This window comes from Microtus pennsylvanicus, chromosome 13, assembly GCF_037038515.1.
Source record: "Microtus pennsylvanicus isolate mMicPen1 chromosome 13, mMicPen1.hap1, whole genome shotgun sequence".
NCBI classification, from domain to species: Eukaryota; Metazoa; Chordata; class Mammalia; order Rodentia; family Cricetidae; genus Microtus; species Microtus pennsylvanicus.
Window position 1 is genome coordinate 54,934,064 of NC_134591.1, and position 70,898 is coordinate 55,004,961.

At 46.0% G+C, this 70,898-nt stretch overlaps 1 protein-coding gene across 3 annotated transcripts; it reads left to right on the top strand.

Moving 5' to 3' along the window:
- Nucleotides 1-10,579: 10,579 nt before the first annotated feature.
- Nucleotides 10,580-56,622, top strand: Trit1 (tRNA isopentenyltransferase 1). 3 transcript variants are annotated; one of them, XM_075945437.1, is made up of 11 exons: nucleotides 10,580-10,794; nucleotides 39,340-39,480; nucleotides 44,774-44,872; nucleotides 45,570-45,715; nucleotides 48,117-48,259; nucleotides 50,319-50,430; nucleotides 50,761-50,873; nucleotides 51,080-51,157; nucleotides 53,634-53,743; nucleotides 54,046-54,163; nucleotides 55,532-56,622. In XM_075945437.1, the coding sequence occupies exons 1-11, from the start codon at nucleotides 10,621-10,623 to the stop codon at nucleotides 55,699-55,701; spliced, it is 1,404 nt and encodes a 467-aa protein (XP_075801552.1). In that variant the 5' UTR covers nucleotides 10,580-10,620; the 3' UTR covers nucleotides 55,702-56,622. The 3 variants fall into 3 exon arrangements, 2 of the variants coding, with proteins under 2 accessions (XP_075801552.1, XP_075801553.1); XR_012907441.1 differs by lacking the exon at nucleotides 53,634-53,743 and having other exon boundaries at nucleotides 10,593-10,794; nucleotides 55,532-55,669; XM_075945438.1 differs by lacking the exons at nucleotides 50,319-50,430; nucleotides 50,761-50,873 and having other exon boundaries at nucleotides 10,593-10,794; nucleotides 55,532-55,837.
- Nucleotides 56,623-70,898: the final 14,276 nt, after the last annotated feature.

A 70,898-nucleotide genomic window follows, 5' to 3' on the forward strand; every position in this document is an offset into this window, starting at 1 on the left:
GAGGCAGTAAAGCTGCTCTCTGAACTCACACACTGAACCGTCTGGAGCTACCCAAGTTTCAGCTCCTCTAAGTCAGTCTGAGAAAGGAAAGGGGGAATAAAGCCATCTCCTGGGGGGGGGGGGGGAAGGGAGGGAGTTTCTGGAATGTGAAGTATTTTAAGCTCTTTCCTAGCTCATTTCTGCAAACTCCTACCTCTGTCTTTGTCTGTGAATAACTCAGAGTTTATTCCTGGATTTCAGAGAGCGGTTCCTACAAATTAGGTTTGCCTCTGAAAGGTATACCTGCAGGACTGCACACCCACCTTGGCAGGAACATATTAAGGGGCCATGGAAAAGCTACATTCAGCGTAGAAAACAGGTCATCCTTTTTGGACAATAATATGAGCGAGGCTAAGGTGCATGCCATACATGCGTAACTCCTGCTCCAGTTGGCTGTTACAGGGGAACTGAGACGCCTTAGACTCTCCTATTTGATCTGAAGTCGTCATAGGTGCACCTGAGATCCAGGTGTTCCAGAATGTTCGCTTTAAAAGAGGAAAGGGATCCTGATTGCGCAGAGGGCTGTTGTCTGGGACGGATCTGAAAGGTGACAGGCTTGCTGGAGGTGTTTTTTTTTTCTAAGGAGAAGATAGCCACAGATCGTGGATGTTTGAGTGGCTAGCACGGGGAAAGTATCTAAATGTGTCAGTTTAAAGTTCCCTTACCCGTGGACATAGCTACTGCAAACTCGGTGGGCGGCCTTTCCTTAATGTCTGTTTATTTAGAATGACGCTGCCAAAGGGATCCGACCATATTAATGTTACCATTCTCTTGGCAAGGAAATGTAAGTATGTTCTTAAAGACTCTAATCAGGTGTGCTATTAAACGATTAGGCTCAGGGCCAGGGGTCTACTAGGAGCCTGGCAAATACTGGGTTGTCTCTAAACTTGACAACAGTAAGCTAAGGGGCCACTCAGACCCAACAGACTTCAATTCCAAACATTGGCTCTGCATTTTTCTAGCTGTATGATTGTTGGCAAGTTACTAACCTCGCCTGGCTCCAATTTCCCCAACTATTAAAAATTTTAAAAAGATACAAAGAATAACACCTTCCTAATTGGGTTGTTGTGAACAACGGTAGCTGTTCAGTAAATGATTGGTATTATCGAAACAATATTAGTGAGCCAATTTAGTGAACTAGAGATGACTCAAGAGGTTAAGAGCACTGGCTGCTTTTCCAGAGGACCTGGGTTGCATTCCCAGCACCCACTTGGCAGCTCACAGCTGTCTGTAGCTCCAGTTCCAGACTTCCTGGCCTGTACAGGCATCAGACATGCATACCCATGGTACACAGACTACATGCAAACAAAACGCCCAGATACATAATTTTTTTTAAAAACAAGCCACATTTAGGCAACAGATTAGTCATATTTGAAAAGGTGATGGACAGAAGGAATTTTAAAATGAGAAATGTTTCCAGCAGGCGCTGGGGAGATGGCTCAGCTGGTAGAGCATATACCCCACAAATGTGGGGCTCTGCGTTCAGTCTTTAGAACCCATTTAAAAGCAAAAGCCGTGTATGGTGGAGTCGGTTTGCAATCCCGGTGCTGGGGAGGTAGAGACAGGTAGATAGCCAGGAAGCCTAGCCTATCATCAAGTCCCCAGTCCCAGTGAGAGACTCCATCTCAAAACAAAAGGGTGGATGAGCGGTGGCACACACCTTTAAACCCAGCACTCGGGAGGAGGCAGAGGCAGATGAATCTCTGAGTTTGAGGGCAGAGCTCAAACTACAAGAGCTAGTTCCAGGACAGGCTCCAAAGGTATGGAGAAACCCTGTCTCAAACAAACAAAAAAAGAAAAAAGAAAAAGAAAAGAAAAAGAAAAAGGTAGATGGTGTCTGAGGGGAACTGACCGTTGGCTGGGAAAAGTATCTATCTGTCCCCCTTCCCCCCACCAACATGCACCCCCTCGACACATGAAATTTTCATGAATGATTTCTTAAACTGTAATACCCACACTGGTGTGCTCATGTGATGCTGAATCATCATGGAAGGAGCACTGAGGGTTTGGTAGCCTGAGATAGGCAGACGAGGAAGGTGAGAGCAAGTCTGGAGACTCTGACTGGCCCCAGCATCCAGGGTTCATGGTAGGCAGAAGCTGTATCTCTATAAACCTGTTTTAAACGCTCCATTGTAAGACACAGGGCATTGTGGTGCCTTTGGACAGACATAGCAGACTGGTTAGACTCTTAATTGGTTCGAGACAAGATCTCCCTCGGTAACCTGGACTAGCCTGGAGCTTACTATTAGACCAAATTGGCCTGGAATTTGTAGTAATCCTCCTGAATCAGTCACCCAGTATGCTAGGATTACAGGTGGGTGTTTAATCATGCCTGGTGCTCTTTAAAACTTTTATTTTGAGATAGGTCCACCCAAATTGCCCAGGCAGGTAGGTCCCTTGCCATTCTCCTGCTATAGCCTTCTGAGAAGCTGGAATTGCAGGCCTTACCTTTTCAGGCCTGGCAGAGGCAACTGGTTCTCAAACTTCTGTGCGTCTCCCCATCCCTAAGACTGTCACAGAAGTTCAGGGTCTGGAATTTGTCCTGTGTCTTAGCGTTACTATTGCTACAACAAAACACCATGACCAAAAAGCAAGTTGGGGAGGGAAGAGTTTATTTGACTTAACACTTCCTATTGCTGGTCATCATTGAAGGAACACAGGACAGGGATTCAAACGGGGCAGGAGCCTAGAGACAGGAGCTGATCCAGAGGCCATGAAGGGGTGCTGCTTACTAGCTTGCTCCCCATGGGCCTGCTTTCTTATAGAACCCAGGACCACCAGTCCAGGGATTGACCCTTCCCCTTCAATCACTCACTAATTAAGAAAATGCCTTACAGCTGGATTTTATGGAGTTATTTTCTCAATTAAGTTTCCCTCCTTTCAGATACTTCTAGTTTGTGTGTCAAGTTGACCTAAGACCAGCCAACACCATACTGCTAAACAGGCAAGCAAGCTGGTGGACTTGAGATAATACTTAGAAGAACATTGGTACAGGTACCCAGAGACTCATCCGCCATGCAGCGTGCAGTAACATATGCTGCAGTATATGCAGCCCTGGTTCCTGCTTTCTGGCTGGCTGCCTCAGTTAGGGTGGCCATTGCTGTGGTGAAACACCATAACCAAAAGCAACTTGGGGAGGAGAGGGTTTATTTGGATCACATATCATGAGTCACAGACCACTGAGGGAAGCCAAGGGAGGAACTCAAACCAGTCAGGAACCTGGAGGCAGAAGCTGATGCAGAGGCCATGGAGGATATTGCTTACTGGCTTGCTCAGCTTGCTTTCTTATAGAACCCAGGACCACCAGCTCACAGTAATACTAGCCACAGAGGCCTGGCTGCCCCCCCTCAATCACTAACTAAAAAAAAAAAATGTTCTCTAGGCTTGACTACAGCTCAATCTTATGGCAGTATTTTTTTCAATTGAGGTTCATTCCTCTGAGATGTCAAGTTGACATGAAACTAGCCAGTCACACTGTTCAGGAGCCTGGGTCACAGGGTCACAGATGAGGGTTGCAGACTCTGAGAGAAGAGAATGTCAGTGGTAATCGCATCAGTAAAGTCCTTGCACAGGTGGTGTGTTTAAGTATACTCGGAGGAGAAAATGCTCTGGGATCAGGGAATAACTTCAAGAGAACAAATTGGGAAGTCCGTGTCAGATCTAGGCAGAGGGGAGCAATCTGGTCTCGTTTACCAGCCAAGCGCTCTCATTTTGACAAATTAGAGTCAAGGAGATCTCTGATGGGGTCCTGTCAGAAGCAAACATCTTCTTGAAATTCTTTGAAAGGGAAGTCAGAGCTAGGAATGCTCAGTAGGAGCATTTGCCTAGCACACACAACAAAGTCCTCAGCTTTGTCCTAAGCAATGGACACACACATTCACACACACACATCTCTGTCTTAAGCATTGGATATATGTATATATATATATGTATACACACACACACAGACCTCTATCCTAAGCAATACACACACATTCAACATAGACCTTTGTCATAAGCAATGAACACACACACACACACACACACACACACACACACACACACAAATCTCTGTCCTAAGCAATGGGCACACACACATACACAGACCTCTGTCCTAAGCAATGTATATACACACACATACACACATAGTTTTCTGTCCTGAGCAATGGACACGCACACTCACAGAATCCTCTGTCCTAAGCAATGAACACGCACACTCACAGAGATAGGAAAGTCAAAGAAAGAAACTGAAAATTGATTGTGGTTTGGAGCACAATAAGACTGACATGATGGGGTCATCCAAAGTGAAGCTCCCAACAGAAAGCTGGAAATAGCCTTAGAAAGGGCTTGAGGCTGAGGCAGTTGGGTTACCGTGAGTGTGAGTACATGAGTCAGAGCTACATAGTAAGACCAAGTCTCAAAAGACAAACCAAAATCCAAAAATGATCTCAATGGTGATGTGGCTCAGCCGGTAAAGATGCTTACTACCAGACTTGATGACTTGAGTTTTATCCCTTGGACCCACAACATGGATGGAGAGAACCAACTCTTCCTGCAAGCAAGCTGTCCTCTGCCTTACACAGACACACACACACACACACACACACAGCACCCACGTGCATACATATGCAATGAAAAAAATAAAACATACTACAAAATTTAAAAGGATTTCAACAGAAGACACAAGCTTGAAACTCACAAAGATATAAAGACGTGTAAGACCCAGAATGTCATCCAAGAGAGAGAGAAGGTTGTCAAGTAGAGAGAGAGTTTGAAACACCCACGAGATGAGGATGGGCGAGCTCCTCTGACGGGTCCTTTTGACTCTCCACCATCCTAACTGTACAGATTTCCTACAAAGCTGAACAGGTTGTCTCTGAGAATATTCTGGTGTGCTCTGGAGTAAATACTACGACACAGCTTTTAGTACAACACAAACTCAAGAACAAAGGGAGTATTCCTTTCTTCTTCCCTCACTCATATTGAGCAATTATGATGTTCCAAATCTCAGCTGGCCAATCACCAGTGCCAACAGCGACTCAGAACACAATATAACACACTGTGATTACTTAATCCATATGGACCAAACAGAACCTGTGAGTGTCACCTCGTTTAGCAATAGGATAGTTGCAGGTGTTATCAAGTTAAGAGTCAGACATACTGGATTGGAGTGGTCCTCACTTCAGTAACTGTTATCTCAAGGAGAAGGCACTTCAGACAGATAGAAAGAGGTGAGCCAGGTCGTGGTGGTGGTGGTGCACACCTTTAATTCCAGCACTGGGGAGGCAGAGGCAGACAGATCTCTGTGAGTTCGAGGTCAGCCTGGTCTACAGAGCAAGTTCCAGGACAGTCAGGGTTACACACACACACACACACACACACCCGTCTTGAAAAACAAAAACAGAACAAAAAAGAAAAAGAAAAGAAAAGAATGGAAGAAAAAAGAAAGAGGAGAAATAGCCCAAGTAAAAAGAGACAGAGATCGGGGTTATATGGCCATAAACCAAGGAACATGAATGAGGTGCTGCTGGCAACTACCCAAAGCAAAGAGAGAGAATCCAGGGGCACGACTTTCAGACAACTTGATATCCGATATTTGGCCTCTAGAACTGTAAGAAAATTAATTTCTCTCGTTTTAAGCTACCCGGTTTGTGGTAATCTCTTACGGAAGCTCTAGGAATTAATTAAATGTGAATTTATTATGAAATACTTCCCAGAAGAAGTTCTTTTCTTTGGTATATATAAGACTGAGTTTTTAGATGATTGAGTCATGATAAAGTAAAAAAACAAAACAAAAACAAACAAAAAAATAAGACTGAGTTTTCCTGCAAGGGTATCTTGGGTTGTACCCAAAAAAGTTAATACGTTTCCCTTTTTTTTTATGCCATCCTGGCTGGCCTGAACTCAGAGAGTTGCCTGTTTCTACCTCCCAAGAGCTGGGATTACAGGTGTGTGTCATCTGTGCCCAGTGAGTTTGGTTTTTTTTTGGTTTTTCGAGACAGGGTTTCTCTGTGGTTTTGGAGCCTGTCCTGGAACTAGCTCTTGTAGACCAGGCTGGTCTCGAACTCACAGAGATCCACCTGCCTCTGCCTCCCGAGTGCTGGGATTAAAGGCGTGCGCCACCACCACCCGGCTAGTGAGTTTGTTTTTGACCCAGCTTTCTTACCTTGAGGACCAACAATTCAGGCTTCCCATAGCCTGTTCATCTTTCTGCTCTGCACGCCACAGTACCCTCCAGAATCCCACCTTAAATGTTCATATCTTCTACACAATCTGCTTTAGATTGACCCCTCTACTCTACTGGCTTTATTGCTCGCCTTCTTTATACCTTTCCCCCCTAAAAATGAAAAACCAATAGGTTATCTAGGGGCTGGGAGATGGCTCAGTCAGGAAGGTGTTTACTGCTCAAGCGTGAGGACCTGAGTTCAGATTCTCAGCACCCACATAAAAAGCTGAGCATAGTGGTATGTGCCTGCAATCCCAACGGCGACAGGAGGATTCCCGGGACTTACTGGCCAGCCAGTCTAGCCAAACTGGTGAGCCTTGGGTTCAATGAGAGACTGTCTCAAAAAACAAGTTGGAGCATAACTAAGGAAGACACTTGATGTCAACCTTTGACCTCTGCAGACATTCTTGTGCACTGCACACACGAGTATGTACATGCACCCCCCACCCCCCCACGCACATCCAAACTCTAACAGAATTGGAGACAATGCAAGAACACTCATGACATCATCTCTGAGCATGTTTCATCCTGGTGTCTGTCTCTGGTGGGGGCTATGCCCTCTCGCCTACATTTGTTTTTCTTTTTGCTTTTTTTTTTTAAAGAAGGTGAGAACGGTACAGAGAGATCCAACCTAATAATATACTTCCCCCTAGGGAAACACACACACGCTGTGAAAATTAGGTGCCTGTCCTTGGTATTTGAGAAGGATAGGAAGGAATCACTACTCTCCAAGTAGCCTGGATGTTCCTAGAACCGAATTCTTTTTTAAAAATTCTTTTCATTATTTATTTATTTTTATGGGTATTGGTGTTTTGCCTGACTGTGTATGTCTGTTGGATCCCCTGGAACTGGAGTTACAGACAGTTGTGAGCTGCTATGTGGGTGCTGGAAATTGAACCAGGGCCCTCTGGAAGAGCAGCCAGTGCTCCTAACCGCTGAGCCACCTCTCCAATCCCTAGAACCTAATTCTTATGTTTCTAACATACTTTTCCTAACTCAACCTATTTTGGCATTTTTGCCTTTAAAACTAAGATTTCTTTTTTGGGGGGGGAAGGATAGAGATGAGTACCCAGACCATGTACTTGCTATGAGTCCAGGCTGACCTCAAACTGGTGACAATTCTTTGGTTTCAGACTTCCAAGCACTGGGATTATAGGCATATGCCACCACCGGCGATTTAAAACTAAGATTTCTGAGAGCCTGCCATGGTGCTCATATTTCTAATGCCAGTGCTCGGGGGGCAGAGGTAGGAGGATGGTGGAGGGTCATCCTGGGCTAGGTAAGGAGAATCTGCTTCAGAAATAAGCAAACAGAAATAAGATTTTTTTAGCTAAGGGTTTAGGCTGGTGGTAGAGTGCCTTCCTAGAAAACATGAACCCACTGGGTTTGTTCTCCAGCACCCACGCAAGCAAGCAAGCAAGCAAACAAAACCCCTCTAGGATTCCTTTGTTTGCAGTAGTCTGACATGAAACATGAAGTATGTTAGAGGTGGGTTTCTGCAGCGTCCTTTCAGCCCGGGCTATGAACATACACGTTAAGTGACATACATATTCTTTTCTCTTGAACTTCCTTTCAGAACAGAGTGAGTTTCTTCTCCTCTGGTCCCATGGAAGAGAGGGTCAAGCTCTGTACCTGGGAATGAGTACAAATAGCTCTTCCAACTCCCCGTGTGCCTTCTTTTATTTCCTCATTACCCTGGCAGTGCTTCCTGTTCAAAGGCTTTATGCTGTTGCTGTCTCAGAAGCACTTATCAACTCCTGGTTATAGACTTCCATTTCCTATTTTCCCTTGAATTCAATGCCTGTGATTAGAATTTCGAATTACAGGATATCTTTCAGGAACTGTTTTTAGTATAATTCAGAGTTCAGAAGATCACTACAGTAGAACCACAAATAAAAGAAGCGTGTGTGAGTGTGTGTGTGTGTGTGTGTGTGAGGAGGGGGGTGGCTAATGCCCTTGTTTTCTTTCAGTAGGACCAGTGGAAATGCAATGAATGGAGACGGCGCTGTGCCTTTTCTCGCTTCTCCTCATTTGTTTTGGACCACAGGCTCCATTCTGATTTAGGAGTCTCTGCTGCTCAGCATTTCAGTGATAATTCTCCCCATGGTCTACAGGATCCCTGTTCTCCTTGTTTCCATAGCAACAGCCCTGTGTTGCTTGGCTAGAAGCAATTTTCTGCTGCTGTGGTGAAGCCCTATTTTTTTTTTTCATTCCTTTCTCTCCAGTTGCCTTGGTAACCAGCCTCTTCCTCTTCTGGTCTCTTGGTGGTAAATTCCACCCTCCTGTTTATCTCTTTCTCTAGTAACAGTCACCTGGTCGTGACTTGGACAGCGCGAGCCAGTCTGTGAGTGAACGTAGCCTGTCGTCATCTGGCTGTCATCGTGAAACCAGCCTCCCCTTTCTCTTTATGTGCATCATCCCTCTGCCCTGCCATCTTTCTGGTGGTTGTCATGGTAACCATACCCTCTGAAAGTCTCCAGGCAAAGGCTCTACAGTTAACAACCGTCATGTGAGAGTGTCTGCCAATATGTGGCCACACATCTCCATTTTAAACTCAGCCCCAGGCGGGTACCACAAATTAGAGAGAACAAGGCTTTTCATCAAAATAGCCTGGATTGAGTAAAGGAGGTACTAGGGACCCAGAGCTAGTAATAGGAGTTCTCTAAAACAATATATGTCGCTACACGGTTTAGCTTAGGTTTGTAAGAGTGGTCATTTTGCCTGAAGAAATTCAAGTGACTGGAAAATATAATGGCAGTCACTCTAGACAGGCCAGTCACATGCTGTGGATCGGGGGGGAGGGGCAGGAACACTATTTTGACACAATGAATTCTGGCTTTACCTGGGAGCTAGACAGAGGCAGCCTCAGAGAAAAAGTGTTCATGTCTCCCTTCCCATCCCAAGTGCTGACTGAACCCAGAGCCTCATGCTTACTAGGCAGATGCTCTACCATTAACCTGCATCCTCAGACCCCCTAAACTGCCTGACTAGATAGAGGTTGGCAGAAGGGGTCCTTAAGGGTCTTCACACATTACTGGAACATTCTCTGCCCTCAGGCTTTTGCTCTTACTTATGTAGGGAGGCAGATGGGGTTGTACAATGATATATAATACAAACTGTTCAACAAATGGTGGCCGTGCTGTGCGGGGCATTTGCAGCAGGCACTTTCCAGACATTATCTCACTTTTCCCTTATGGCAATCCTCAGAGGAACTGAAAGAGAAATCGTTGAGGTTAGGAGGTGAAGTAAGGGACTGGGGGTACATGCCGTGCTAGAGTGCATGGTGAGCATCCAGGGGGCCTGGGTTCAAGTTCCAGACCAAGAGGGAAAAGAGTGATGTTAGCGGAAGGTCGCACAGCGGATGAGTCTGAGAGCTGAGATTTGCATCCAGGTTCATCTGGTTCCACAGGCGTTCTTTGTTCATTTTAAACTTCATTTTGTCTGTCTGTCTGTCTGTCTGTCTGTCTGTCTGTCTGTCTGTGTATGTACACAGAGGTCAGCATCAGTTCTCTCCTTCCACCATGTGGATCCTGGGAATCGAACTCAGGTCATCAGAGTTAGCAGCCGGCACCTTTACCTGCTGTGCCATTCCTCTGGACTCCCCTGAGGCTGTTTCTTAAAGGGGTGTGTGAAATCTTTTGAATTTTGTTCATTTTTGGCTGTAATTTTTCTTTCCCTCACTTAAATCTGCTTTATCCTGCCCCCCTCCCCCCACCCGACTTCTTCTATTTTGTGGGTTGTTCGCTTGCTTGTTCCTTTGTTCTCAGCCTATCTCTTGCCGGCGCTGGCTACGCCGAGGGAAAGTTGTGTCCTGCTTTCTGATTGTGTCTCAATGACTGTGGAATGACAATATTAGAGCCAAGCCCTTGCCTGACAACTGGACAGATCTGACTTTGAAGAATGCCAGTCTCTGAGCTTAATAGCTCCAACAGAAGTAGGCAAGCTGTTTTTCTCTGTCCATTTAGTCGTTATTGGTGTCTGTGCTAGGCTCGGAAGATACGGCAATGACCTAGTCAGAATTTGCCCCTTGTTTTTGTGAAACTAACAGCCTACAGTAGAACTGAGACAATAAACCCGAGGCCAGTTCTGCAGTTTTATACTGGAATTAATGCTATTAAGAAAGTGAATTGGGTGTCTGGACGCAGTATAGACAGAAATATTTTAGCTGGGTTACCATCTCTTTTTTGAGAAAGCAAGTCTTTGGGCTGATCCCAGCTAGTCGAAGGCAGTTACGTCATAAGCCTTCCAAGCTTGGTACCTTTGTCCGGCAGTTTCCTCCTCCTTTGCACCCTCCCTTCAGAGCCGGAGATCCGCGCCGGCGCACTGACTGTTGCCATGGGGACAGCTGCTTCGGAGCACGCGCAGTTCTCTTCAAGATGGCGGCGGCTGCGGCTGCACGAGCAGTTCCTGTGAGCTCAGGATTCCGGGGCCTGCAGCGAACGTTGCCACTTGTAGTGATTCTCGGGGCCACTGGCACTGGCAAGTCCACCCTGGCTGTGCAGCTAGGCCAGAGGCTCGGCGGCGAGATCGTCAGCGCAGACTCCATGCAGGTATGGCAGCGTGCTTGGCCCAGGGCCTGGGAACCCTGGAGGTCGCGTGCGGGCCTCTGGACTCATCGACACCCTGTCGCGTGGCTGCAGTGGGTGAACCCCGGGGCTTGTGGGGATGCGGATGAAAAGAACCCACACCTGCTAGAAACCCATCCAATGGCAGACAGTGCCGACTGTATCTTGTGATCACTTTTCAGGCCATTACTGTTTCATAGATATTACCAATAGTTTTGTTTATGGATAAAAATGTTGGGGCTTGGGAAAGTGAAGTGGCTTTGTGCGTAGCACATTGCAAATAAGCGGAGGAGAGGTATTTGCACGTGTAAGGTTGACATGTACCTGACGAATTTCAAGAAATGAAAATTATTCCGGAACTTTTGCCATAATCTTAATTCTAGCCCGGTGAGACCAAGATAAATCAGATGCCACCTGTGAGTGGGCAGCAGCCTAGGCAGGCGACCCGGATCGCAGTCAGAGGCAGCCATTGGGGCCGCGCCACTTCAGATTAGCAGTGCCCTTTATTTGAACATTACTTTCTTGGTAAAGTGGAGGAAATGCCATTTCCCCCAGTCACAAGGCTGCAGTGATTGAGACGTTTGAGTGTGACACTGGCGAGCCAGGGTGGCCAGCTCTGAAAAAGGTCAACAATTGTGGTAAATGTCGCCTGGAGCTGAGGATTTTTTTCTTGACCCTTTTGTCCTCTTTGAGATAGGACATGCAGAAGGGATGTCGTACTCATCTCTCGTGGAAGCGTTCGTGCTGGAGAGTAGATGACATCTTGGGGGAAGGAAGGATTACAAAAGCCATTAGGTGTGTTTAAAGGTTCAGCAACTTACACAGTCAGTCACCGAACCTAAACCGGTGGGCACTAATCAAAAAGGGTGGTTCTTTACCCCAGTCCACCTCCTAAGGCTCCTGGTGTGCTTCTGCCCTCATTGTTTCGCTTGTCGATGCTAAGACTAGCATATGCTAAAGTGGTAGGTAACGCAGCAACTCGTGTCGTTTGCAGCCCGTTTTGTGCCGGCTTTGGGCGGGGGACAGAATTTAGTTTGAATCTCAGCCTGAGTTTCCCCAACTTTGGGTTGACTTGAATAAAGATGCATTTTCTTCTTCTGTAAAATAGGAAGAATAGCAATAACAGCATTGGGATGAATATGAAGTAGAATATATGAAGCATTTGATACAACTTAGTGTTAAAAAAATATGGTAATAGTGAAAAAATATGGCCGCCATTATTTTTTGTGTGTGCCGATAAGGCCATACTCCTTATATTGGAGAATGATAGTCTGGGTAGACATGACCTAAGGCAGAGCTAATAAGTGGACAGGGCAATTTCCAGAGCGTTTGTAAGTGGGCGGGTTCAGGAGAATAGACTACAAGTGCTGGATCTCATGGTAAACTATTACATGTTATAGAATTCTTGGGAAATCACTGAAGGTCAGGGAGAGTCTCTAAAGAAGGGCCGAGGCTGGGGAGGCGGCTCAGTCAGCGAAGTGTCTGCTACTCACGGACCCGAGTTCAGATCCCCAGGACTCCTGTGAAGACGCCAACCCTAGCATGGGGGGCTGTAAGACTGGAGGATCCCCAGAGCTCACTGGCAAGCTAGTTCAGTCTACTGGTGAGTGCTGGATTCAGTGAGAAACCCCGTCTCAAAACATAAGGTGGAGAGCAGTTGAGGAGGACGCCTGACGTTGACCTCTCTGGCCTCTGCGTGCATTTCTGTACTTACACATACACACATGCACACACAAATTCAAAAAATAAAAATGCGTAAGAAAATATGAATTTTAAAGAAGAGCCTGAAGTTGGGCAAGGTGGCATACATTGTAATCTTTGATCTTGGCAAATCGAGGCATGAGAAATCGAGGCCTGAGAACTGCTGTAAGTTGGAGGTCAACCTGATATACATAGGAAGTTCCAGCCCAGCCAGGGCTACATAGTGAGACCTTGTCGGTCTATAAGAGCTAGTTCCAGGACAGGCTCCAAAGCTACAGAGAAACCCTGTCTCGAAAAAAAAATTAAAAAGAAGATTAAGGTTTGAAAAATAGGAAAATGTTACAGAGAAACCTTCTTTCAAAAAAAGAAGAAAAGAAAAATGGAAAGGTATATAACAGGAAGTAACCCAAAAGAAGGCTAAGACTGGCGGAAGAGTGTCAGTGGGGTAGTGAAGAGACTTCAGTAGGGCTGGATCATAGTCTTCTGCTCTGGGAGATGAGGACAGGGTCAGAGCAGTCTGTTAGGAACACTGATCTGTGAGCAGTGTGCATAGTGATTGGGAAGAGCCTCTGAAGGAATTCAAGTGGTCTGAATTCTAGTCCTGAGCCCTGCACCTCGGAGACTTGATTGCCTAGGGCTTCAGTGAGATGGAGCCACACTATGCTAAGAACCATTCCAGACCTTGTGTTTTGCAGTTCTGGGTTGGTGAAGCCTGAGTGGAGATGTTCCAGTTGAGGCAGAAAGAATGAGCCTCGTGTGGTGCAGGATTCAGGAGTTGGGGGCCTGGGAGTGTGATCAAGCCCCAAGTCAGGAAGAGTTTGCAGGGTATCCAAGGTCAAGTCTGTTCGTGGCTATTTGGGAAGCATTGTAGACAGGAGTGTATTCCAGGACTCTTGGGTTTGAGCCTCCCGTGATTTTGTATGCATCCAGCGTGTTGCGTTTCTTTGTTCAGACCTTTTCAGAATCATCCCTCATCTATCAGACCTAGTCCCTGTCAAACACCCTTTACGTAATTTTTCTTAGTAGTTTGTTTGGTTGTTTTCTTGAGATGGGAGCTTCCTCTGTAGCCCAGTCAGGCTTCACACTGGTAGCAGTCAGCTCCAGCCTCTGGAGCACTGGCGTTAGAGGCACGAGCCTCCACACCTGGCTAATCATTTTAACTTCTGTTAAGTTTTGAGTAATTGAGGGGTTGTGGGGTTGGAGACGGGATGCTCTCTGTAGTGGCTGTATCTCAGCAATGGTTATTTATGCGTAGCTGTGTTATCTAAGGGCCGCTCAGAGTTCTTTGTTTTACACTGCCCTGTAAATCGCTCACAATGTGGTAGACCTTTTGTTTATTACAAAATAGTTCATTAAAATGGTACTTTTTTTTTCTTGTGGTGTTAAGAATTAAACCTAGGGCATGCTAGGACAGTTTTTAACCATTTAGCTACACTCCTAGCTCCAAATAGCACATCTTTTGTGTGTGTGCTTGTGTATGTGTGGGCGCCTGTGCACATGTGCACATGCATGTGGCGACAGAGGGCAACCTTTGTGTCGTCGCCAGGTGCTCTTCACCGTTTTGTTTGTTTCTGAGCTAGTCTGTCTCAGAACTCTACCACATTCTCATCTCCCGCTCCCCTGGGTCCTTCCAGCGCTGACCTTCCACATTCACGCCCCCCCCCCCTTTTTTAAATAGCTTGCTGTGTCCATTTAGTGCTGCCCGCAAGGGCATCCTTCCAGTGGCCACAACCCCAAATTACTTCCCTCCCTCAGCCGCCATCACTTGCAAATATCACCTCAGCTAGGGTCGGAACTTCATGAGTTTCTCCTCCATCCACACTGGAATTTTGACTGCATGTGTAGGTGACCACAGGTTCTGTGAGGCCGTGAGCGCAGCAGCCATGTCGTCATGCTCAGAAGACAGCATTGCAGCCTTCTGCGCCATCCGGTTCTTCCTTCTCTCTCTGTTTCTCGTTTTCCTTTTATGTGAGTGTATGTCTGCACACCACATGCATGCAGTGTCTGTGGAGGCCAGAAGGAATTAGATCTCTTGGAACTGGAGTTACAGATAGTTGTGAGCCACCTACCACATGGGTGCTGGAAATCGAACCTGGGTCCTCTGAAAGAGCAGCAATGTTCTTAACCTGAACCATGCCTATCAGCCCTGTCCTTCAGCCCTGCTCCGTCAGTGTCCCCTGAGCTTTGTGGGGTTTGATACAGATGGCTTGTTTAGAGCTGAATAGTTGACAGTTATTTTGAACCCATCGACCAGTTAGTTACTCATGAGTCCGTGCCCTGACTCCTGCCCGCTGCGAAGAGGGACCCTGACCAAGCTCGAGAAAGCACTAGCTGTGGAGTGACTTGGCTGGCGCACAGTGCTGGGCTGAAAGGTGAATTTCTTAGACCCTCTGATTCTAGCAGGCTCCATTCGGTGCTGTGTAGGAGGCACAAGTGGGTTCTGTGTATAGGGAAGGGGAGGCTGTAGGTCCTTTGCTGGTGGTTCTCTGAGACCCGTGTATTCCTCCCACTGTGGCCTCTTCTGGTTCTTGGGTGCATACAGGCACATTCAGAATTGTATGTTTGTGATTAGAACATGAGGATTAAATTTCCTTTATCCTTGAGGATTATTAATATATGAAAAACATAGAATATTTTTGATCTTTTTGAGCTGTGTTTAATTTTAGACTGTTTAATTTTGGATGTTCATAACATTTCCTCTTGGTCCCAATTGAAGAAGACTGATCTTTGATTTTTTTACTTTTAAGTGCAAATATGCGATAAAATATTCATGTTCTGTTGACTGTGCAGAGTTCCACCCAGTTCTGCTTTCTGCCTTTGCTCACTGTTGTGCTCTGCTACAACTAGAGCGCATTTTCTAGCCAGTGAAAGGAGGGGATGCTTCTTGTTGCTGTTGTTTTGTTTTTTTGAAATAGGGTTTCCTCCCAGTGTAGCCCAGGTTGGCCCCGAACTCACAGTCCTTTTGTACAGCTTCTCAAATAGAAATACTATTTTAAAAAGGATTTATTTTATGTATGTAATTTTTCTTTTATGTAATGCATAAATGTGTGTTTATTTTATGTATGTTTGTTTACATATATGTATTGTAGAGGCCAGGGGAGGGCATAGGATCCCCTGGAACTGGAATAATAGATGACTGTGAGCCACCATTTGGGTGCTGGGAACTGAACTTGGGTCCTCTGCTAGAGCAAGAGCGCTTAACCTTTCAGCCAGCTCTCCAACCCCTAGAGATACTTTTCAGTGCTTTCACAGAATATAATTTATAAATATGTAAACAAAATGTCTTTTTGAAGAGAAGGTCTCAAGGAGCACTTCAAACTGAGTGTGTAACTGGAGAGCCAAGAGAATGATACTGAATTCCTATTCCTCATCTTCCTCCTGCTCCTCAATGTTGGGGTTGTGGGTATGTGCTACTACATTCTCTCTCTCTCTCTCTCTCTCTCTCTCTCTCTCTCTCTCTCTCCCTCCCTCCCTTTCTCCCTCCCTCCCTCCCTCTCCCTCCCTTTATGATTTTTCAAGAGAGGGTTTCTCTGTGTAGATCTGGCTGTCCTGGAGTTCCCTTTGTAGACCAGCCTGGCCTCAAACTCAGAGATCCGATGCCTCTGCCTCCTGAATGCTGGGATTACAGGCATGCGCTACCATTGCTGTGGCTTTATACTCTCTAAAAAAATTAAAATTATTCTTATGATTTTATATGTATGGGTGTTTTATCTGCATGCATCTTTGTCTATCACTTGCTTGTCTGGTAACCTTTGGAGAGCAGAAGAGGGCATTGGATACCCTAGGACTGGAGTAACAGGTGGCTCTGAGCCACCATGTGGGTACTGAGAATCAAGGCTAGGTCCTCTGGAAGACCAGCCAGAGCTCCATCTCTCCAACTCCTAGATTTTATACTCTGGAAATTAAAAAAATTATTTTCAATTTATGTGTAATAATTGTTTGTGTGAATGCTTCCTATATGGGATACCCGTGGGAGCAAGAAGGCATCAGATTGCCCAGAGCTGGAGTTCTAGGTGGTTGTGAGCTGCCATGTGGTGCTGAGACCAGAACTCATCTTCTCTAGAGCAGTACATCTTAACTGTGTGCCATCTCTCGAGTCCCTTGATCCTCTTGTTATATCTTCCCTGTAAGTAATATAAAGTAGATATATTTAACAGTTCAGGAACTGTGCCCAAGACCTGTAGATCTGTTACTGAGCATAGTTCTCTGCTTTACATGTTGGATTTTCCTCTTTAGATGAGGCAAGGGCTGTAGGATTCAGTCACAGGGAATGAATGCTCTCAGTCATCCCTTACGGGAGTATGCTAAATTTTAATCAGGATCTAAAGTGCACCTCAAGATTCATAATGTGAAGCCTGACTAGGCAGTATACAAACTGTAACAGCACTTGGGAAGCAGAAGCAGAAAGACCAGAAATTCAAGTCATTCCCAGCAATATAGTGAGTTTGAGGCCAGGACTACATGAGATCCTGTCTCAGAGAACAAACGACAGGGCCATTGAGATGGTTCAGCAATGGTGCTTGTTGCTAAGTTTGAGGACCTGAGTTTGATCCCTGGCCCCAGCATGTGGTAGGAGAGAGCTGACTTCTAAAAGTTGTCATCTGGCTCCATACAGATTTTGTGGCACAGTGCACTCTCCTTCCCCATGAGTAGAGGTTTGGGTTGTTTTTTTTTCAAGACCTGGCTGTCTTGTTACTCACTCTGTACACCAGGCTGACCTTGAACTCAGAGTACACCTGTCTCTGCCTCCTAAGAGCTGGAATTAAATGTGTGTGCCACCACCACCTGGTTAGTAGAGTTTTTTTTTTTTAAAAAGAGATTCATAATGTAGATAGATCGTGGTGATGTACATCAGATGGAATATTGAGTGGACTAGTGGTCACTGGATGTGTTCTTAGGGACTTAAGCTTGGTACAGCCAAAAAACTAGAATTTAGCATCAAGTTGGTACCCAAGATGGATGTTTATTGAGACAGAGGAGAAACTCAGTCTGTGGGGAGCCCAGACAGTGCTGGAAACCTCATTAACAGCCTTAGATGAAAGCGAGGTGAGTGGAGAGTGATAATTAGAAAGGCTTTTCAAGTTTCCAAGTAGAGTTTTAATTTATTTTTATTTGTTTATGTTTTCAGATAGGGTCTGTTGTATTGTCCAGGCTGGTATTAAATTCATGGACTCAAGTGATGTTTCCCCTCAGCCTCCCAAGTAGCTGGACTATAGTCCCTGTGACTGTTATTTTTGCATTTTCGTATTCCATCTAGATGTGCTCCTTGGGTGTTTATGTCCAGAAATGTGCCAGTAACTAAATGAAATTTAAATAGTGTCTCGTGTGAGTCCAGATGGGCATGCATACGTGCCCACACACACACAGACTGATGCCAGGTATCTTTCTTTGTGACTTTCCAGATTTTTGTTTTGTTTTGTTTCGAGACAGGGTTTCTCTGTGTAGCCCAGGCTGTCTTGGAACTCACTCTGTGGACCAGGTTGGCCTTGAACTTAGAGATCTTCCAAGTGCTGGGATTAAAGGTGTGTGCCACCACCGCCTGACCCACGGAGACCTTTTACAAGCAACTTTTCTAGGGAAGACTTTGTTTTGATTCGCATTGAATAAATATTTTAATAGCACAGCTTATGCCATTAAATACTTGTACTTGAGCTGAGGCAGGAGGATTCCCATGAGTATGAAGCCAGCCTGGGGAGAAAGAAGGGAGTGCTGAAGTTCAGCCCTGAGGTAATAGCAGCATACTGCTAAGGGTTACAGGTCTGAAGTGGGGTGTTTGTCCTGAGAGCCTGATGAGCAATGACTTGAGCATCTGCAGGGCCTGCCTCGCTCTGCTTTAGGCCTGAGGTTTGTGGACTGGGGTGTCAGAGTGATTCTTTGAGGGTCCCTCCTGTGCTTTTCTGTGTGGCTCTTTCAGAAATGACCCTTTGTACTGATAGTAGTGTGATTTTTCCAAACCTCAATTAATTCTCAGAGTATAGAAACATAAATATTCTCACTCAGCAATGAGGGTCAGAATTCAAGGGGAGGCCAGTAACACAATCCTTGCTTTCCAGCATGGAAATACTGAAGTGCAGGAAGATTAAAGAGCCGCCCAGAGCTCATACCGCAAAACATCTGCGCACCTGGGAACTGGATCTGGTAGAGTCTGCCGCAGTGCGGGAAGATGATCCTGAAGGGCTTCCTTTCAGTCTGGGTTGTCATCTTGGCGTGCAAATCCAAGGCAGAGTGCATTGCCTTCAGTGACTGCGAGACCTGAAGGCGGTCGCCGAGCGTGTACACTGCCTTTTTGAAAACGGAGACCGCCAGGTGTATGCTCAGAGGAGATAAAGCATTCTGTTTGGGTTTGTAGAGAGGAAATGTCTCTAATGCTTCAGTTCTTCGGGTCCTGGGGAGAAGCGCTGTCAGACATAGGCGCCCAGTTCCCTTTGTGTTTTCCCAGAGCTACAGGAGAGAGGCAGAGCGGCTAGTCAGCAGGCTGTGTGTCAGCTAAAAGACTGGAACTCTGTGTTCTGTTCGTCTGCTTTGGGACATAATTTAGGAAGTGTTCTGTACTAAAGGACCGTCTGTCTGATAGTGCTCTAGGGAGATCTGGGAGGCACGGGGAAGGATAGGAAAGGCTTCTTAGGACTCAGATCAAAGACACAAAGACCTGTTAACCAAGAGACAATTCCTGTCCAGAGGATTCCTATCACTGCCGGCGGCTGCAACCTTTAAAATGACGAAATGCGACTAGAGGCCAGAAAGGAAATTTAAAATGTTTTTGACTCATGGAGAGAGACAGAGAGAAATGGGTTTCTAGGTCATTTGGTTTACTTCCATATTAAATAAAGTTTTATTTTGTGTAGGTTCTGCATATGTGGTCACTTTTTGCTACTACAGGGAGACCCTCCATGTTAGAAAGGAGAAGTGACTGCTGGCTGATAGAAACCACAGGGGAAAGAGCACACATGAGGCTTGAGACTGAGGTTTGTGAGCTGCCCTACAGCTTCAGTGACAGTTAAGTGTCAGAGATGGTTCGCCACCATCTAATTCCCCTGCAGAGGATCCCATGCCCTCTTCTGATCTCCTCCTGCACCAGCATACATGTGCATGCAAAACACTCATAACCTAGAATAAATAAACCAAAAATTATTTTTTTTAAGAAGGAAACAGCATAACGAAGACATTGCATTGTCTCCCATCTCCTTAGAAGCACATGTCCTTCTTCAGTTCAGGAATGGCCGGCAGCCCTCTGGCACACAGGATTCTTTTTTTTTTTTTTTTTTTTAATATTTTATGGTTTATTTAACTTTATTTTTTATGTGCATTGGTACAAAGGTGTTAGATCTTCAGACAGTTGCAACTGGATCTTCAGACAGTTGTGAGCTGCCATGTGGGTGCTGGGAATTGAACCCGAGTCCTCTGGAAGAGCAGTCAGTACTCTTAACCACTGAGCCATCTCTCCAGCCCCCGGCACACAGGATTCTTGAGGGACTGTCGTAGGAGGTGAAACTGAAAACACAGATCCATGAGGTTTGGGGTATAAACAGGGAAGTGAGAGTGACCCTGGCTGAGTGGAGAGTGGGTCAGAGAGGGAGCCTGGGTTCTGAGCATTCGCCTGCATGGCTGAATGAATTAGACATTTTCTTCCCTAGAATTTTTTTTAGAGAACAATGATTTTGATTCATTGATAATTGAAGTCTGTTTTTAGGTTTCTTTCTCTGGCATACTTGCATTTTATTAAAGAACAAAGGCCATATAGTCCTCAGATGCTCACCCAGCTTCATCTTGACTGATCTGGAAATAGTAAAAGTCACAGTCTCCTTGTCAGATGCCAGGATTCTTCTGAAGCATCTTTTGGTAAGGTGTTCAGTACCTTTTAGAGAACTGCTCTCGGAAACAGCTGTGATTTTATTCTCCCAGCCTTCAGTGAGAACATTCCTGAGATCTCCAGTTTCCCATTGACTTTAATCCTCTCCCTAGAAACTCTATTCAACATTTCCATCTTCTGCGATGAGCAGAGACCAAATCAAAACTCCTAGGTGACAGCTTAGGCTTCTTGTCTTTCTACTGCATCATCTTGGCCAGGGCTCTGGGTAGAGCTTTCTTTCTGGAATCTCCCAACCCCAAGACAGGGTTTCTCTGTGTAGCCTTGGCTGTCCTGGAACTTGCTCTGTAGACCAGGCTGGCCTTGAACTCAAGAGATCCTCCCGCCTCTGCCTCCCAAGTGCTTCGATTAAAGGTATGTACTATCACTGCCCAGCTCTTTCTAGAATTTTAATTTGTATTTATTTCATGTGTGTGTGGTTCTCTGTGTGTGCTTACGAATGTACCCCAGTGCACGTATGGGGTGGGACATGGGTGGGTCTGAGGACAACCTGTGGGAGTTGGTTCTCTCCTTCCACCATGCAGGTTCTGGGGCTTGAACTCAGATCCTAAGGCTCAGTGCTAGCCACCCTTAACCTGCAGGTTTGTTTTTTAAGACAGTCTCACTCCTTTACCCAGGATAGCCTCACATTCATAGTACTCCTGCTTCAGCCTCCAGAGTGCACGTGTCACCATTCCCAGTACCACTGCCCCGATTTTGCTGTCTTTCCACAAGCATCCTGGCCTGCTGCCATCATCTGTCCTGCTGGGATGTAAAGTTGTAATTCCTCTTCCATTCAGCGTTGGATGGTTTTGGCAACACATTTCTAAGGAACTTGGCCAGACGCTGTCATATAACTGAAATGAGAAGGCAGAGTAGCATGGAAAGAGAAATAGCAAGACAAATACAATTTTAGTTAAATGGTCGAAGTTCCCTCCACTGATAATAACTCGTGTTGATTATTCCTAATATAATGCAGTGAAGAAAGTATCAGCTGTCTAATTCTGAGAAACCAAAACTCAAATTGAGGGACGGTCAAGAAAAGAACTGACTTACCAAGGACATGAAGATAAAGAAAACTGAAAGCTGTCCTGCCTTGAGGAGACCGACGACACACGATTAGATGCAATACGGTATCCTGTACTGGATCCTGAACTGGAGAAGCAACATTAGTGGGTAAAGTCCACATCTGTAGGTCAAGGACCAGGCTCGAGACCCGCTCCTAGTCTCAGTGTATCATGGAGGTGTCAGGTGAGAGGACAAGCCGGATGAAGCCAGACAGACATTCCCTGTATTGCCCCCTGACCTCCACACATGTGCCCACACTTATGCACACACATCACACACACTCACCTACTAATAAAAAAAAATTAAAAAGAAACCAAACCAACCACTAAACAATATTTAAAAAAAAATCAAACAAGCAAAAATTCCCAAGCAATATTTTGGCTAAGGATGTAGCAGTTAGCAGGCAGAACGCTGACCTAGCATGAGCCCAGAGCTCGGGGTCCTTCCCCAGCACCACAGTGAACCAGATGTGGTGGCACATGTCTGGAGGTGGAGACAGAATCAGGACTGCCAGGTCAGCCTTGACTACTTAGTGAGTCTGGGGCTAGCCTGGGCTATATGAGACCCTGTTAGAAAGGAAAATATAGAATACCTATAATATATTTACTTTTTAATAAAATTTATAACGTGAAAAAGTAGTCTCAGCAATTATTTCTGTGGGAACCAAAGTTACCAGCTACAATACTGTGTAGCCTTATTTTAGCCGCAGAATTTAGTAGGAGGCTCCTTTTACTCTGACCTGAGTGCATGTGAGAGAGAGCACAGGTGTGCAAACATGCGTGCAGGAACAGATGCTGGTCTTGATGTTATCCTCCTGCTTCAGCTTCCTGAATACGCCGCCACATTCAGTCCGCATGCCCCATCCCGATTTAGTTGTGGTGGACATTTGTAACTGATGGAGGCTGCAGTCTATAGTTCTGGTATGTGTGCGTGGTGATGGGTCATACCTGTGCCATGGCAGTCCTGTGAAGTCAGAGTCGTTTCTCATCCTTTACTTTCCTTCGCCAGCGAGTTTGTTTGGTCGGCCAGGAAAGCTGGCCTCCCTGGACTGTGAGCTTGGCCTGTCTCCACTTTTCCTCCCACAGCAGAAGTGCTGGGATACAGTGCACTGCAGGCATCCAGCTTTTCATGTGGGCTCTGAGCAGATCAAAGTGTCTGAAGATCTGTCAGGCTTGTGGGGCAAATAGTTTTACCTGCTGAGCCATCTGCCCAGCCTTGGTGGAAGGAGAACACTGACTTAGAAAAGTATTTTTGACCTCCACACAGGCACCATGGTATGGGCCCCTAAATAAATTTAAAGTTACTTTAAAAAAAATTCTAGGGGGCTGGAGAGATGGCTCAGTGGTTAAGAGCACTGACTGTTCTTTCAGAGATCCTGAGTTTAGTTCCCAGCAACCAATGACATGGTTGCTCACAACCATCTGTAATGAGATCTGGCGCCCTCTTCTGACTTGTATACACTGTATACATGATAAATAAATTTTTAAAAAAGCTATTCTAGTGCTTGTGAAAGTGGTATTTAACTTCAGTTTTCGTGTGTAGTTCCCTAATGATTCTCGATGGTTTTGTTGACCTTTTCCCCCCAGGCTTAGGGATGGAACCCATGCTAGGCTAGCAGTCTAGCTCTGAACTACAAACACCAGCCCTGCCCCCAAACTCTGAAAAAGTTGCTGACTTTTCCTGTCCAGTACAGGGGAGACTCATGATCTCATACATGCCAGGCAAGTGCTGTGCCATGGGGCTGTAGCCCCTCGCTTGTTTGTTTACTTATTATTTATTTTTCTTTTTGTTTGTTTTTAATTTGAGCCAGGGTATGTTTAACTAACTGTGTAGCCCAGACTGGTCTCAGGGTTGTAGGTATCTTCCTGTGTCAGTCTGCACGGACCTCTGTAGGCAGCTTCTGGCTGCTTATTTTTAATTTGGTTGTTTGTCTTTTGTTGTTGATCTGCATGTATTGCATTATATTTCTTTCGAGAAAGTTTGTGTCTCCTTGCCACTGCCCTCTGCTAATCCTGTATTATCTATCTTTTGTTTTTGTCAGTCTGGTAAACAGTAGCCTGCTTGCCTTTCCCCTCTTTCTCCTCCTTTTTCTAGTGGCGGCAGTTGCCTTTTCAAGGGTATATGGATTGGCCATTTGTATTTTTCTGCTTTTGAATTTTCTGTTCTTAGTCGCTGTGTTCACTTCTTTATAATGGTTTTCATTTGTATGTTTGTTGATTTGCAAGACTTTTCTGGGTGTAATACTTGGTATTTTGTTGGTGGTGATGGTGATGGTGGTAGTGGTTGTGTGTGTGTTGTTTTTGTTTTTTGAGATAGAGTCTTGTGCAGCTCAGGCAAGCCTCAAACTGACAGTGTAGCCATGTTTGAACTTCTTATTCCTCCCAACTCCACTTTCCCAGAATTGGTGTAGAGGAAAAGGTCCTGGCCCACTTCCTGGTGAAAAAAAACTTGCCAAACCCCACCAGTCCTTGAACATGAAATTCCACCAATTCCCACCCTGGAAATCTCCAACCTGGAAAACTGCTCCCCCAAAAGAACCCGTATAAGCCTGCCCTGCTCAGCTCCTGCTGCTTCTTGCTGGAGCAGAGGCAGCCACCCTCCTGTGATTTTCCCTCCTAATAAATCTCTTGTGTGAGGTTTGTTTTGCTCTAAGACTGGGGAGTTCCCTGGCTCTCAACTGCCAGGATACCTTTTCACTGAAGAGCTGTAACACTTCACTGAGGGATTCTCTCCCTCAGAGCTGTAACACTTAGAGCTGGGACTATAGCTATGTGCCGATATACCTGGTTGGTATTGTCTTGTGTATTAGTTTTTTAGTCATTTGCCCCACCCCCATTTTTGGTCATACAAACATAATTTGCATATTATTGTAGATTAAAATTCTTTTAAAAATAATTCACATCTGAAGTTTATGCTTCTCTAAAGTGGTGGAGTTTACAGGCGACTCATATTTGTAATCCCAACATTTTGGAGGCTTCCACAGGAGGATCTATTTGAATTTGAACCAGTCTGTACTACACTTAATACCTGTTTTCCTCCCTTACCTTGGGGTTTGTCTTAGTCAATGTTCTATTGCTATGAAGAGACCCCATGAAAACAGCAACTCTTAGAAAGGAAAGCATTTGGTTGAGGCTTGCTTACAGTGTAGAGGTTCAGTCCACTGTCATGGTGGGAAGCACGACAGCACCCAGGGCAGATTGGGTGCTAGAGAAGGAGCTGAGAGTTCTGCAACAGACTCCTCAAGCATCAGGAAGACAGGGAGGGAAGGAAGGGAAGCAAACAGACGTAGACAGAAAGATAGAGACACTGGGCCTGGCTTGAGGATTTGAAACCCCCAAGGTTCCCCCCACCCTCCCTACTGCCTTTAACAAAGCCACACATACTCCAACAAGGCCATACCTCCTAATCCCTGTCAAGTAGTGCCACTCCCTAATGGCCAAGCTTTCAAATATATGAGCCTATGGGGCCTGTTCCTATTTAGACCACCCCAGGGCTCCCTATGTTGTTGTAGACCATTGCAGATGACCATGAAGCCCTTCTTTGTCAACGCTCTTTCCTGTCCCCGTCCTTTCCCCTCTCCTCTCCCTGCCTGCCGGTTTCTTTCATTTCTTTCTTTTGTTTGCATGTGTTTGTGTGGCAGTGTCTATGTGTGTTCATGTATGTGGGGTGTTTGGAGGTCCAAAGTTGATGTTGGGTCTCTTCATTCCTCTCCTCTTTACTTACTGAACTAGGGTCCTCTGCTGAACCTGGAGTTTGCCAGTTGTGGCTACTCTAGCTAACTAGCTTGCTCGGGATGCTGTCTTTGCCACACACTTCTGCACTTTATGTGAGTTCTGGAAATCCAAACTCTGGTCCTCGCGCTTGTGTGCTGTATTCACAGAGCCTATTCCCCACCCCTCCTCTTTCCTTATTTACATCTTGTAGCCTTTGCTGCACGTTAGGGTCACTGCGGGTCACTGGGAAGTATCAAAAGCACTGCTACTGGTTAATGCCTAGCAACTGTTGATGGCAAACTTCAAAAGCCAGTATCCTTTCCTAATCTACAGTTTGTTGTTACTCTGAGGTCTTCCTTTCACCTGGTAGACACATTTGTTTCCCTGGAAAGCTGGGTTTTACTCTTTTAGCCCAGATAGATAGATAGATAGATAGATAGATAGATAGATAGATAGATAGATAGATAGATAGATAGATAGATATAACTTTGGATAAGTCATGACTCTTTAGGTCTCAGCTTTCTCTTTGGGTATGTTAGGATGGGAAAATGCTGGGTTAGAACAGCAGCTGTCAATATTTTGTTGAGAAACACGTGTAAATATTTAAGGCTCTAAGGGTCATACATTGTCTTAGTGTTTAAAGCCCTTTTGTTATTGGGGCTGTTAGGGCCCTAATACTTGAGTTTAGCCTCTTGTCTTTTGTTTGTTTTTGAGACAGTCTTACTATGAAGCCTGGAACACTCAATGTAGACCAGGCTGACTTTGAATTTAACAGAGATCCTCTGCCTCTGCTTCCCTAGTACTGGGATTAGAGTGTCTGCCACCCCTGCCTGATGTCTGGCACCTATCTTTAATAGGCCAGTTAAACAGACAAGCATAGTGAACAGCAGGGCAAGCGGATTTATGCAATGTGGCCACAATGGGAAGAGGAACAGATAAAGAATGGGGTCCAGTGACACCCCCCTCCCCGTCCCCAGCCACATTCTAGTCAAGGTGTGCTGCTACCGCCTTGTCACCATCTAGGCTCCAGACTTGCCTGCAGGCGATCCAGCACGGTGTTGGAACTCTGAAATGTCTTCCTAGGAATGCAGTTCCTCATCTTTGGTACTAGGGTTCAGCCAAGTTCCTCATCTGGTGATACTAGCGTTCAGCCTTTTCCTTCTCCCAGCACGGGATTCCTGGGGAAATTCCAATTCCTTGGGGATCAGTATTTGAATAGTCTGATAGCCAAAAGAAGGGCACTGGGGTCTGTTTGAAATAGCCTCATTCCTGGGCCATTGATTTGCTGCCCAGCCCGAGGACCACACTGCCACGGCGGGAGGAGAAACCACCTTCTGCACTTGTCCTGCCTCCCAACACTTTTAGGCCATTTACACTTTTAGCAAAAGTAAATTGTGGTTCTCTTCTTTCAAGTACTTGCCAGGGGGCTCACCTCCAAGAGCCAAGGAAAATCATGTTTAATCACCAGTAATTAAATATATTAAATATAATGCCATGCAGTTAATGTAGTACTTACCGTCTGCTGGCACTGTTCTAAACACTACATATATTAGCTAATTATCAGACTACTCAGTGAAGAATGTAGATGTGTTCATTAGCCTCACTTTACCGATGAGGAAACTTAAGGCAACATAAAAATTAGATGCTTAACCTGCCAGTTGAAGCTCCAGATGGGTAAGCTGCCTGAATTTAAAGCTAACAGCCTGCTCCTTTATACTGTATACACAGCTAGCTTCCTTCTCTAACTCAGACACACACTTCCAGGTAGTTCAGTTTCTCAGATATCGCTGAATACAACGTCAGAAGTAGGTCACCAGACCTGGCCTGAGCATCTCTGTCTGCATACGAATCGTTTAGCATGACTGCAGCTGCATTAAAAAAAAAAAAGATTTATTTTTAATTATGTGTACTTGTGTATGCATGAATGTATGTACTGGCATTTGAGTGCAGATGCGCATGAAGGCCAGAGAGGGTGTTGGATCCAGTGGATCTTGAGTTACAGGTAGTTGTGAGCCGTTTATTATAGATGCTGGGAACTGAATTTGGATCCTCTGCTAGAGCAGTGCTTGCTCTTAACGACTGAGCAAGCCCTTCAGCTGAATTTTGCTAAATAAAGCTAAAAGGCCTAATTGCCATGATTCTGTAGTACACTCCCTCTTTGTAACCAAGAGAAGCTGCAGATTTGGGACTGGAGAGATGACTCAGCGGTTAAGATCGCTGGCTGCTCTTCCAGAGGATCTGTATTCAGTTCCCAGCACCCACGTGGTGGCTCACAGCTGTCTCTGACTCCAGTTCTGGAGAATCTGACACCTTCATACCAATGCACATAAAATAAGGTAAATTTTTTTTGTTTTTTTTTTTTGAGACAGGGTTTCTCTGTGGTTTTGGAGCCTGTCCTGGAACTAGCTCTTGTAGACCAGGCTGGTCTCGAACTCACAGAGATCCGCCTGCCTCTGCCTCCTGAGTGCTGGGATTAAAGGCGTGCGCCACCACCGCCCGGCTAATAAGGTAAATTATTAAAAAAGAGAGAAGTTGTAAATTTAGAAAGCTAACCTTTGACGAAAGTGAAGTTAGCGGGGTGAGACCAGCCCTTTCGCTGTTGAGCATCTGCTTAGTTGAATTTGATAAAAGGAAACTCAGTTTGTAGGTGGACCTGCTACTCTAATCCCAGGATTGGTGGCTTCATAGAGGATAGCCACCCGCTGGAGGATGATGGCCTGACCCCGAGAGAGTACCAGGTCAGTCAAGGCTGTGTAGTGAGACTCTAGCTTATAAAACAAAACACATTTTCTAGTGCCAGTATTCTGGAAAAGAGTTTTTCATCCTTTTCTGATTATGTTCAACCCCCACCCCAGCCCATCCCCTGAAACTTGGACTGTTGAAGTGGTTAGATACGAGAAACACAAGGCTTCCGGGGAGAGTGACCTGGCCAAAGCACAAGCTGATTTGTGTAGATCGGGTATTACAGCAACATGGCTGCAAAAACAGTGTTGTAACCTGGGGCTACGGGATATATAGTGATTTCTTCACAGAAAGATGGAAGCAGGGAGATGAAACTTCTGAAGTTATATATAGTAAGTTCTGTGATGGTGGGAAATGAGGGTTCTGTGGGAGCAGAGAGGGGAGGTGGGGAGGCCCTGAGGATAGCTCAGCTCTCACAGGGACATGGTTTGAAGGAGTTTGGGGCTGGATGGAGTCTGATTCTCTTTATAGAAAAGTGTAATGTGGACCTCTGTTGGAGAGATTATACTTTGAAGATCAAAATCAGTGAGGCAGCTAATAGAATAATCTAGCGCAATCATGTAGATCAGTTTGTAACGACAGTGGGAAATACGATGGTGGTAAGTGTTCAGATTTTTATTGCATTTAATTTTTGTGTGTTTATATATATGTATGAGTGTGTGGGTATGCTTGTGCCATGGTGTGCATGTGGAGGTCAGAGGATGCCTGACTAGAAGTCCTTTTTTCTCCTTTTATCTTGTTGGTTCCAGAATTCAAAGACAAGTTGTCAGGCTTGGTGGCAACTTCTTACCAAGCCGTCTCACTGTCCTGTTGAGGTCATTTTTTAAAATTAGCATGAGTTGGGTATGGCAGCGCATGACTTTAATCCCCTCACTTAGAAGGCAGAGGCAGGTGAATCTCTGTAAGTTTGGGGCCAGCCTGGTCTGCGTAGAATTGTCCAGGACAGCCAGGACTACACAGTGAGACCCTGTCTCAAAAAATAAATAAGTAGCTGGGCAGTGATGGCACACACCTTTAATCCCAGCAGGCAGAGGCAAGCAGATCTCTATGAGTTCAAGGCTAGCCTGGTCTGCACACTGAGTTCCAGAACAGCTAGGACTGTTACACAGAGAAACCGAGCCTTGAAAAATAACATACAAACAAATAAATAATTAAAAAACCCGTATGGGCAAAATTTGAGGTAGATAGGGAATGTGAGAGAAATAGAGGTACCAGAAACCCTTTAAGGATTTTGATTTATTGCCTAGGTGGTTTACTCAAACGCAGGAGGAGATAAGTAGCTCATTTTGCGGCATGTCAGATTTTAGGTACCTGTTCGGGGGCGAGGATGGTGACGGATGACAACTGCCTCTAAAGGAAGGCCGAGTGCTTTTGTTTATGTGAATCATTTCATTGCGACAGGAACTCTTGGAGGTTAGGGTTAAGATTACCCTACTTTGTATGTGGAGAGTCTGGGGCACAATGGTTAAATAACGGGGCTAGTGAGTGGCGAAGCCTGAGCCTTGTCAGGCATTCCGAGCCCTATGCTGTTGAGCCCTTCCTTGCACTGCAGGCAACTTTCACTGGGATGGAAATGTCCAGTTCCGTGGACATGCTTGGCACAAGGAAGACCTACACTGCAGATACAGGCTTGGGAATTGTCAGCACAAAAACAGTTGTAGAAGCCATGGTATCCAGAGAGTTTGTGGATAGGCTGGCACATGCCATAAAGACTGCGCTTGTCGATAGTGTTCCCGTGGTAGGCATTGCTAATAGATCACTGGTCAGTAAAGGAGACTGAGGAAGGGCTTGTGAGGTGAGAAGAAAACCTGGAGAGAGTGGTGCTGTGGGAACCCAGAGGAGCACTCAGCAGTGGTGTATTGCTGCTTTTCCAGACTTGTTTTGGAAGTTGAGTGAGCAGTGTTGCTTTTGGCAGGCAGGTTCCTTGTCTTCAATGACATCCACAGAGCACTTGAAGGTGGGGCCAGCGAGAAAGAAGGGTGGTGGTGGTTTTATATTGGTCTGTAAACCGAGATTGTGGTTTTCTTTTTTTTTTTTTTAAAGATTTATTTATTTATTATGTACACAACATTCTGCCTCGATGTATTCCCCTCACACCAGAGGAGGGCGCCAGATCTCAGTACAGATGGTTGTAAGCCACCATGTGGTTGCTGGGAATTGAACTCAGGACCTCTGGAAGAGCAGCCAGTGCTCTTAACCTCTGAGCCATCTCTCCAGCCCGAGATCGTGGTTTTCTAGGTAGGAAAGAATGTGGTTGGAGGACCGCAGGATCTACTGTGGGGAGGGAGGGAAATGAAGTCATAACAGGCCAATCACTTGGAAGTAAAGAGCCAACTTAGGGAGAAGCCTCTCCTCTTACTGTAGATGCTGTACTATGGTGTCCTAAGCCAGCCAGCTCAGTCGGAACTCCAGAGTGCCTAGGGCCAGGGCATTGCTGGTACTACAGTCATGGGTGCACCCTGCAGGATGGCAGCCTTAGGGGACTGGAGCTTTAAATGGATCCCTCAAGATCTGGGAAGAGATTCTCAGGTGGATTTACTGGACAGGATCTCCCTTGCAGGGCCTGTTGACATTGGGGCAGGTAATGCTTGGTGGAGGGGCCAAAGGACTCTTCTGTTTATCATGATTTATTTATCTTTTCAGTATAACTGGTCCACAGGCAGTGAGTAGTAGCACTCTTTTTCCTACAATTTTGATAGCCGCTGTGTTTGCAGGCAACCACCAAGTGTCCCCTGGTGGACAGAATGGCTTCCAGTTGACAGTTACTACTTCCTAGTTCATCTGGCTTCCTTCACTTCTGTTATAGTATCCCCACCCTTGTTAGCATTTTTGGGCACTCCAGCTCTGTTGATTTAGAGAGGTCAATTTTCTTAAGCTTCCTGGCCTTTTCCTGGAAAAATTTCACTCTGGAAATAAACCATCAAACAGGCAAGACAGAAATGTATTCCCCTATAAAGTTCAGTTCAATGTTAAATGTTTGATTTTGTTGTTTTGTTTAGTTTCCTTAATAGGGTTTCTCTGTGTTGCCCTGGCTGTCCTCGCACTCCCTCTACAGACAAGGCTGGCCTTGAACTCACAGAGTTCCACTTGCCACTGCCTGGCTTAATGTTCAGTGGTTTTCACGTGGTATTTAGGAACTACTACATTGCACAAACTTTAACATCTCAAGAACTGTAAAACCTGTCAATTAATTATGTGTGTATGCTTGCGTACACGCATATCTTGGGCGTGACTAGTTGTAGGCACAGATCTTTTCCATCACTCTCTGCCTTTTCCTTTCTCGTCTGAGTCTCTCCCTGAACCCGGTCCTTTCTTGGCTAGGCTGGAAACTAGTGAGCTGCAGGGATCCTGTTGTTGCCCTGGTTAGAGCAGAATTCCCACGGTGGCAGAGCAAGTGCTCTAGCTGTGGAGCCACCTCTCCAGCCCTAAACATTTTATTTTGTTTTTGAAACACATTACTCTTTAGCCCAGGTTGTCCTAAACTTCACTGTGTAGTCCAGGCTAGTCTTGAGCTCACAGCAGTCCTCATGCCTTAGCCTCCCAAGATTTTTTTTTTAAATTAAGGTAATTTTAGTGTATGCCTAGGCTGGCTTCCAACTCAAGATCTCTCTACCTCTATTTCCTAAGTACTAGGATTGTAGGTGTGCACCATTGTAACCAGCTTTAATCAATGCTTATGCTGCTTGCTCTGTTGTTACAGGTTTTTGTATCTGTCTCTTTCAAGCATGACTAATTTGGCCTCAATGAGAACAGGAACTCTATTTTTTTTTTGGTAGGGAGCATTAGGCATTTTGGGCAAGCATTGGACCACTAACTACATTCTCTCAAATTTGCTTTTTCCTTCCTTCCTTCCTTCCTTCCTTCCTTCCTTCCTTCCTTCCTTCCTTCCTTCCTTCCTTCCTTCCTTCCTTCCTTCCCAGTTTTATTCTGATGTGGAGTCTTAAGTTCTCAAGGTTGATCTTGGACATGTAGTCACCCTGCCTCAGCCTCCCAGACATAGTTGGGATCAGAGCAGGTTCCACCATGCCCAGCAGGAACTCTTAACCTTGTTTGCATGCCCAGCATCTGACAGAATACCCGAGGGTAATGGGCTCTTAGTAAATGTGTGCTGGGACAAGGCAGGTTAGATGATTGACTGACTTAAACCTCTAATTTTAATTGTTTTTAAAACATTTTTAAACCTTTATTTAGTGTGCACCCATGCATGTTTGTGTGTATCACAAATTATGTAGGTGACGGGACAACCCACAGCAGCCAGTTCTCTCCTTCCTTCACGTGGGTCCTAGTGACTGAACTCAGGTCATCAGGCAACAAGCACTTACCTGCTGAACCATCTCTCTTCCTTAAACTAAATTCTGAGAACATTGCAGCCATCACAAAGAAACCAGTACTGTCATAACTGGCATGTACCACCACTCTCACTCATGACCACTCTGCCAGCCCATCTCCCTCAGCCGCTTCTGTGTTCTCCTGTCACAAGTTCCCTTGGGAGCAGGGGAATGGAGCCGAGTGACTTGTCTTTGAAAGGTTTCTCTTTAGCTCTTTCAGCTTCCAGACTAACTGTTCTAAGAAGCACCCTGAAGCTAATTGGAACTGTATATGAAAGTGTATGCAAGGCATTCAGCCACAGGTCTAATGCGACCTGGTAAAAGAATGTCCTAAACATGAAAAATAAATAAACGATAAAATTCTAAGCATGACTGAGGCATTTGAGATACGGATGTCACCTGGGCCCCAAAATAGCACTTTACAAAATGATTTTGTTATTATTTTTGTTTCTATTTTTCTCTTTCTGCGGCACCAAGGATTGAACCTAGGATGTGCTGGACAAGTGCTTGCTCCCCATTGAGCTGTGTGTGCCTTCAGCTCCCATTAGGTGTGCTTGAATATTATCTTTAATGCAAATGAGTAGGTGCTTATTCTTGTGATTTTACTATTTATTTATTTTTACAGGAATGCCTGTTTTGCCTGCATGCCTGTCTGCATATAACATGAGTGCAGTGCCCACAGAGGCCAGAAGAGGGTGTCAGATTCCCCTGGTTTGGGAATTACGGCAGTTGTGAGCCACCTGAGTGAGTGCTGGGACTTGAACTCAGGACTTTTGCAAGAACATCATGTGCTTGAGGCTGGAGAGATGGCCCAGCGGTTAAGACCACTGGCTGCTCTTCAGAGGTCCTGAGTTCAATTCCCAGCACCTACATGGTGGCTCATGACCATCTACAACGGGATCTGATGCCCTCTTCTGACAAGCAGGTGTACATGCCTCAAGTACTCAGACATAAAATTAAATAAAGGAGAAGAAGAAAAAAAAAGAACATCATGTACTCCTAACCACCAAGCCGGCCATCCAACCCCCCGTTTTTACTTAGCTTTGCAAGCTGATTTTAACAGACAAAAAATAAACTAGATGGTAATGGTGCACACATTTAATCCCAGAACTCGGGAGGCAGAGGCAGGCGGATCTCTGTGAGTTTGAGGCCAGCCTGGTCCATGTAGTGAACAGCCAGAACTGTTCAGAGAAACCCTGTTCAAAACAAAACAAACCAAACAAACTAAAAGAAAAAGAAAAAGGAAAGGAAAAAAAAAAACCAAAGCAGCAGACAAAATACCCATAAAATGTATTACTTATATCCATACAGCTCAACAAATTGTCAGAGGGAAAAAATGGAATATTATCAACTCTCTGAGTAGTTCTGAAACTGTTGTCTCATTGCTGATATTCTCTGCTTTCACACCGTGCCTAGAAGCTGTCGTCAGTATTTTTCTGAGATGATGTGACATGTATAAACCTAGCACTTGGGAGGTAGAGGCAGGAGGATTTGAAGTTCAAGGTTAGCCTCAGCTACAAGGTGAATGGTGAATTTGAGTTTAACCTGTACTGCATGAAATCCTGTCTCCAACAATAAAAATTAAAAGTAATAAATTCAGAGTAAGTATACGTAGCTCTGTATATTTAATCTGCATTTTACATGGATACATGTACACATGCCATGGCTTGCATATGGAGGCTGGAGGACAACTTGCACGATTTACCAGTGGATTCTGGGGGTCAAACTCAATGTCAGGTATGGTGGTGGCAAGTGATCCCTCAGTTAAACACAAGTCTGCCTTCGTCTGCTGCAGTTGCCCTATGTGAGTAGAGTCATGTTCATGGGGCCTCAGAAACTTGAGCCCTTTTAGGGCTGGTGTGTATCGCTCGTCAGTCGCTTGTCTTCAAGGCTTGTCTTTGTTTTAACACAAATCACAGTTCCTTCTTTCTTTTTAAGGCTGTATAATATCCCGTCTTAGGATGTATAATATACTCCATTGTGTGTTTCCATTCATCTGTTCGTGGGTATTTGGTGTCACTTCTGCTTTTTGGCTTTGGAGACTAATGCTGTTATGAACATGGTTACATAAATATGTGTTCAGTGCCCTGCTTTCATTATTTTGGATATAAACCCAAAGGAAATTTGCTATGTCATGTAGTAGTTCTATTATTTTTTGAGGAACTTCCACATTATTATCCTAGCTCTACCATTTAAAAAAGTTTTTTTTTTTGTTGTTGTTTGTTTTTTCAAGACAGGGTTTCTTTGTAGCTTTAGAGCCTGTCCTGGAACTCACTCTTGTAGATCAGTCTGGCCTCGAACTCACAGAGCTCTGCCTCTGCCTCTGCCACGTGAGTGCTGGGGTTAAAGGCGTGCATCACCACTGCCCCGCTTAAAAATGATTTTAAAGATTTTTTTAAATGTGTCTGTCCATCTGCATGTGTGTATGTGTACCATGTGTGTGTCTAGTGCCAGAGGAAGTCAGAGGAAGGCAATGGATCCCCTGGAACCGTAACCACAGTAACAGTTATGAGCTGCTCTGTGGTCTTGAGAATTGGAGCCAGATCGTTTACAAGAGCAACAAGTACGCTTAACTGCAGGGCGATCTCTCCAGCCCCTGACTCTACCACGTTTGTTTTTTCATAGTCTATATCGGTCTATCAGGTTTTACTTGTAGAGGCTGATGGACTTTAATCAAAGCTACGAAAAACGTGGTTTAGCAAGTATAACAGGGCCAGAGAGAAGGACTCATGGGAACAGACACTTTGTTCAGACTCTTTATTGAGACCTGAAGGAGCCCTTCAGTGGAGGACAGAGGGTATTTGAGGCAGGAGATACCTGGGGTGAGTAGAGAGACAGCAAAGCTGAACTGAAAACCTGAGGCCTGGGCAGTGGGGCTTGCCTTACCTCCACTCCCTTGCTTCTGTACGTCTCAGGCCGCAAATTGAACTCTAGCACCACGAACACAGAAAACTTGTGTTGCTAGGCCCCCAGAGCAGAGAGAGGAAGAGGAAGAACTCTTAGACCTCAGAGATAAACCATTGGCAGGCCACAGCTGCCCCTGCAGCTGTCTTGGTTGGCTCTGGCATGGTCTGGGGTTGCCTGTAGGTTGTCTGTTAGCCGTGCAGGATGAGGTCATAAATCAGAGAACTCTGATCTCTCCATGAGTCACATGTGCCCTTCATGCTTGTCACTTCGATACAGCGATGCCAAGGAAAGTAGGCGAGAGCATGGGCCACTCAGCTTCATGGTGGCCTTGCAGGCAGTGGGCTGGGAGCCTGTTGCATGTCCCTGGTGGCAACTCAGCTTCTTCTGTATGGGGGTCATAAAGCTCAGATAGCCGAGCTCCTGCCATCTCATCTTGGCTTTCAGGGTTAGGTCAGAGAACCATAGGACCCTTTGGTGGTTATTTCTTCTTCCCTTCTCCTCTTCCTCCTTATTTTATTTAATTTTTGAGACAGGGTCTCATAATGTAGTCTTGGCTGGCCTGGACCTCATGCATAGACCAGGCTGCGTTCAAAGGCGTATGTTACCACACCTGGCTCATTTTTGTGTTCGGAGGCACGATCTTGCTCTGTAGGGCTGGCCTAAACCTGTGATTTTTTTTTTCCTTCCACTTCTTGAGTGTTAAGATTATAGTTGTGAACTACATGCCTGACCTCAGATATCTTACAACTCATCATAAGAGATTTTTTTCCATGGAGACTTTTAAGGGGAAAGACTCCATGTTTTGTTATCAATATTTTCTTCGACTTGGCAGACAGATGGCATCAAGAAGGACAAGGCAGGTGTTTGGGAGACGAGCTGTCTTGCAGCTGTCTGATCTTGTGGTTGGTGCTGACAAACTCCTAGCTGCCACCACTGTCATTGCCTAGGAATTTGGGGCTGCTGCTGTACTGGCTATGAGGGACGCTCACAGAAGTGTCCCTTGTGGCCAGGTCTGGACTGTGGCAGAGCCCAGAGACTGGGCAATGCCTTGGATGTGAAGGCCTTTGGGGCCTGGTAGATGCAGGCAGAGTCCTTGCAGTAGTAGGAGAGGATGCTTTCCAGGGTCTTCTGCATGCTGTCTTCAGTCTGAAGGGGATTCTGGGTATGGAGACTGGCAGTGTGAGTAGAGAAAGGCCATGTTGGTCTCAGCCTTCCTTATTGCTGAGAAGGTGTGGAAGAGTTGCAGGGAGAAATCTACGACAGCCTCCTCTGTGTCACCTCCAGTGAATGACAGCGGGAGTCTCTGTAGAGGGCGTGGCTGAGAAATGGGAGGAGAATCCACAGGGAGGTGGATAGCTGGTTAGGCATGGTGGGTGAAGGTTTAGCTGGTGGGTTCATCAATAGTACAGCTGTTATTTTGCTGGTTGAGTTGGTTGTCAAATTGGTTGTTGTCCAGATGACAGATTCCGTGATATGTGCTCCCTTTGCTCTCCTCTAGCACACACTGGATGAAACTGGCCTTGAGCCTACTCTGTAGCCAGCAGGAGCTGCTGTGCTGTAGGGAAGGGTCTGTAAGGTCAGCTTAGAGGCCTGGTGATGTCAGTGACGTCAGCCAGGAACTGCAGAGCCAGCCAGAGCCCTGTTCTGGGGTATATATACCGTTTAAATTTCTAAGTGTCCCAAAAGTTTCAGTTTCTTTACATCCTTCTTAGCGTTTGCTTTTCTGTACTGTTTTTTCTTCTTTTCTTTCCCTCTTTCTCTTTTTGTAATTTTGTTGTTGTTGTTGTTGTTGTTATTGTTGTGTTTCAAGATAAGGTTTCTCTGTGTAATAGCCCTGGCTGTTCTGGAACTCAATTTGTAGATCAGGCTGGTGCGGAACTCACAGAGATTACTTGCTGCTTCTGTTTCCTAAGTGTTGGGATTAAAGGCATGCACCACTGCCCAACCGTATTTTTAATTGTTTCTTGTGGTGCTAAGACTCTAATTTAGGAAGCCTTTCCTTTGCTAGGCACGTGCCCTTCACTGAGTTACACTTCCAGCCTAACCCAATCTGTAGTCGTGTATTCTGTGATCGTCACCAAGAAGCCTCGTGACTCAGACTTTAAGTGACGTGTGTCATTTTGTGCGTTCTTTAGTTTTGTTGCTTTGAGAGAGGAGCTCTCCGCGCAGTGCAGACTGGCCTTGAATTTATAATCCTGTACCTCAGCCTCTCCAGTGCTGGGATTACGAGTGCCACCACCTTCATTCAGCTCATCATATTTTATGTTCTGTCCTGATTAATCTGATGCTGTAGTAGACAAAGGATTAACAAATCGCTTAAAGATGACAATTTTTTATTTTTATTTTTGGCTGGGCCGTGGTGCCACACGCCTTTAATCCCAGCACTCAGGAGGCAGAGGCAGGTGGATCTCTGTGAGTTCGAGGCCAGCCTGGTCAACAAGAGCTAGTTCCAGACAGCTAGGACTGCTACACAGGGAAACCCTGTCTCGACCCCTCCCCCCGCAAAAAATTACTTTTTTATAAGTTATGGATTTTTAATTATAGTTTTTAACTCTATGACTACAAGTTAAACTGTGATTTCATTTTTCCTGATATTTCTGGCTTTTGTAAATACTTTGAACTGCATGGTAGGCAGTTCTGTTTCTAGTAACACAGGCCTACTGGGGCTCCTTTGGCTGGAGTTATGCTTACGTGTTTGCTTTTCTATTTTTTTTGTTTTGTTTTTTTGTTTTTTCGATACAGGGTTTCTCTGTGTAGCCCTGGCTGACCTTGAACTCTCTGCCCACCTCTCCTCCACAGTGCTGGGGTAAAGGTGTACTCTACCACATCTGGCTGTGATTACTTTTTCAAACTTGCCATCTTAAGGGCCTCTAGGACAGTGGTTCTCAACCTGTGGGTCATGACCCCTGAGGTTATCAAATGGCCCTTTCACAGGCCACCTAAGACCATCTGCATACCAGATATTTATATTATGGTTCCTAACAGTGGCAAAGTTACAGCTATGAAGTAGCAGCACACATAATTCTATGGTTGGGTCCCCATGTTAGGGGGTGCAGCGTTAGGAAAGGTGAGAAGCTGCTCTAGAAGATATTCCTTCAAGGCAGGTCGGCCATGTGAGGGTCTGATAGAGAAGTGTGGACGGTGAGCGGTGAGCGGACGTGAGTGTGTGTCGCCCCTCACAGTGCTTAGTGAGCACCAGGTGAATATGAAGTGCATTCGATGTTGGTGAAGCCATGTTAGCCTCATAGCATTCGTGTTATCATCTCCACTGCACTTAGGAGCGGTTGAGGTTCAGAGAAGTTAGTGCCTGTGCGCTCTAAGAACAAAAACTGGTAAGTGGCAGAGCCAGGATTGATCTGAGGCAGCGGGGCGCCAGGGCTCCCTGGTACCATAGCACTGCCTAGCTGCTTGACACTCCAGTAAGTAAAGGGACGTGTGAGACAGAAACCAACCGCCTTTAGCATCCCGTGCGCTCCGCGGAGCTTGCTATTTGTTGGTTCAGCGCTCCTTGTAGGATCAGTGATGACAGGGAGAACATTTCAGCCCAAACATCCCTTTCTCAGACTAGTATTCTCAAATCGGGTCTCCATCAGAGACCTTGCGTTCAGACAAAGAACACTTGAAGTTTTAGTTGAACTGGCAGATGAAGATGAAGAGCTTGCACGTGGGCTGCCGCCCGTCGTGTTTCGATGTGCGTGCTGCCCTGAGCACTCATTGAGCACAAGGCCACGGGGAGAATGCACGTGTTTTATGTGTTTGCATAGACTGGCCACTTCTTCATAAGATGGAACCTCTCTTATATGAATCCTAAAAGCCTTTTAGAGCCCCTTAAATCCAAGAACTACTGAGCCTTTTGGAATAGAGTTATGAACAATGCAAAACGTTCCCTTTTCTGGAGACCTGTGATAAGTAGAATAAATAAAGAAGCTGTTCGATTTTAGATGCTTCGGAGTGGCGTTCCTTCTCCTGGCATGGATTTACATACTTCCTTAATCTTTAAGCCAGGCTAACAACTACAGTGTGACAAGCAAGCTAGCGCTCTGTTTTATTCTTTCTATGACTTAGCTTTTGTACCCCTGGCCCGGTTCCCAGACACAAGCTAGACCTGTTGCTTGGGGTCAGCCAAGGATTTGGCTGAAGGGAGAACTAGACAGTCACTTCTACTCATCAAGTGTGTATTTTGTGGAGGGCGGTGACTTTCTCACATTCGCTTTCTTTCTCCTAGGTCTACGAAGGGCTAGACATCATCACCAATAAGGTCTCTGCCCAGGAGCAGAAGATGTGCCGGCACCACATGATCAGCTTTGTGGACCCCCTTGTGACTAGCTACACCGTGGTGGACTTCAGGAACAGAGCAACTGCCCTGATATCCTTAAGGAGCTAGAAGGCCCAGGCTGGGTGGGCTTCTAGTGGTACGTTCTACGCGAGAGCACCCACTCTCAGAGGCAGCTTCCCTCGGGTCTCATTAGCAGTGCTGACTCAGGCTCCACTCCAGATCTGCTAAGTTAGAGTTTGCACTATCACAAGAGGGCTGCATGGTTCTCTCTTTTAAAGTTTATTTTTACTATTGCCTGTGTGTGCATGCGTGTGCCATGTCTATGTGTGCCAATCAGGGTACAACCTTCAGGAGTCATGTCTCTCCTTTATCTTGTTGAGGCAAGGTCTCTGTTGTGTCTGCTACCCTGTGTACTCCAGGCTGTCTGACCTGTGATGAGCTTCCAAGTGATTCTCCCGTTTCTGTCTTCTATTTTTAAGTGTGCATGCGGGGATTATAGTTGTGTGCACCACGTCCGGTTTTTTATGTGGTCTCCAGGACCGACCTCAGGCATCAGGCTTGCTGGACAAGTGCTTTTAGCCAGTGGGCCATTTCAGCAGCCTACACCTGATTCCTAAGGATATTTGGAAAAAACATTTTATGACTTACTCTAACTCTAAACTTACCTCTTTGGGCCATGTTGTTTTTACTGGGTAAAGCGCTTGCTTGCACCACTGAGCCTCAGTTTCCTGCTTTCTCAGCGGAGAGACGAAGTTATAGATCTGTCCTGGCAGTGAAGTCGCTGAAAACCTGAAAGGGCTTGTTGGGTGGGAACGACAGTCCTGGAAAACAGTGAGAAAAGGAACTTGGGGATGGGGTTTACACCTATCATTTTAGCTCTAGGGAAAGCTGAGGCAGGAGGATTGTGCATTCAGTGCCAGCTTGGGATACATGGAGAGACAATCTCAAAAGCATAAAAACAAAATAAAAAATGAGTGATGTAAGAGGCCTGCTTTGTATTTTAAAATTCAGATTATCTTTATTATCTGAACTGCCAGCTATTAAAACAAACATTGAAAAGTTATGATAACCACTAGGGGATGTAGCCAGTTGTCAGAGCACTTGACCAGTATGACTGAATGAAGTCCTAAATTCAATCCCCCATAATGGGGGGGGGTCTTAAACTCCCCATTGAGGGGACATTGGCAATAACAATTATAAAATTATAAATTATAGCAATTATAAAATACTGGGTGAATTTGTAACATGGAGCCGCTGAGAGCACAGCAGGGAAAAAAGCACTTGCCATGTAAATCTTATGACCCAAGATGGGTCACCAGATCCCAGAGTAGAAAAGGAGAAAACTGATTCCCAAAAGCGTACCACACAGCAGACATACACACACACAAGAAACAAAACCCGTAACAGAATAGGAGATATAGTGTAGACTGAATTCAGTGCATGCATTTATCTTACACATTTCAGAATGGTAAAGAATGAATGGTGTTAGCACCAGGGGAGGCAGAGGCAGGCGAATCTTTCTGAGTTTGGGGTCAGCCTGGTCTACATAGAAAAACCTTGTCTCGAAAGAAAAGAACGAATGGAATTGTAATTATTCTTAGCATGGTTGTTTTGGAAGAAAGTAAAATTAGGTCTTTTCATATGAGTTGTATTTCATAAAACATTAAAGATTTCAGGTGAATTTTGGGGTATGTACACATGTATATTATGAAATTTGGAACAAATAGAACATACAGTGTATGAAGTAGTTGTTTGATTTTTGATTCTAAAGTATGGTTGGGCTTTTCCTCTTTTTTTTTTTTTTTCCCCCAGACAGGGTTTCTCTGTGTAGCCCAGGCTGTCTTGGAACTTGCTTTGTAGACCAGGCTGGACTCAGAGGAAAGCAAGAGGACCAGAAGTTCAAGGTCATGGCAGCATAGGGAGTTCTAGGCAAACCTGTGCTAGGAAGCTTGTCTCAAAACATAAAGTAAGAAGACTTGTGAACCAGAATGCCTAGGCATATGCTCTAGGGACACCCTTGTCGGAAGGTTTTTCTTAGACGTGCATCTCAGTTCTGCACTTAGTAGCAATAATCACCCGAATTCTCACTCTTAGAAGAATGTGCAAAGTTTGCTTTGCTCATAGAAGTTTTTGTTGTTGTTGTTGTTTTGTCTTTTGTCTTTTTGTTTGTTTGCTTTTATTTATTTTGCTTTTTGGGTGGAGGTTGATTATTTCTTTCAAGACAGTTTCTCTGTGTAGTCCTGGCTGTCCTGGAACTCACTCTGTAGAGCAGGCTGGCCTCAAACTCATAGAGATCCACCTATCTCTGCCTCCCAAGTGCTGGAATTAAAGGCATAGACCTCCACTACCTGGCATAGAAGTTCTTTGTAATAGTAAAAAATGAATAAATTGTAGCCACATGCATCAGTCAATATGGAAGAATTTTATAAACAATATAAATGTTGGAAATTATAGGCTACATGTCTGTTTTGCCACTGTTATTATTATAAAAGTTAAAAAGCAAAACTATGCTTGATGTGGTGGTGCACACCTGTAATCCCAGCACCTAGGATTGGAAGGTCAGGCCACTGACTACACAGCAATTTGAAACCAGCTTTGGACAAACAGAACACATAAACTTGGGGGAACAAGTGACTAGTGTTCTTAATACATGAGGGACTCATGTGAATATGGAAATACTTCCAGGGCCTTGTCTGTAATTCATAGGAGCAAGTACAGATATGGTGATAAACATGGAAAAGGTTTGCCCTCCTTGCTGTAGGCATGCAAATCCATACAATGAGGTAATGTTTTTGCCTTTCAAATGGACAGATTAAAATGCAGATAATAGGGGTCTGGAGAGATAGCTCAGCCGTTAAGAGAACTGACTGCTCTTCCAGAGGACCTGGGTTCAATTCCTAGCACCTACTTGGCAGCTCACAACTGTCTATAACTTCAGTTCCAGGGGATCTGACACCCTTACACATATGTACACACAGTGTACATAAAATAAAAAAAATTGCAGATAATAATTTCAGGTCTATCTACTTTGCAGAGCTGTTCTGTCAGATGAGATAGTATATACGAAAGTTCTTTGGAGATTAACATCTATCACCAAATATGAGGTCTTACTAGAAGATAACTGGATTGTTCATGAGTGATTAATGCCTTCTAAGGACGGAAGCAGCAGAGGATGACATCAGACCAGCGTTAGGTTAGATTTGTGAAGTTTGACTAAGCGTATAACATCACAATGTCAAACTGAAAGTTCTTAACAAGCTCCAGAATCCCAGCACTCAAGAATCCAGTGCAGGAAGATGGGAAGCTCAAAGCTAACCCATACATAGGTCAGCAGGCTTGGTGGCAAGCACCACTACCCGCTCAGCCATCTCGCTAGCCCCTGTCTGTTTGTGAGGTAAGGTCTATGTAGCCCTGGCTGGTCCTGTCCTTACTATGCAGCACAGGCTGGCCTTGAATTTAGGGAGTTCTCCTGCCTCAGCCTCTTGAGTGCTGGGATTATAGGTCTGGGGCCTGGTATCAGTGTTCTCACTGGTCCTTTATTGGTTGAATCTTCCCACCTATTCTACCAGTCAGAAGGATTCTGGTGGAAACACTTACCTAGTTCTGCAGGTTGTCTGGGAGGAAGGAGCGAGGAAATGATCAACTGCATGCCGGCAGTCATCTTTCTTTTTAAACAAACAACGTCCTAGTTAAAGCAAGTAATTATCTGCTCGGCAGATTCTAAAGAGAATCCCAAGAAAACTCTAGAACAACGGTGGCTGCAGTCAGTTGAGGACTCGCTAGTTTTCAGGCGTTACGTAGATGCTTGCTTCACAGTTAAATGTCCCTGAGCACTCTGGGGCTTTTACAGGTGAGGAAGCTGAAGCTCAGATAGGTTGAGTAATTCACACGAGAAATTGAAATCTGGTGAGGTCTTGGTGGCTGAACTCACTATGGCTCAGTAATGATAGAATCTGACTGAGAACTGTGGTGTGGGGAACCAGTCTGTGCTTTGTTTTAGCAGGCCAAGTCCCACACTAGGTGTCACTTTAGTGAGCAGCCTTGCCTTGGGCTTGTTAAATTTATTTAGAAGACCAGCAAAACTAAGAGTTTTAACAGCAAGGCCTAGACATTTGTAGAACTTGATACCATAGTGTATTTATGCCTGGTGTTCTTTTTCTTTTTTTCTTGTTTCTGTTTTTAAATTTTAAAAAAGATTTACTTTATTTTATGTGTATAGATGCTTTGCCTACATGTGTGTTTGTGCACCAAGGGCATGCCTGGTGCTAGTGGAGGACAGATGAGGGCGTTGGATTCCCCTAGAACTGGAGTTACAGATGGTTGTGAGCTGCCATGTGCGTATTAGAAACATCAAGCATGGGCTGGAGAGATAGCTCAGTGGTTAAGAGCATTGCCTGCTCTTCCAAAGGTCCTAAGTTCAATTCCCAGCAACCACATGATGGCTCACAACCATCTGGTGCCCTCTTCTGGCCTGCAGACATTCACACAGACAGAATATTTTATACATAATAAATAAATAAATATTAAAAAAAAAAAGAAACATCAAGCACTCTGAACCACTGAGCTATTTCTCCAGCCTCCTCTTTTTTGTTTGTTTGTTTGGTTTTGTGGTTGTTGTTTCTTTTTGAGACAAGGACTCATATCCCAGGCTGACCTTGAACTTCTGATCCTCCTGCCTCTTCCTCAGGGCTAGGATTACAGATGTGTGCTACCAAGTCCAGTTTATGTGGTGCTGGGAATTAAACCAAGGGCTTCTGCATGTTAAGCAATCACTCTTACAGCTGAACTACATCCTCAGATGCTGCGTCTGGTTTATGCAAGTCTCTGCATGTCTAGCTGAAAATCATTCCATAAAGTTCAGGAAACATTGAAGTCAGTGCCACTTCCTTTTGTTTTTTCCCTTTTAACCCCAACTCTCCAGACAAATGTGATTTCTTGTTTTGTTTTTTAAATATTAACCATTTTATGTGTTGTATGGCTGCTTTGCTTGCATAAGTCTGTGCACCACATGTGTGACTGGTGCCTGAGGAGGTCAGAAGAAGACGCTGGGTCCCCGGGGGCTGGAGTTGCAGATGGTTGGGAGCCACACGCGGGTGATGGGATTAAACCCAGTCCTCTGGAAGAGGAGCTGGTGCTCTTAACTGCTGAGCTGCCTCTCCAGCCCCTCTGCCTGCCTCTCTCTCCCTTCCTTTCTTGTTTTCCTTTTTTGATGTGTGTGTGGTGTGTGTGTGCTTGTTAGTGTGTACATGTGTTCATAAGCATCCATGGGTGGAGGCCCGAGATGTGATCCACATGCTGGCCTTTGTGATTTCTTGCTAATACTCTTCTTCCCTCATAAGTCAGGATTCTCTTATTGATATTAAATAATTTTCTTAATGTTTACATTGAAGATATTTTTGCTCGAGACAAAATTCCTATTGTTGTGGGAGGAACCAATTATTACATTGAGTCTCTGCTCTGGAAAGTTCTTGTGAATACCAAGGTAAGTCTAGTTCACGAGTAACTCACTAAAGGAATGGTTCCCATTTTTCTCTTGCCAAATAATTTTAGTGGGAGGAAGGCTGACTCTTACCTGTTTCTTAGAGTCAGCAGCTGTAATTTTCCTACTTAATATTCTGAACAGATGCCACCTCCGTACGTGAGTGCACTCCTCCAAGCCGGCCCGAGGGGAGTGCTTGTGTGTGGGAAAAGGGTTCTGCGTGGATTAATTAGCATCTCGGTGTAAGTTAGCACTACATCAGTCTGACTCAGCATTTCCTGGCTGCCAGCACAGTGTCAGAGATGTCCAACACTGACCTTTCTTATGGAGGTGCCACTGGGTAGGCAAGGCTTTGCAAGTGGCTGTGTGCTGGCGGTTCCGGTCAGTCTTCCTGGGAGGGGTGCACTGCATTCCTGGATATGTTAGAGTAGACATGGTAGCTCAGGTAAGATAGTCAAGCAGGGCAGCAGGGTACTTTCCTGGGAGGGAGCCGCCCTTCCTCCTCGTTTATTGTGGCCTCCCAGCACTTACACAGCGTATTGGAATTTTTGGTTTATGATCTGTCCCTCGCTGGATGGTAAGATCTTCAGATCCATCTCTGTTTTTTATTTCTAAGGCTTAGCAAGATGCCTGACCCATTTATAGTCTCAGTGTTTATTGAATAGTTGGAATGATTTTATTCTAAACTTTCATGTACTAGCGCCCGGAGATGGGCACCGGGAAAGCGGCTGACCGGAAAGTGGAGCTTGAGAATGAGGACAGCCATGAACTCCATAAGCGGCTCAGCCAGGTAGACCCAGAGATGGCCGCCAAGCTACACCCACATGACAAACGCAAAGTGGCCAGGTAAGAAAGCCGGGGTTCTCCATTCCCCGGAGTTCCTATAGAGCTGGGAGGCCAGGGGGTAGGGATTGGGTTGTTCTGTCAATGGGCTTGGAGGTTCTAACTTAGGCCCTGTCTTAGTCCAGCTCCCTCAGTAAACAGTTGCACCCTACTTTGTTGTTACATTTTAAAGGCATAGTACAATATTGTTTTTCCCCAGGGCCTATGTAATCTTGCTTCATTTTCTATTTGATCTTTGCTTGTATAACAGTTTTCATATAAATTTTTCTGGCATGCAGTTCGTTTACATTGTGACTTGAGTTTCATAATTGGTTGTGCAATGCTGAGTTGTGCCCAGCAGCTTTCCCAGCGGAGGTGGAGTTTATAGCTGCCTTGTAGGTTGGCTCACCTTTGCACATGGAACTTGGTTGTAGAGAAGAGAGGTGGTGAATGAACCCTCACATACTTTTTTAGAGTTGTTTGGAATTGGAACTACATACGCTACTCTATTTTTCTGCGGTGTTGGGAGTGGTTCCTGTGTTTGGCACAGGAGACCATCTAAGGATTCACTGTGTCGTGGCTACACATATCCCTTGTTATGCTTACATAAAATATTCTACTCAAAAAAAAATTTTTTTTTTTTTTGGTTTTTCGAAACGGGGATTGTCTGTGTATCCTTGGCTGTCCTGGAACTCACTTCTTACACCAGGCTGGCCTTGAACTTAGAGATCTGCTTGCCTCTGCCTAGGCTAGGATTAAAGGTGTGTGTCACCACCGCCCAGCTTCAAAAAATTTAATACCAGTGTTTCTTATATTTTTTTCATTATTCTGCCTTTGAAGAGCCATTTAAGAATACCCCTACCTCGTTGCGCCCTATTCCAGTGAAATTTTACATTAAAGGAGAAAGGCCTTTCTCATACAGAGGTGTCCTTGGAGGGCCACATTCTATTCTAAGTGTTTTTTGTCCTCATTGAAGGGCTTTCCACCCTGGTAGGAATGGTATTCTGAGGGAAATGCTGCTTGTACTAAGTAGCCACTCTTTCTGTTGTTGAGATAGGATCTCATGTAGTCCTGACTAACTTAGTGAAGGATGGCCTTGGCTCCTGCACTTCTTTTTTTTAAAAAAAAAAATAATTTATTTAACTTTATTTTATGTGCATTGGTATGAAGTATCATACCAATAACTGGAGTTACAAACAGTTGTGAGCTGCCATGTGGGTGCTGGGAATTGAACCCAGGTCCTCTGGAAAAACTGCCAGTGCTCTTAACCCTCTGAGCCATCTCTCCAGCCCCCGACTCCTGCACTTTTTGTAGTTGTATGACAGTACTTGGAATCGGGCATCTGTCACCCAATATTTCCATTTTATTTAAACTTTAGGACATTAAAGTGAACCTTCCATTCCCAGTTCTGCACACTGGGACGAGAACTTGTCTTTGCTTTCTTCTCCTTTCCTAATCAGATCTTATTTCTTACCGTGTCCCCATGTGCTGTTTGAGAACTGTGCCTCAGGAAGGGTCACTAGGCTCCAAGCAGGAGCTCCAGTGTCTCCCATAGGGAAGATAGAGACCTCTTATCATCTCTCTTGGGTAGAGTCTGTATTCTTCCCGTAAATAAGTGAGGTACTGTTAAGTTTTTCCTCATAGATGCTCTGAGTGGCCATGGGGATTGAAGGACAAGGGGTCTCACTCTGCTGTTGGGGTTTCAGGAAACACAAGTGGGTCAGGAAGGGAAAGATCACTTTCCAGCTGATAAATTGCAGTCACCTGAGTGGAGAGTGTGGCTTTGGGAGCTCAGTTACCTGGTGCTGTAATATAACAGGATGCACACAGACGTGGACGTCAGCTTAAGAATGAGCGTGTGGGCTCTGTCTCCGATAGTCTTTGTTCCAGGAGAGTGTGCTGGATTAACCAGGAGCATTCTTGATTAATTTTAGACATATTTAAAAAGAAAGTGGATGAGCTGGATGTACGGCATGCCTTGGTACTGTGGGAAAGGCGTTCCGGCGAGACCAGACATGTTGGCTTGTACAGAGTGTCCCAAACAAGCTTTTACTGCTCACTTGAAAGTGAGTCTCCTTCTGTTTGTGTAGAGGAAACCTGTTATTTCTGAACCCGTTTAACTAATTCTAGAATGTGTGTTTAAAAGAACAGTGTTATTTCTCACCCAGAGTTTAGGGCCTTACTGAATAACTAGGATTAGAATAAAGCTGGAACTTCTTGGTTTGGGAATTTATGCGTGAAGTTGACAAATGAAACTAAGGATGGCCTTGTCTCCTGGTCTGCTTATATTAGTATCCGAGTGCTTGGAGTCAGGATCTGTCACCACACCTGACTCTTTCCTGTGAGACACTTTCTCTTTATTCCAGTTGAGAATGAATATTTCCTAATGGGTTCCCCACCCCACCTCCTATCTTCAACAACTTAGGAGCTTGCAAGTGTTTGAAGAAACAGGAATCTCTCACAGTGAATTTCTTCATCGTCAACATGCAGAAGAAGGCGGTGGTCCTCTCGGAGGCCCTCTAAAGTTCCCTAACCCATGCATCCTCTGGCTTCACGCTGACCAGACAGGTAAAATATCTTCCGTCTGGAGTTCATCCAAGGTAAAATGTAGACTACTAGGTTCTTGTGTACCTACTTAGAACCCGAGGCTGAAAATGAACACTGACGTATCTGCGGGGTCTATTGTGGCAGTCGTCCTGCCTTCACTCAGGCTCCGTGCTGTTCCCGTAGGTATTTCTGGAAAGGGTGGAGGAGAATGCTGCTTCTCAGACCAGTATGGTTCTCAGTGCAGTGGATGAGAGGTACAGAGTGGAAGAGACTGCTGTTTAGAGAAGGTTGAAAGATGAGTAAGGGAAGGTTTCCCACAGGGAGGTCTGACCTTGAGGTTGACTGAAGGCTGATTGATAGACCTGAGAAGTAGGTCTGACTGCTAGCTAACCTGGTAGCATTTGTTGCTAAAGTGTTATGTTGCCATTTGGACGGCACACCTTTAATCCCAGCACTTGGGAGGCAGAGGCAGGTGAATCTCTGTGAGTTTGAGGCCAGCCTGGTCTACAAGAGCTAGTTCCAGAACAGGCACCAAAGCTACACAGAGAAGCCCTGTCCCTAAACTCCCCACCCCCCCCAAAAAAGTATTGTGATGCCCTGTTTGTTTCCTCAGCAAGTATTCAGTTAGTCCTGAGTAAAATGCCATGTACTCTGTAGTCGCCGCCGTGCCGAAGAGAGGAGTAAGAACTCCTGCCCTTGCAGATCTCCTGGGGGTGAGGTGCTAGACAGTTCTGCAACAGAGGAATGTTCAGAGTGCTTTGGGCCTAAGATAAGAGATGGTGACCATTCTCTGGGGAGTAGGGACACCAAATGTGGTGAATCGCCCAGGCTTGAAGACATTGTTAAACTTCACACACTTGCTCCACTGTCTCCCGGTTTTGTGAGTTCTTTTTTGTTTGTTTGTTTTGTCTTGTTTTCAAAGACAGGGTTTCTCTGTGTAATAGCTCTAAGCTGTCCTAGAACTCAGTTTGTAGACTAGGAAACTGGCTTTGAACTCACAGAGATCCACCTGCCTCTGCCTCCCAGTGCTGGGATCACAGGCGTGTACCACCACCACCTGGTCTGTTCTGTGAGTTAAGACCAATTAGTTTACCTTTATGTATTCCAGCTCTTCTATAAAATAGGAATGATAATAATAGTACATATTTCATAGCATCCATTAGGGATTCAAAATACTAATACTACACAAAGTTGTGGGATGGGAATATGGCTCAGTAGCAGAACAGTTGTCTGGTATGCACAGAGCTCTCTATTCAGTTCCTAGCTCAGCAAAATAAATGAGTAAGTCAATGGAATTCAGAGCACTTGCAGTGAGCTCCATACATGACCAGTCCTCAGTCAACAAATCTCAGCGAGGCAAGAACAAAGCTGTGCTCATTCGCAGCAGAGAGGTGGCAGCAATGGAGACACAGGCAGATGGTCATAATTATAAGGATAGTTTGCTTTTAAATCACTTTCAGTTATATGTTTCTGGAAAAATGTAACTTTTCTATAATGAAATGTTTAACATCAAACCTTACACTGCAGTTCAGTATAAACTAATGGCTTTGACTCATGGCAGAGCCACGCCTGGCTGCTGCACCTGGGTGATGCTCTACCCACTTGGTAGTTCAGAATGCACCAAGATGTCATCCGGGGATTCTGAAATGAAATAACAAAGTTAGAGTAAAAAAAAAAAAAGGACAGAAGTTAAGAAAAGTCAACCCTGGATGTGGAGGTGCACACTTTTGGGAGGCAGAGGCAGGAGGATCTGTGTGAGTTCCAAGCCACCCACTCCACACAGTGAATTCCAGGACAGCCTGGTCTACACTTTGAAAAGCAGTGGGCGTGCAGTCTCCATAGTGAAGTATTCGCCCTCCATTCCAGCTAAGGCACGTGCTTTATTCTGGTTTGCTTTGCTATGCACAGTCTAAAGTACAAGTAAATACAAATATGAATAAATAAATATGAATTGTTATATACTCTGAGATCTGAATTCTTTCATTTGGATAAAACCCGTATTGGGGTAGCCTGTTCAGTTCGCCATGAGTGTGTCAGCCCCTGCCGCGTGCTGCTCGTTCATGGGCTGTTTTGGCTCAAGTTCTAGATGAGCGCCTGGACAAGAGAGTGGATGCCATGCTCGCTGCCGGACTCCTGGAGGAGCTGAGAGATTTTCACAGGCGCTATAATCTTAAGAACATTTCAGAAAATAGGTGAGGATTTGGCTGCTGTTCTGACCTACTCTCCATTGCTTGCCCATAGTTGCAAGACCGTAGACATAACACTGGCTTTGGATCTACTTACCAGTCTTCAGCCTTGGCATTGGCAGGGCTCGTTGAAGGTTTATTCTATACCTGTTACAAGAGTAATTTGTTTTTCTTCAGGCATTCCCAGAAGTTACTTTTAAGAAAGTAACCCAGAGACTGGTGGGACGGGAAGGGGAGAATTTCAGGCATTCACTTTTCTCACCGATGAGATAACATCCAAGGCCCCTGCTAGTGTTCAGAGGCTGTGGCTCACTGCTGATGCTCTCCTGTTCCCAGCCAGGACTATCAACATGGTATCTTCCAGTCAATTGGCTTCAAGGAATTTCACGAGTACCTGATCACTGAGGGAAAATGCACACCAGAGACTAGTAACCAGCTTCTAAAGAAAGGTGTGAATTCCTCCGTCTAAACTAGTCTTGGACATCCTTGGGTGATAGTCTGAGCTGAGGCTAGAAGAGTCCCAGCTAAACACTGAGATTGTTGTCTGTGAAGTCTAACAGTGTGCTCATTTCTTTTGCTCTTGACTTGGGAGGGGTTGTCTCCTGACAGACAGAAATGCTCACCTGGATACCACTGTGTCTGCTGTATCTTCCAGGTATCGAGGCTCTGAAACAAGTAACTAAGAGATATGCCCGGAAGCAAAACCGATGGGTTAAAAACCGATTTTTGAGCAGTAAGTCCCACTTCTCTCCTTCTCTTCTGGATCCGTTTTGGCACAATATTGATGTCTTCTCACTCAGCAAATGAACAGTAGCCTCTAGATCTGTCCTGAGAGTTTAGACCACAGGTGGGTCTTTTGCATAGAATATTATTCAGGGCTGTTATCTGGTGATGTCTTAGGGAGAAAAAAAACAGATACGTTTCCATTGAAGAGTTTCCTTACTCCTTGAACAGAAAGTGGTGGCTGTAAGCACAGGTAAGAAGAGCAAGACAGCAACACGTGAGCAGGTTGGGCGTTAGCTCCGATTCCAGCTTCTGTTTTACACCTGAGAGCAGGCAGAACGCTGCGGGAGCTTTCCTAGTTAAAATGGTCCTGCTCTGGTGATCTTTAATAGAAAGGACACAACATTCTCTGTTTACCCTCGCTTTATCTTTGTGGGCACTTGAATTGCTTCAGCTGACACTGTAATTGGACAGAACTTTTAAGGGAGAGGGAAGGAAAGTCTCACACTGTCTCTGTCACCAAATACTGTGCTGTAATAGTTGTATTGAGGCTTCATTTATTTTACAGATAAGAACATGAAGACCTAGTAAAAGTCCAGTAACTCCCCTTCTCCCACCCCCAGCTAGAAGGCAATAGAGCCCAAATACAGGCCTGGCTTTTTTAAGTCTAGGCTCATGTTTCTTTGAGCTATGCTGTTGGCTGACCAGCATTCATACAGGCCCCCAGGTCCCCAGTTGTGTGCTTATGAGCTAAAAGGAGATAGATTTAAGTGCAGTGAACTCTAGTTTATCCTGGGGACACTTTTAGAATACTCTTCTGCATCATCTCCGGTTGATTTTACCAGCAGACCTCTGCCTTCAGCTATAGCCTCCAGCCTTGCCCTTTGGTGCCCTTGACCATGTATACCTTGATACATGGTACCACTTCTTTCGATTTCCCCTTTTCTGCCTGTCTTGATGAGTAGTAGGGATCCCAGCCTAGTCTCAGCTGAACTGGAGGTTCAGAACCACAGATTTCAACTGCAGCTTCCCTTCCCAAGTCTGACAGTAAGTCTGAAACAAAAGGCTTTTTTGTGATAGTTTGGAACTTCCTCTTGTGGTAAGGCCACAGTAACTCCTGTCTCTCAACCAGGAGGGGTTAATGGCACAGTGTCATTTGCCTGCACCTCATTCTGTGCAGGCACAGTCCTGGTGCCAGAGAGAAAGGCACAGCTGCCCTGTAAGTCAGGAGCCACATTTGATTGGGCAAGGCTAGTCTTCTGGGATATAGTCTGGCAGAGAGCCAGAGGGACTTCCCCACCCCAGCTTGGCCTTGGACCCAAGCCAGAAATAGCAGCTGGGAGCCGAGAACTTGTTGAAAGGTGCTTAGACAGGGCACAGAGGCCCAACAAAGGACTTAGAGGAGAAAGGAAAACGTAGAGTGGCCTAGAAACAGGTGCAGAGCTTAACTAAGGCCAGGTGTGCTGTGGGCACTGCCTGCACCCTCCTGGTCTCACCTTTCCATGTGCTGGCAGGTGTAGGCCAGTCCGGCTTATGAAGAATCTTATTTGTGGTTGGCACACTCAAAAGGCCAGCACCTGTCAGCCGTTGGCATCCTAATGCCTTTGATGTTTTTTGTCCATGGGACAATGCTTCTTGCCTTCAAGTAACTGACTTCACCTAGCTGTGGAGATGGCCCAGTGTGTCTGTAGAGTGTGGACGAACTGAAGCTAAACTATCACAGCACAGTTGGCCCAGGTGGGTGGGTGTCTGCTCTTCCATACCACCAGCCTTATGTCCGTTCACGAGGACACACGAAACCTCCCTTAGATATGGCTCTTAAAAGAAGGTGTTTAGGAACCTGGCATTGTACAACATGACTATAATCCCATCGTTTGGAAGGTAGAGAGGCAGGAGGATCAGGGGTCCAAGACCAACTTCAGGTACCCAGTGAGTTTGAGGACAGCCTAGGTCACTTAGGTCTCTGAATCAAAAAAAGAAAGAAAGAAAGAAAGAAAGAAAGAAAGAAAGAAAGAAAATAAATCATGAAGGTCAGAGTGAGATTCAACTAGACCAGCCCCAAGACTAGTTCTTGAGTTCAGTGGTGCATTGGTTAATGCTTGTGGTTATCCAAATGTTATCAATGACATAAAATTTTAGAGTAGGCACACACTCAGGGCTCTTTGCTTAGTTCCTCCTGTGAAATGCTGTTTCTATCACAACAGCCCACACAGTGGGCACAAGACCTGTTATTCCATTTTGATTTCTTTACTGGTCAAAGATTCTGCTCTCGAGTCTGTTTGCATGGTCAGGAATGTTGGCTGCATACAAGTCAAGCTTGTGGGTCTTTGGAATTGTGGCTCATATTTATAGTAGGATGAATAGCATGGTCAGAATGTCACTCCTTTGGCCCTGTGTGTTCCTCTTGAGGGTTTTAAGAGTCCTGGAAACAGAATAGATTGGGTCTCGTAGTCCAGGCTCACACAACTTTTCTTTGTCATCATTAGGACCTGGTCCCAGTGTCCCCCCAGTATATGGCTTAGAAGTATCTGATGTTTCAAAGTGGGAAGAGTCTGTTCTGGAACCTGCTGTCAATATAGTACAGAGTTTCATCCAGGTGACTATTAAGGAGGCATGGTCTGTTGTCAGGTTTGCAAAGGGCTTTCTTTTGTTGACACTTGCTGCTAATTTGGGGAGCCAAATCCCTTTTCAGTGAAGTAAAGCATCAAGCTGGCTGCTTTTAAATTCCCGGAGCTTGTTTTAACATTCACGTTTAGAAAGGTTGTTGCTAAAATCTGTTAACAGCCCACCTGCTCTCTGGGGGATGAAAAAGGAATCTTGGAAAAATCCCACTCCCCTTAATATCAGAGAATTGTCCCCAAATCTCTTGAGCTGAATGTCCTTCCCCTTGCTCTCTAGGGTCACAAACCTACAGCCACGCCAATGACGATGGCGTATGATGAAACTGAGAACAAGAGAAGTTACCACATGTGTGACCTGTGTGACCGGATCATCATCGGGGACCGGGAATGGGCAGGTGGGGATAGAAGGGGGCTGTGGGGGGGGTGTCATGGGTTCTAAATTGGGGGAGTCACACTTCTTAAAACTTAGTCTTTAATAGTTGAATGTTGGAGTCAGCTTTGTAACAGGACAGATTCCTGAGAACCTTTCCCAGACTAGAGAATTGCCCCATATCCTGAAGTGCAGAAGACCTTCGCCCTCCAGTTGTGTGGGAGCAGAGGCACAGCTGGGAGGGAGCAGGTGTGCACAGGGTCCTCAGAGGCCAAGGGGGTCTTTATAGCACTCTCAGGCTAACTTGTCAAACTGTGATGGTAGGTGGGGAAAAAGCTGTGAGAGCTAGCCTGAGCTAGCCCGAGCTAGCCTGATCCAGCTGCAGGAAGCCTGCTCAGAGTAGTTTTGCTTGGATTCTCAGAGTAGATGTTTCTCTCCATATCGGCCCATAGAATGATTAGGTTTATTAACTGACATCTCTGACAAAATGAACCCCATTGTCAGAGACTGGGGGCGACTGTGTGCCCATCCAGCAGAAGAAGCCTTGGTTGTTGGTGTATAATGATGAAAGGGGAAGAGAGAGGGTGTCTGATTGCTTTGTGAAGGAAACTTAGTGCTTCGGTTTGTCGAATGTCCTTTGGGGAGAGCCTTAGAGAAGCAACATTTGTGAGCCTTTGTGAGCTTGGCTGTGTGAGCCTTCTATAGTGCCATCTGTCGCGTCCTTGCTCCGTCTCCTGCTGCCATGGAAAGCAGCCCAGAGCCCAGGTTTGCCTTACGCCTAGAGAATAAAGCTGCCTCTTCTTCCCACACAAATTTCCTCAGTTTATTTCCTTACTTATACTTCCAACCCCCACCCCCCCAAAAATGATGCTTTTGCTATGTGTAAAAGAATTTTAGCTTAGGATCTGTGGGTAAAGAAGCTTGCCAGTAAGCAATCTCCTACCCCTGCATGCATGCACAATTCAGTAAATAAATAAATTTTAAAATTAGCCTAGCCATCCCCCTCTTTAGGTGTTCCCAGAGGATAATTCTTGCAGAACAGGATAGTAAAAATGAGCCTGTATGAGACAGTCATTGGGTAAGAGTGAGAGTTTTGGCGGGTCTGTGCCGCAGTGGACTGGGCACGCTCACTGCTGACCTGCCCTGCAGAGCCTGAGTCAGTGTGCAGCACAGGCTGGGAGGCGAAGGCAGGAGCCTGAGCGTGATGTCAGTCTGGGCTACAGAGTAAGGCCTGTCTCAAACAAACATGTGGCTACTCTGTTATTTATTAATAGTTAAAGAAAAAGATTGTATAGTTAAATTCAAATGTTTGGTTGGGTTTATTATTTTTTGTTTGTTTTTAGAATTCTAGAAAGCTGATATCCTTTTGTTTATTTGGTTTTTGTCTTCTCAGCACATATAAAATCCAAATCTCACTTGCACCGATTGAAGAAAAGAAGAAAGTTGAACTCAGATGCTGTCCCACCCATAGAAACCCAAAGTAGTTCCCCAGACTGTGACCCGGAACCTAAAGAGGGGAAGTCCCCCGGGCAGCATGAGCAAGAGCTGAAAGCCAGGGTTTGAGAGACGTCCCTGGTGGCCTTTGCAGAGATGTGGCGATCAAGTGCAGGAGGGAGGGGAGTGTTGGTGTCCCCGCCTGGCCGGAGGAGGGCTGGGCAGAAGGCCCCTCTATCTTCTATTCTGTGGTGTGGCCTGCAGTGGGGGCAGCAGGCCTTTCAGCCCTTGTGTGGCTGTTGTGTCTGGTAGTGATGTAGTGCAGGGTGGGATTTTTTTTTTCTTTGAACCTTAAAGGTTTTATTTTAGAAAGAGGCACAGATTGCACATTTTCTACTTGAGGATCTTTTTTAGTGGTGAATACCAAGATTCAGTACATCCTTTAAAAGAGAGTTCTTGTCCCGGGTACTGGCTAAAAATATCTCGCTTCCAGATGCTTTTGTCAATGACTGAAGTATTGTGAGGCACAGTCAGGAGTTCTGGATGTGAGAGAACGGCAGGAAGGAGCAGCCCAGAGAGACGATGAGGCGAGCTGTCCCAGCTCTGAATCTCAGAAGACGGAGGGGTCAGGCGGAGGTGGTTGTGACCCGGGTCTTGAAGACTAAAGAAAGATCTGAGTCTGCTGAGCTAGCTGCTCCCGTGCAGAATGGCTGGCGCTGCTGTCTTTCTAGGGCAGAAAGCTATATGTTCTTTTGAAATGTAAATAAAAAGGTTTGCAAAAGCCCTCTAGTTTATTCACAGTGTGCCCTGTTGTCAGTGTGGCAGCTCTTTCTCCAGCTCTGCTCTCAGCATAGATACAGCGTATACCCAGCACTCCTGCTCCTCACTTTCCTGCAGGGTCTCTCCCTGGGGGTTTGTTATCTGAAGCCTTCTGTTCATTTGTGTAGAGCATAGGGTCAGTGTGTTTTGCTCGGCATTCCACATTCACAGTACTGGGTGTCAGCACTACTGTTTCCAATACATTTCCATCATTCCGTTAGAGAACTCTGCACCGGAAGCTGTAGTTCTTCAGATGCGTTTGTTCCAGGTCTGTTGTGTGAGACCCTGGAGTGGGCCAAAGGGAACAGAGAGATGTCAGTCGGTCTGCTTTTGGGGAATCTTAGGAACATCCTTGTAACCAGCCAGTGTACCAAGAGTCCTTAAGGTCAGAGAGATTGCAGATTTCAAGGTAAACGGGAGAAGAACGAGCATCTTGAACTGGGCATGGTGGCCCAGCACTTGGGAGGCAGGGACAAGTGGATCTCTCAGAATTTGAGGCCAGCCTGGTGTACATGAGTTCCAAGACAGCCAGGACTGTTATACATTGAAATCCTGTCTCAAAAAACAAACAAAAAAAAATGAGGAAGAAGGAGCATCTTTCAAGGGTATAATTTTTAGAATCCCGGCACTTGAAAGGCTGTATAAGAAGAATCATGTGTTCCAGGCCAGCCTGGGCTACATAGTGAAACCAAAACAACCCCACACAATAGCACAGCATGAACAAATTGGGTCTGTGAATTACTGGACACACAGGTATGAGACTCCACCTGACGTGCCAGCCTCCTGCTGATCTTGTGTGTATCGTGTTTTGTGTGCACACCATGAGCGCTCCTTTCATCCAGTACCTGGAACTTAAGTTACAGATGATTAGGAGTTGCTGTGTGGTTTGCTGGGAATCAAATCCAGAGCCTCTGGAAGAGCCTCAAATGCTCTTAACTGGTGAGCCATCTCTTCAGCCCCACAACATGCCTCTAATCTCATTGCTAGGGAGCTAGAAACAATATCAGGGGCCCACTGGTTGGTAGCCTGGCATAATATATGCTGCTAGAGGCAAGTGAGATGCACCGTCCAAAAATGAGGTGGTAGGGCAGAGAGGCAGGCAGATTTCTGAGTTCGAGGCCAACCTGGTCTACAAAGCGAGTTTCAGGACAGCCAGGACTGTTACACAGAGAAACCCTGTCTTGACAAACCAGGAAATAAAGTGGTGGTAGGGCAGGTCAGTGACTTGGTGAGCAGAGCACCCACCGGCTTTGGGAGGACAGGGACTGAGTTTGCCTGAGGGGCAAGGGGATAGAGAGTGAAGCTCTCATTGCCAGCCAGCCTAGCCAATCCATAAGCTCCAGGTTCACAGTGAGGCCCTGTCTCAAAAAAAAAAAAAAAAAAAAAGAGAGAGAGAGAGAGCTAGTGAGGTGACTCAGCAGGTGAAAGTACCCATGTAAAAAACTAGATGTCGTGTAGGCTTCTTTAATCCCGAACTCCTGATGGGCGCGGGGGATGGGACAATCCTGTGAAGCTGTCGGACTAGCTGATCCGGGGCGCTAGCATGTACCAACAAGATGCACGCAGTCAGGTAGTGAACTGACTCCCCCACATATGCACAGCACACACACCTACAAAATAAGTACTTTTTAAAGGCAGAGAGGGCCTCCACATGCATGCACACACAGGTGTCCGCCCACCTGCACACACGCACAAAACACAAACTGGTTCCTGAGGGGGAGTGTCACCTAAGGTCATTTCTCTGGCCTCTGCCCACGCATGCGCACACATATACACATGCCCCCACACATACACAAAATAGAAGCAAAGGAACCCTTCAAAGTGTGGTTATGTCAGGGTGAAAGACTTTGACCTCTTAGCAAAAGTACTGGCCGGCTCTTAATAAATATATTCTCCTGTCAAAGAAGCCAGCGGTGCACCCCCGCCATCTTGGTCTTTGTGTCTGAGTTCCCCAGACGGTGTATTACTTGAATCAACAGGCTGGGAAGCCACATCTTGGGTGCGGAGTGCTTACAGTGAAGCCAAACAGTGCCAAGCACTTCAGGGACGTTATCTTCCCCCAGCCTTGGAGGGAGAACTGTGGGAGATGCAGGCCCAGGGGGAGCGCGGCTAGCCAGCTAGCTGGGGGCAGGGAGGGGGGTGAGCAGCCGGAAGATTCTAGCTGTTGAGTGTTGTGTGGAGTTGGCTTTGTTTAGGGAGGAAGCTTAGTTTCTGAAATGCCTCACTTGGCTTGCTAAATATATTTTAAAGCCTTAAAAATGTCAGCAGACAATCAAGAAAAACAAGTTTTACTAATTCTACCTCAAAAGACCTCTTTAATCCTTCCATCTGAAATACCAGGAGCGGTGGCTTCTCTGAACTCACTTCTCTGTCTGCTGGAATCTGAGACTGTTTTACCTCCCGCACCCCACCGGTCAGTGTCTAATGGTTTTCTTAAGTGCCTGTTAAGTTCAGGGCACGGTGGTTGAACCCACTGCTCACGTTAGAAACGGTGAGATGGGAGATGAAATTCCTGCAGCAACCTCGAAAAGGCCTGGGGCCCCGCATCGCCCTGCTGCTCTCTGGTGGAGGCGGCCAGGGAAGGACACAGTCTTTGGCCCCTTGGTTTCCATCAGGCGACCAAGAGACGCATCAGCCTTTGCACAGGTAGAAGCTGAAGTGAGAATATGGATGTACCAGTCACAGCAAGTGTGGTAAAGCCGGGACACCTGGGGTCCCCAGCTGGGAAGGACCATTGAGACCAGCGAGGGCTCTGCTCACACTGCACCGTCTGGCCTCAGCTAATCCCTGGACGAGCAGGGTCCTTCATCCAGGTCCCTTGAGTTTGCCGCCGCCAGCGGTGCTGAGTGCCTTTGGTGATTAATTCCAGCCAGCGGTGTTGTCTGAGTGCCTTTGGTGATTAATTCCAGCACAAAGTGAGCGGTTAGACTCGTCTTCCTCATAGTAGTAGAAGGAGGAGGAGGAGGAGGTAGTGGAAAAAGAAGAAATTAAGATTTATTTTTAAATTGTGTGTGTGTGCACGTGTGCACGCACCTGCCTTTTTCCTGCAAATGCCCTGGGAGGCCAGAGCTGTCAAAGCCTCTGGAACTGGAGCTACAGGTGGCAAGGAGCTTCCTCATGTGGGTGCTGAACCAAACTTGTGTCCGCTGCATGGTCTTAGCCATCTCTCCAGCACCTTCCACCCCTATTTGATTTTTTTTTTTTTAATAACGAAACTATACCTCAAAAAACGGTGTAAGGGGAGAGCTGAAAAGTTTTCTGGCTTCCCCCTGTGTCCACAGTCATGAAGCATCTTTTAAAAAAAGAAGTACTCTGGGGCTGGAGAGATGGCCCAGCGGTTAAGAGGCCTGTTCTGTTCTTCCAGAGGACCTGAGTTCAATTCCCAGCACCCATATGGCAGCTCACAAGCATCTGTAATGGGGTCTGATGCCCTCTTCTGGCCTGTAGGCACACATGCAGGTAGAACACGCAGACATAAGTAAATTTTTTTTTTGTTTGTTTGTTTTTTTGTTTTTCGAGACAGGGTTTCTCTGTGGTTTTGGAGCCTGTCCTGGAACTAGCTCTGTAGACCAGGCTGGTCTCGAACTCACAGAGATCCGCCTGCCTCTGCCTCCCGAGTGTTGGGATTAAAGGCGTGGGCCACCACTGCCCGGCAGACATAAGTAAATTTTGAAAAATCTCTCAAGGTACTTTGAAGAGTTGAGGCTAACTCCAGCTGTCTGGCTTGGGCCTATGAGATGCCAGTAAGATGCCAGCCAAGCCTGGTCGCCTGTGCTGCGTTCATCTGTGACCTTCAAGGTAGTGGGAAAGAGCCAGTTGTCTCAGGCCTCTGCATGGATGCCCGTAGGAGGTAGAAACAAGTTTAAAAAGAAATTATTTCTTTTGAGACCTAATGAGGAAGGGTTCATCTTTGGTCGGTGCACACAGTTTGCCCCGTTGTAATGCTCAGTAGGTAATTGCACGCCGTCTGCTTCCACAGTCAGCAGTTTTCCACACTAACTCCTGAAGGCTGGGCTACAGTGTGCCTGTTGTTTGTAAGGCCCTGGGTTTGATCCATAGCACAACAAAACCAAAAAATTCACAGCATATTAAAAGCCAACTACACAACAGACACACACATGAGCTTTTGTGAATACAGTGGCTAAGTCCCCAGCAGGGAGAAATAGTCAAAAGCTCATTGAGTCAGTTACATAGAGGCTAAGTGAGTCCTAACATAAGCAGTCTGTTTCAACCATGAAATGGTCTTCACACAAGCTGAGGAGGACTTGGGGTGGTAGCTACAGGCAGGAATTTCCTATTTGACCAGTGCCCGCTTGGATGCAGTTTTCTCCAGTGGTGGCTGGTCATTTGTAAAGCCATTCTAAATATTCACAAAGAAAGGGGCTCGGTCGTGTGAGCTGAAGTGAAAGGCTAGGCTGCTGTAACAAAGAGACTCAACAGCACGGTGGCTTAAAGAACAAAGCGGTCATTCTTCCTCGCTTAACAGCACTGGGTTCTGAGTTAGCCTCTCTGAGGAGAGCAGACCAGGTCAGTAGGACAGCTCTGCTCCCGGTGGTCATTCAGGGACACAGTATCCTGTTGCTTCAGCGTCCTCTGGAGCTCAGTCTTTCTCTGTGCTTGAAGCTGGTCATCCCTGCTCATCCCTGATCCCAGCGGGAGGAAGGGGAAAGAAGACTGGAGAGGTATGCTTGTCCCCCCGAGGGTCCCCGCCAGTCTGCTCACTGCTCACTAGCCATGGGCTCACCATCCATAAGACCACACCTACCCACCAAGTCCCATGTCAAGAACTGAGGAGAGCAAATTTGGGTAGACTCTGTAGCCTTCGCTAAATTGCTATCATCAAAAACTCAATTCCAGACTTGTTTAGTGAATTGCCTCTGCTAACTTGTTAGGGGCCAATTTCTTCTTTCTTTCTCTTTCTCTTTTTCTTTGTTTCTTTTTCTATTTGTGAAATAATAGGCCAGGCAGGATGGTGTGTGCCTTTAATTACAGCACTTGGAAGGCAGAGGCAGGAGGATCTCTGAGTTTTGAGGTCAGCTCATTCTACAGAGAGAGTTCCAGGACAGTCAGGAGTAAACAGAGAAACCTGTCTCGAAAAAACCAAACTAAAAAAGAGAGAGAGAAAGTCACAGTCACCTAAGCTAACCTCTGAACTATCATAAAAGTCGAACATGATGAAATCCTGGCTGGTAGAACTTTGGGAATAAAAACATTACAAAGATGTGACGCTCTTGGGCCGTGGCCAACCACCAAGCTGCTGAAGGGAGGGGGGCATGAAACTGAGCTCCGGTAGGAATACTGCAGGTTTCTTTTATGGGGGAAACCCCACTATTTGTAATTGTAACTGATCGCACTCCTACCCAGTCTGTTCTCTGTATAGTTAAGTAGCCTCTTCGTATACAAGACAGAATTACCTCCTCCCTTGAGGGGTGGGGCATCGTAAGAATTAAGCGAGGCCCTTTTGTGAATGGTCCCTTGACCTGTCACTGCAATGTCCGGCTAGGAGTAGGTGTGGGTTAAAGTGGTCGGTTTTACTGGAGAGAACCTGTGAATGCTGCTAGCATGTGGACTTGGGTTATGTTTTCGGTTCTCAGTACTTAACCAGGGCAAATTCTGACTTGGCCAACCGAACACCTTAAGGCCAAAAATGATGCCCCCTTTTCACCTTCCAGCTTTGGTTGGTCAGTGTCTTTGCCTGCTTGAATAGTCTGTTTTCTTCTGTCGCAGATCTGGCTCCTGCCGTTTATTCCACTTGAAGTGCCGTGTCCCCTACTTCCCCTACTCTTTGTCTAGTAAGCACCTGCACACACTTCAAGGCTGAGATCTCATGTCCTCTCGTCTAGAGAAAAAGCTTTGGGATGCAGAGGTGGCTCAGCAGCTAAGAGCACTGGCTGCTCTTGCAGAGGCCCCGGATTCAGTTCCCAGCCCCCACACCAGGTAGCTCACAACAGCTACAGTGAGACCCCACCCCTCTGGCTTCTGAGGGCACCTGTGCTTATGTGCTCACACACATACAATCCAAAAAATAAAAAGTATGGCTCTTGGCAAGGTTTTTCCTCCCTGTGTGGTCACTAGCAGCTTACACAGCACACTGGTGAGGGCTTACGCAGCTCTTGCTGCCCGGCACCATCATAGGTATCTTTACCCACACTAACTCAAACTTCACAACAGCCCAAAGGAGCCAAGGAGCTACTGCTATTATTAGCTCTATTTTACAGTTGAGGGAAGCTGTTAAGGGCAGGCTGGGATCTGAAACGAGGTGGGTGGCTCCAGTCCGTTTAGTGTTCCCTCTTCTGCTGTGACACGTCCTACCTGGAACTGTCTTGTTCCCACTGGACTGGAAATCCTACCAGAATGTGAATCCTTTATCGTAAGGCCAACCCGGAACAGTCGTGGGTAGTCAGTAGCTAGCCAGGCTGGATCCTGCAAGGCGTGCATCCCTAGTCAAGGCTACCCTTCATCGAGCATTCACTGTGCCAGGCATTGTAGGCGACACACATGTGTACTTCATAATGTCCCCTAACAGCCCATGCATTGTGTTAGCACCACTGTGCAAAGGGACGAACGTGCAGAGACTGCTGGCAGAGTCGACGACATCTGAGTAGTAGCTGGGTGCTGGAAGAAGCTCTGGGGGCAGGGCACCTGCAAAGGCCTGCTCCTGGAGGCTCTCTGCAACGGTGTGTGAGCTCGGGCTGCAACTCAGCAAGTATCTGAGGTCGGACTTCGACTCATGACCATCATCCTGCTTTGGCTTCCCAGGGGCTGGGATTATAGGTATCTGCCAGCACTTTCAGGGTTTTTTGAGTGTGTGGGTTTTTTGTTTGTTTGTTTGTTTTGGTTTTTTGAGACAGGGTTTCTCTGTAGCTTTGGAGCCTGTCCTGGAACTAGCTCTTGTAGACCAGGCTGGTCTCGAACTCAGATCCACCTGCCTCTGCCTCTCAAGTGCTGGGATTAAAGGCGTGCGCCACTACCACCTGGCTTGTTTTTTATCCTTTTTGCTTTAAGTCCGTCTTTACATTTTTTTCCCAGCTTCATTGAGATATTATTGACAAAACTATATATTTAAGGTATATAACACATTTTGATTATATCTTATGAAGTGCTTAGGCCATTTAGTTAACATCCAGTAACTGAGATTTGAAGCCAGATTGGGTTGACTCCAAACTCATGCCCTTCTTGCTTCACTGGACTTCAAGCATGTTCCTGTAGGTGTATTTAATGTACAAATTATTTATACAAGAAGAGGCCAAGAGAAGAAAAGGTTAGAAAAATCCTAACGTGCTAACTGTATTAAAGACTCATGATTACAAACTAAACAAGCCAACTTGAACTCAAAAGGGTGAATTTATCATCAGATCACTGAACTGCCTCATCAAATGCAGAGATAGAGCATTCGGTGAGTCTTGCCTTTAATCTCAGTGATCAGGATCCTGAGGCAGGAGGAATGGCCCAAGTTGGAGGCCAGCTTGGGGCCCAGTGAATAAGATTGTGTCAAGTTCATTTCCACCAAGGCCAGGAAGACGTCTAGTCCTTAGACACTTGTACTACTTAGCCCATGGCTATGGAGATGCCCGCAGCCCGTCAGCTCTTCCCTTGTCTGCAAACAGGCTCTCTCTATTGGGTGGAAGCAGGTCTGTTAATAACACTTAAGCCTCACGTTTTAACAATCTGGGTACCAAGAGATATCTCACACCTGTTAGGGTTCCTGGTGTCAGGACAATAGCAAGTGTTGGCAAGGATGTGGAGAAATGGAAGCTTGCACGCTGTTAGTAAGAATGAAATGGAGGAGTTCCTGTGCAAAAAGGGGGGCTGGAGAGACGGCGCTGTGATCAAATGCACTTGCTGCTCTTGCAGAGGTGGTGCCGTGATCAAAAGCACTTGCTGCTCTTGCAGAGGGCTCAGGCCCCTTTCCAGCACCCTCATCTCACAGCTGTCCATGACTTTAGCTCTAGGGGATCCACCCTCTTCTGGCCTCCACAGTCACCAGGCACGCATACATACCCCCAGACTCATACACATAAAAACAAATCTCTTTTTAGAAGTTAAAAACAATTTGTGGGCAGGGAGATGGTTCCATGGTAACGGCTTTCATACAAGCATAAGGACCTGAGTTCATGTAAAATGGGATAGCTCCATGTGTCTGTAACCCCAGTGTTGGGGGGCAGAGACGGGGGTTTTAGGAGCCAGCCTGCCCGAAAGAAGCTGCTAGTTCAGTGAGGGACTACTACAGTGGAGAGCGATGGAGGAAGACACCTACACCCAACCCTGGCAAGTGCACACGTGCACCATACACACCCTTGCCTGCACTCCACACACAAATATCCCACAGATTATTTTAAAAAGTTGCCATGGAGCCTAACACTTCCACTTCTGAATCCATATTTTAGGATCCAAAGCCGCATCTCAGCGATATCTGTGCATCTGTTTTCATAGCGGGAGCAGTAGAATTAATTCACAACAGTAATGGAGAGGCAGCGACCCAAGTGTCTCTCAAGAGACAGGTGGATAAACAAAACTGTGAAGTGTATGTACGGTGGGATCCTCAGCCCACAGAGGAAGTACTGACACAGGCTGCATCGTGAGTGGACTTCAGTCACATGCTGCTAAGTCAAATAGGACAGCCACTAAAAGACAAATGGGCATCTAGAGTGGACGAATAGGAAGTACCCTGATGGCTGCCAGGGCCCAAAGGGAGGGGCAAACTGGGATGGTCTGATGGCTTAGGATTTGGTTTTGCAAGATAAAAAGCACCATGGTTGCACGGAAATCAACCTGCTCAAATGGCGTTGAGCTGATAACTTTATTTTGGTTTTTTTTTTTAATATTTATTTCTTATGTATACAATATTCTGTCTGTGTGTATGTCTGCAGGCCAGAAGAGGGCACCAGATCTCATTACAGATGGTTGTGAGCCACTATGTGGTTGCTGGGAATTGAACTCCGGTCCTTTGGAAGAGCAGGCAATGCTCTTAACCGCTGAGCCATCTCCCCAGCCCTTATTTTGGTTTTTTGAGACAGGGTGGTCTCTGTGTAGCCCTGGCCATCCTAGAACTCACTATGTAGATCAGGCTGGCCTGGAATTCAGAGAGATCTGCCTGCCTCTGCCTCACAAGTGCTAGGATTAAAGGTATGCGCCACCACTGCCTGACTGAGCTGATAATTTTTAAGACTCTTCCCCTATCCCAGACATTTTTTCAGATTCATTTTTATTTTATGTGTATGAATGTTTTGCCTGCAGGTATGTTCGTGCACTCCTTGGCAAATGCCAGGAGAAGGCATAGGATCCCCTGGGACTGTTGTTATAGTTGTTAGCCGCATTGTGGGTACTAGAACTCAAACCCCAGTCATCTGGAAAAGCAGCCAGTGCTCTTTGTCTCTGAGCCATCTCTCAAGTCCCCAATGAAAATAAACTTTGTTTTAGAAAAAGGAGCCAAATGTGATGTTATGCTTTTATAATCCTATAACTCAAGAGCCTGAAGCTTCTAAGTTCCAAGAAAGCCTGGGCTACCTAAGAAATATGTCTAGGGGGACAAGTTCATGGAAGAGATTCATTAGCTCAGGTTGGATGCTGTACTTCTGCTGAGGCCCATCACTCATACTAGGATGGATTTCTAAAAGGATGAAGCAGTTCCCATGGAAACCACATGGACATAATGGATTTGCAGTCGTTCCTAGAAGGCGTATGGGGTTGGAAGAAGGGGAAGGGTGCTGGATGCAATGTTGCATCTCCACTGTGGAGTTACTGCCTGCAGGGAGCATGGCCTGTTCTCTAGCAGCGGAGATGGGCTTCAGATTCAAACTCCACGTAGGTGGCTCTGCTGTGTCTCCATCAGATATCTGTAATAATCACTCCCTGCAAATGTGTAGCTTAGCAGTGTTTGTACAGAGCAACTTACCTCACAAGTTCTTGCCAAAAACCCTTTTGCACAAATGAAGAAAGAGTCAGCATTTCGGTGACTTAACAGGGTTGGCGTTATTTGACTGGTGAAGGCCCAGAGGCCAACGTGAGTGCGTGTAGGCATAAAGGAGGATTTATGGACTCATGGGACCCAAGGAAGAGTCAAGTGTATGTGTGCTCCCCACTCCCTAAGGGCAGATGATGCAGCTGGGCTTCAGAACAACTGCCATCAAGGACTCCGACGCTGCCAGCTCTGTCTCTGCTGTGCTTGCCTGCTGCGCGTTCCCTCCTTGCCAACCAGTGCTGCCCAAACGGCCACAAAGCTCCCACACTTTGTGCCCATGGCAGAGACACAGTCCCAAGTCCCAAGTCTGTCCCCAGAGAAAACTGAAAGGTGTGTCTGCTATCCCCACTTGGTCCTCTGAGGACCGGTGATCTCCCTGTGGAGACATGACATGAGTGGGCTTGGGGCAGTTTTCTGAGTGTGCTAGAGATGGGGCCTAGCAGTGACATGGCTTGAAGCCCAGGTCTCGCAGATGCTGCGTTTGGCAGCACATGTTACCTAGGGCTTGTCTGCCCTGGTCAGCTCCATCTCTGCGAGGCCCCTAGGATGCTGCATGATCAGGAATGAAGCTGGAGTCAGACTTTGAGTCACCAGAAGTGGGCTAATGAAGTCTATTGAATGAAGCCTTTGCTGTCTGCCTGAGCAGCAGCGTTATTTCAAGGGAGCTGAGGAACATAGACTTGCATATGAATGTTATTTATGATTCGAAATGTCTCTTCTAGTTTGGTCTGGTGGTAGAAGGCCATCATCCTAGCTTCTTGGAAGACAGGAAAAGGTCAAGGCTAACCATCCATGGCTATAGGAGTTCAAGGCCAGCCTGGGCAACTTAGTGAGAAGCTATTTCAAAGATTAAAAACAAACAAACAAAAACTTTGAGTTTATAGCTCCGTGGTAGAGAGCTTGCCTAGTATACGTGAAGCCCTGGGTTGGTTCAATACCATTACCAGTGAAAACTAAAATGTCTGTCCTGCTTGATCTGTATGAGGCGAAGCTGTGCAGTAGCTGATGGGTTCCCACGGCATAGGCACCAGCCCACTCTCCAAGCCTTCACAGTCATAACTAATCTCTTCTCTACCCTCTCTTCCCATCCCTCCCTTCTCCTCTCCTCTGTCTTCCTCTTACTTGTTTTTCTGAGTTGGATTCTCTCTATGTTGTCTCAGCTGATCTCCTGGTTTCAGCCCTTCTCTTGCCTCAGGCCTGCCCTGTAGCTGGGACCACCATTCCTGGTTTGGTTGCGAGCAAACTTTGAAGTGTACTTCAGAAACCGCATTCTCCAAGGCCAGGCAGGCTGGTGCGTGGCTCTGATCCCAGCACTGAGAGACTGTACAGTGAGACCCTGACTCAGAAGCAAAAGCCAAAAACAACCCAGAAACCATGTTCTCCCTCAAAGCATTCTCAGCTTGCAGTGTTTCTGTGTCGGTGTGGAAAGGAGTCTGAGAAGATTCCATTATTTTCAGATAAGTTTTTTTTTTCTGCTGTAACACAACTTTTTAAGTTATTGTTTTGTTTTGTTTTTTGAGACAGGGTTTCTCTGTGTTTCCCCAGCTGTTCTAGAACTTGCTCTGTAGACCAGGCTGGCCTCAAACTCACAGAGATCCACCTGTCTCTGCCTCCCAGTTGCCACCACCACCCAGCTTAACACAACTTTTTTTAAATTAAAAAAAAAAACGTTTACTTTTTGTTTTGTTTTGTTTTGTTTATCTCACTGTGTGGCCCTGGCTGTCCTGGAACTCACTGTATAGACCAGGCTGGCCTCGAACTCACCAAGATCTTCCTGCCTGCCGTCTGCCTCCCAGGTGCTGGGATTGAAGGCTTGCACCATTGTGCCCAGCACATATATTATTTGTTTGTTTGGGCAGGGGGAGTGTGCACTGACACAAAGACCAAACAATGGCTTTCTAGAATCAGTGCTCTCATCTACCACGTGAGTTCTGGGATTTGAACTCAGGGCATCAGGGTTAGCAGCAACCGCTTCTACACACGGAGCCATCTTGCTGGCCCTGGATATGAACTCGTCTTATCTGTAGATCACCCTGCTGGGTAAAACTACACATGAATCCCACTGTTCTATGCAGAGCTTGGATTTTGGTTCCCGGATCCCTCTGCTTCAATCGCCTCCCCTGGGGGACATATTCTGAGAGTCACTGATTTAGATGAACTGCTTCATAAAGCAGTAGATGGAGAAACAGAGTCCCTGAGAGTCGAGGCAGTCACCCACAGCAGACCCGAGTGAGGGCAGAACAGCAGCTGGAGCCCCCCAGTCTGTGGGCTTAGGGCGTGTGCGTGTGTGCGTGTGTGTGTGCGCTCGTGCACGTATGCGTGTGTGTATGTGCATGAGTGTGCGTGTGCATGTGTGCGTGCGTGTGTGTGCATGTGTGTGCGTGTGCATGTGTGCGTGCGTGTGTGTGCATGTGTGTGCGTGTGCTTGCTTGCTTTGTAGTGTGTGGTGCGGCTTCTCTGGATCTTTTGAATAAACCTCCCACAAAAGTAGTATTTTTCTTCTATCGCATCTTAATTTGTACTGAACTAGCATGAAGGCAGGTAGAGGATTCTGGGAGTCTACTCTAATAAACAGATAAAAGCTTGATAATTAGGAATGTGTTATGTATTCAGCAGACTTAATGAGTGCTTGCTGTTCACCCGTTCTAGGTGCTAGACACCAGGGAACAAGACAGTTCCTGTCTTCAAAGAGTTCCAGCCTTCTGTGCCATTGTGGGGTGGTGTGTGTGTGTGCACACGTGTGTGTGTGTGTGCATGCGTGCACACACGTGCAATCGTGGGGTGGTGGTCAATGGTAGATGCTAAAGAGAGGCTATCAAGGGAAACACACGTGGCTTTACGGGACCTGTGCAGCGCAGTCTGGAAAGGCTTTCCCTAACAAAAGGCATCTAAGACGAGACAGGTAGAAAAGTGCTTGCAGGTACTGGTGATGGAGTACACTCTCACACATCTGTCAGAAGATAACAACGGTTGGGTGGGTCTATGGGAGAGATCACCGGAAGCTGTGTGGACAGTGGGTGGCCCAGAGTAGTTCAGACACTTAGCAGCTGGGCTGGGACTGTAACTCATTAGCAGAGTGACTCGCAAGGTCCTGGGTTCAGTTCCCACCACAAAGGAAAGAAAGGCAAGAGAAAAAGACTCTTAATGAAAAGAAAGGCAGGAACTGGGTGTTCAGGTTGAGCCCGGGTCCCATTCTGGTCTGGAGATAGTGTCTGTGAGCCGGCAGGATTCACTGTATCTGAAGCTGTGGGAGATGAGCTTGCTAGAGCAGAGGCCAGAGTGAGGGGAGGACGATCCAGAGGGAACCTTGAACAAAGACGAAACATCTCCAAAGAGCTTTGAGAGGGGAGTACGGAAACTGGAGAGAGACCAAGTGACAAGGACATCAGTGGTGACCTTGGTTAGAGAAGGGCCACCTGGGGATAGAAAACAGAAGCCACATTTCTGTGGCTTGAAGAGAGACAGGAGAGGAGGTGGCGATGGTGTCTTTGAAGTCCTGAAGGGAAAGGAGCAAGGCCTGGGGTTCGGAGGAAGCTTTTCCTTTGTTTCCGAGACTTGCCCAAGATTAAATGCTGGCTGGTAGGAGCTTGTGGTGACGGCTGTTAGATGTCGCTTCCTCCTTCCCTGAAGGATGTGAAGGCCTGTCGGGGGGAAACGGCCCAGTCGACTTAGTCCTCGTCCTCCAGACACTTGTCTGGCTTCAGGACCGAATCTGGGAAACCCCTCAGAGAGGGCAAAGCAAGATGGCTGCCACCCTCAGTACAGATGGGATAAGAACTCTTCCAAGTTGCAAAGCGAGTGACCTCCCCGAAGGCTGTAAGGAGCTACCACCCGTAGAAGAAGCTTGCTGCTGGAAGTGGCGATGAGACTTGATTGATTTTCAGTTCAAAAGATGCTATGTAATTAACTTAGAAGCAGCAATCCTACAAATGGACTAATCGGAGATAAAGAAGGATTAGGAAGTGATTACTAAAAGAGAAAAGGGGGTCTGGAGAGATGGCTCAGCAGTTAAAAGCGCTGGCTGTTCTTCTAGAGGACCCAGGTTCAACTCCCTGCTCCCATATGGCAGCTCACAGCGATCTGTAATTCAAGTTCCAGGGGATCTGACACCCTCGCACCCATGCTCAGAAAATTAAATAAATTGTTAAGAAAAGAAAAGAGGAAAAAGGGGGGAAAGCTGCGTGGAAGCAGTGAACGGCAGGATGAAGCCAGCAGAGAGATTCGATACAAAACATAAACTCACATGGTCACCATTTAAGAAAACTAAGATCTAAGAAGAGCTAGGAGGGGCTAATGATGGAGACGGAGTTTAAGAAACCATAAATGGATGAACTCTTGACTAGTAACGAACTAGATGATAGACACATGTTGAGCGCCTGCTCGATGGCAAGCCCTCTCCAAGTGAGAATGTGGCGGGTGGTAGTGGCACCGCAGGGTAAAACTGCACCCTCGGGGTCCTGCCCACTGTGGGAGCTGAGAGCGAAGCAGAGAAGCTGCACGCGCATGGGTTTGCAAGGGCAGGAGGCGGGGAGACTCCTCTAAATTG

What these genes read in the sequence shown, in the direction of transcription:
- Trit1 (XM_075945437.1), top strand. Translation starts at nt 10,621, where the DNA reads ATGGCGGCGGCTGCGGCTGCACGAGCAGTTCCTGTGAGCTCAGGATTC. An exon ending in TAACCAGCTTCTAAAGAAAG is followed by an intron (nt 50,874 to 51,079) that starts GTGTGAATTCCT and finishes TGTATCTTCCAG; the next exon opens with GTATCGAGGCTCTGAAACAA. An exon ending in TAAAAACCGATTTTTGAGCA is followed by an intron (nt 51,158 to 53,633) that starts GTAAGTCCCACT and finishes TGTCATCATTAG; the next exon opens with GACCTGGTCCCAGTGTCCCC.